The 72,089-nt window shown below is 43.0% G+C and overlaps 1 long non-coding RNA gene across 1 annotated transcript; it reads left to right on the forward strand.

The window, feature by feature from the left end:
• The first annotated feature begins 25,000 nt into the window (after nt 1–25,000).
• On the forward strand, nt 25,001–53,281 carry LOC132385031 (uncharacterized). The gene is made up of 3 exons (XR_009509057.1): nt 25,001–25,245; nt 50,914–50,973; nt 53,084–53,281. It is a non-coding gene; the product is annotated as an uncharacterized LOC132385031 (long non-coding RNA).
• Nucleotides 53,282–72,089: the final 18,808 nt, after the last annotated feature.

Raw genomic sequence — 72,089 nt, forward strand, 5'->3', positions numbered from 1 at the left:
TCTAGTCCACTGCTGAAGTTTATATTTCATCTATGCTGGCTGTTCGATGTCCATAGGCATCTCATCTCTCTTTTTAAATATTGTATAACAAAAGCTCTACGCCAGTCCTCTGGCACCATAAGACTTTCTGAAGAATGAATAAATATGTATCATAATGCTTCTGCTCTCTCTTCCCTGGATTATTTTAAAATTCATGGATCAATCTAGGCCAGTGTTTTTTTTACATCTTTTGAATTTGATTCATTTATTTAATATTCTACCTCTTTGTATTTTAAATGGTTATATCATTCTGAATCTTATCTTCTGACAATCTCTACTTGATCTCTCATCCTGCCAACTACTGAAACAAAGTAATTTCTTAAAATTTCTGCAATTCCTCTATAACTTTACCTTGTTCATTCGTTAGACACTCCACTACTGACCCTGTGTTTTCTTTTAATTTACATGCTTTTGGTATACTTTAATATTTGGTTTGATAATTCTTGATCATTGAAGGCCATAGTTGATCCCAACCCTCTTATATGTTTTTATACAGAGTACTGTTCCAAAGTCTTAGGGATATGTATATAGGGTGTGCCAAAGACTTTTGCACAGTATTTTAGTAATTTTATGTACTGCACTGCACTACCGTCACACAGAAAAACAAATTTTATGACATATGTGAGCGATGATAAACCTGATATTGATATGGGTCTCTGTTGCGGACTGAGAATGGGAAGGGTACAGGGAGATATCAGATTTAATAGTCTGTAATAATCAGGCTTGTTTTAACTATCCTGCTTAAACATTGGTACCACATTAACCACTCTCCACTCTTCCAGAATCTCACCTCTGTAGCAAAAATCTCTGTGAGGGCCTCCACAATCTCTTAGCTAGCTTCCCACAAAGCTTAAAGAATAATCTAGGTCATGTCCTGGGAATCTTTCCACCTTAAGTGCTCTAATACCTGCTTCCTGTTAATTTGTATGAGGTCCAAAGCAATACCATTCATTCCCCCCATTTTTTGGTCTTCATTGTTTTCTCCAAAGTAAAAACTGAAGAGAGATATTTATTGAACATCTCGCCCATTTCTTTTGGTTCCATTCACAGCCAACTACATTGATCTTCAAGGGGAATTATTTTCTCCCTACCCACTCTTTTACCCCTAATATACCTATAGATTCTCATATCCTTTTTGCTTACTCTCCCTATTTCTCTCTGAAGTGCTTTCCTACACTTCATGTATTCATGAAGAGACTCACTAGTTCTTTACGTTCCTTATGTGCAGTATATGCCTCCTCCTTTTTTATTAATTAGAGCCTTGATATTTCTCATGTAGGCCCTGAAACATCAATGATAAGCATCTAAGAGCTTTCTACTGGGCAGACAATCCTTTCCCACAAACAGTCTTAAACAATCAGCCACTAAAGGATTCCTCCTAATGGAACCAGGAATTACTCTGCACCAGTTCAGAATTTTAACCTGTGAAATAGTTGAATCTTCTCCAAAACTGTTTTAAAACTAATAGAATTTTGTTCACTAGACCCAAAGTGCTCACTCACAGACACTTCCACATTTTCCCAGGAGGGCGCCCAGTGTTGCTCCCTCTCGAGCAATTTCCTCTGTATATTGACAAAGGAAACTTTCTCGGACACTTTTCACAAATTCCATTCCATCAAGCCTTTTACAATATGGTTAACCCAGCCAATATTAGAAATATTGAAATCTCCCATTAATGCTCCCCTATTATGTTTACAATTACCTTAGCTGCAAACTTGCAACATGTCTGTTCCACCAATTCCCTCTGACTATTGATGGATGGGGTTACAATACAATTCCATCAGAGTGACAACCTCCATCTAGTTACTAACTTCTACTCACATGGACTCATAGGATGATTCCCCAAGAATATTCTCCCTAATGACAAACGTTATTATAACCAGGAAGGCAACTTCCCCTCCTCTCTTAATTGCACCTCTATCACAACTGTAGCATCTGTATCCTGGAAAAAAAGGGGTATGAGGTTTCTAAAAGTAGATACATAGGTTTACTGTAAAGTGTTAAGAGTTTTAGAGGCATTTGAGAATGGACTATTTTTACCCAGAAGCAATTTCCTGAGTGGTGGGAAGTATGTTCCCCTCATTCAATTACAAGAAACTTTGCAAGAAGATTCAGAGATTGAAAGATTCAAAGTACACTTATTATAAAAGTATGTATGCAGTACAGTCGTCCCTCATTATCCACGGGGGGGGGGGGTGGGTTGGTTTCAGGACACCCTGCGGATATCAAAATCTGCGGATGCTCAAATCCCTTATATAAAATGGCATAGTATTTGCATATAACCTACGCACATCCTCCCGTGTACTTTAAATCATCTCTAGATTACTTATAATACCTAATACAAAGCAAATGCTATGTAAATGGTTGTTATACTGTATTGTTTAGGGAATAATGACAAGAAAAGAAAGTCTGTTCATGTTCAGTAAAGATGCAGCCATCATAGCTCTTCTGGAAACGCTAATGCTGCCTCAGCATCAGCCGATGCCGATTTCCCCGTGATCTTTAAGTTCTTGAGGCTGTAGCGCTTTGCATAGCTAGCCAGCCAACCCTTACTAGTCTTAAGCTCCTTCCTCTCACTCACAACACAAGTAGCGAAAGAACACGAGGCGAACAATGCTCAAACAATGAGTGCTGGAGAGAGACTGAGGATCTGTGAAATGGTGGGAGGCTACAGCAGGGTATGCCTACAAATCACTTCATTCGCGTGGATTCAGCGTAGTGCTTGGCACGCGGCAAATTCAAGTTTTGCTTCTTGGAACTTACTGGAATTTTTTTTGAATATTTTCGACCTGTGGTTGGTTGAATCCATGGATGTGGAACTCGCGGATACGGAGGGCCGACTGTATACAACTCTGAGATGTATCTTCCCACAGACAGCTTTGAACCCGTTCAAAGAAAAGTGAAAAAACACAACATATAAAACATGAAACTGCAACTCAAGCAGTCCAGGAATATTCAGACCAGCCCAGTCCAGTTCAATCTAGCGCCACACCGGCCGCCGACTGCAGACCCAGTGCTAGTCCGCTCTGATCAAAACTGCACAAAACAGCAATCAGAAACACAGCAGAACGTGAAACCCAGAATCCAATCCACAAGTGCGCTGATTAAACCTTTCACATCTGGTACCATCCTCCAGCAACACCAAGTGAGAAGGTGAGAGAGGCAATTAACGCAGGCACTTTCCTACATTAGGACATAAAAGACTATGAACCAAGTTGATGTAAATGTAATTAGTATGATATGTACTTGATGATTGACATTGACGTCATGGCTGAAGGACTTCTTTCTATGTTGCATGGCCCTTTGACTCTATATCTGGGATAGGATGGAGACCAACAGGGAATAAATAATACACCGTGATAATGGTGGCTGAGAGAGGGTGGTGAAGGCAGCTGTTAAAGCTGCTCCATACGCAGGAACTGGCAATAGATGGAAAGAAAGAAAAACTATGCTTCAACTATTGTGAACAGCAGCTATTGCTGGAAATCTGAGATAAGAAGAGAGTCAGCAGGTGAGTCAGCATCTAGTGAGGGATGACGGACTTAGTTCAAAAGGTTATGCAAGTTGTGCAATGAACAGAAGGAACTCAAGAAGTGTGATGCAAGCTGTGGCCGGTGCTTGTACAAAGTGGAAAGTTGACGACCTGAAATTGTTGGCTTGGTCAGTGAGGACAAAAGGCTGTGGCTTGTCTGCTTGGAAGGTGAGATGCTTTTACACAAGCTTCCACTGAGGGCAAACAATCTGCTGGATGAACTCAGCAGGTTGAGCAGCATCTGTAAGGAGAGAACAATTGTTGACATATCAGGTCAAAACCTTGCATCAGGACTGCATTCCCTGGAATACTGTCAGAAATCAAGAACCAAAGATGTCAAAATGACAGTGGGAGGAGAATTGAACGAACAGTATTATAAAACATTTAACACACAAACAGATCATTTGGATCATCTGTATCAGTTGAGAAGAAAAGCTAATTGCATATTATACCTCCCAGCAGTATGCCTTTGGCCTTGCAGATCACTACTGTTCAAGTACTGTTCAAGTAGATCTAAGTACTGATCAAATATGAGGAGGGTTACTACTGTAGCTATACCAACCTTTCCGGAAATGAGTTGCAGACACCACCACCCTCTAAACTACAAAAAAAAATTCATTTTCTTCCAATCATTTGACCAAATTCTTTAAATCTATTCCTGTAGTTTAACTTTATTTATTTATTTATTTGTTTGTTTGTTTGCTTATTTGTTTGTTTAGAGATACAGTACGGTAACTCAGGAAAGCTTTCCTCAATCCTACTCAGCTTCCCTCATTTACCTCTTTTGCTGGTACAGTACATCAATGACCTACAGAATAGAAAGTTTCACTATTCTTCATGCCAGTTTTCACCCTGTTCATTTCCATGTGATGTACCATCAGCTCATTCCCTCCCTTTCTTGTTCTCCTTTGTCTTTAGTTCAGGTGAAAGGTTAACAGCCTTTACTCATTACAGTGCATAGATGCACAGTATTTCCTTCAACCCTGCTTCCTGCTTCTCAGATCCATTTCTTTCTATTTCTCTAACAACGGCATTTTGGTATTTATTTATTTAGAGATACAACACAGAAAAGGCCATTCTGGCCCTTTGAGATGCACCGACCAGCAACCCCTGACAACCTTGATTTAACCCTAACCTAATTATGGAATAATTTACAATGACCAATTAACCTACCCAGTACATCTCCAGACTGTGGAAGGTAACTGAAGGACCCAGAGAAAACCCCCACATTCCATGAGGAGGATATACAAAGACTCTTTACAGAGGATGCCAGGACTGAACTCCGACCTCTGACACCCTGAGTTGAAATAGTGTCCCACTAACTGCTACGCTACCATGACATCTTCCACACGTAGGTGACTTCCTTTATTGACAATTGTGATTTCCTCTCCAAGTGGTTGACAAAATTCTCAAGCATGTATGTTCCATTTCCCATCACTTTTAGACTCTTCCACTCTCCTCCAATCCTGAACAAAGATGGATTTCCCCTTTGTCATCACCTTCCACATCACAAGTCTCTGCATTTCAACTGATCTTCCACAAAATTTAACTCTTATGTTGACAACATTTACACCATCCTCACTCCTTCCTTTTCAACAACCTGAAGGAACCATTACTTTGTAGATGCTCTGATTTACTCATCTATCCACGCTCATTCTGCTTCTCAGGATATCTTCCCATGGAACTGCAGGAGATGCAATGCTTGTCTGTTTGATCATCTCCCTTCCTGTAGTCATGTTCGAAAATCACCTTCCAAGTTACTTGTACTTAATTTAATGTAGAGCAATAGCTGCTCATGATGTGGTCCCATTCTGTTGGCCTAAACTAGCCCAGAATGGGTGAATGATTTGCAGATTATCTGTTCAATCAGTGTGCATCCATTTGTTTGACGTCATTCTATCCTACTCTGTCCTGGTCTTTTCAAACTGCTACACTTACGCAGTCAATATAATCCTAAGAAATAACACTGCATCTCCTGATTAGGTACATTGCTGCCTTTTGAAATCAACATTGAATTCAGCAATTCCAGATAGTCATTCTAGCTTGCATCTCACATTTCCATTTATCAGTTTTCTCTCTATCTTTAGATAATTTCAGCTTTTATTTTCCTCTCCCAAATTACACTTGATCCAGACATTTCTTGTCACTCGCTAGTCTTTACCTCTGTCATTCAGCTTAACCCATGACCACATGTGTCTGTCAATGACTGCTCTCTTCCATCCCATTCTGAGTTCTCTCTGACCCTCAACACTTTCTCCACAACTTCAAACTTCAGTTTTGACGGAAGGTCATCGACATGAAAAGTGAACTCTCTTAACGTCTCTGCAGAGGCTGCACTTTCCACTATTTCCTGACTTTATTAAACAATTAAGTTTTTAACAGTGGCCCAGTGGTAGCATAATTGCCGTGCTGAGTCTACTGAAAACAGGTTCATCAATTGCAAAGACCCATGCATAAAATCCTGGCTTATTTTCTAGTGATCACAGAAAAAAATGCAAGATTACTTAGGAGATATTATCTTTAGGGTGAGTTATTTAACCAAAATCCACTCTATTATCTTTAAGGTGCACAAAAGCTAGTTTAACACCATTCAGATTGGACTTTCTCCAATGCTCTGACAACACAGGCTTGCAGTATGTTTAAAGCAGATTATCCAGCATTTTATATAATTTCTTTATATTAACAACTTATTGCCCACAAATTGGCTTTCTTACTTTATACCAATAGCTAAACTTGAAAGGCTCTTAATTGATTTGGAATTTGTAGCTGCAAGTTCCATTTCTTTTTATATAGCAGTCTTGTTGATGCACATCAGTTTGCTATTCTTAATATTATTCCTTTTTGCATTTGTCTGGCACTTGGCATCTTTACAACAGCTTTACAAATGATTGTAAGTTTTCACTTGCAAATGTCAAGTGTCACTAAGAGCTGTCACTGTAACATAAAAGAGATTGCTAATAACATTATAGTAGCTGGATTCCTGACTTTTAATGTGACATTTTCTGAACAAAACAACTGAACTTAGTGCAGAAATAAGAGTCATTTCTCTGTGTACTTCAGTAACTGTAATACTGTTTGTGTCTGAATCTAATGGCAGGGTGAATATTCAGTTAAGGCTGTGTTGATCTTGATTTGCCTGCAGTTGTACTGGTCTGCATTTCACTGAGTCAGTTGCAGAGGCAACTATACAAATGCAAGGAAGGATATAATTACTCCGTTGCAAGTCAAATAAAATTTATCAAAGTGTGATTTTGTACATGCTCTTTTTCTAGCAACTTTTGACTCTATTAAACAATTCAGTTATTAGCAACACTCAGTCATAGCATGCTGTTACTTTGAGTTTGCTGAAACATCATTGGTTCAAGGACAATTCCAGAGACCCATGCATAAAATCCCAACTGACTGTCCATTGCAGCTGTTTTTGATATCAGTCACACAGACTTCCCTCTGACTTCGGAAGAGGAAATGATGTCATTGGCTAGTATGGCTTGCATGAACAGCTGAATAGAGAACTCAGCCAGTTCCATCACAGGCATGGCTCTCCCCACTGAAGACATTTACAGGAGACATCATCTCCTGTAGCATCCATCATCTGGAACCCCCACCATAAACACAATGCCCTCTTCTCGATAATGTCATCAGGCAGGAGGTACAGGAGGCGGTAGACCCACATCTCAAGTTCAACAACAGCTTCTTACCCACTGGATCAGGTTTTTAAATCAACATGAAAAATCCTAACAGTGGCTCAGACTCTATTTCTTTATTCTGTCTCTCAATTTGCATTTGTTGTTTGTTTCATTTACATTTATGTGAACCTATGTTTGTTCTTGTCTTGTATTGTGATGCTACTGCAAGAGTCTAATTTTCATGGCATTTATACCCAGTGTATGAATGTTATGACAGCAATAAACTTCAACTTGAACTTACAGAAAATAAAACTGTAATGTACATTAATTTCTACATAGGATATAGCCGTTGTCATCAAGGCCGGCATATATTGACCACCCTCACTTTGTGATGGTGCATGGTTTTCTTGAATCATAATAATGACTATACTTTGTTAGGAGTTCCAGGACATTTGTCACATCACCAAATACTCCAGCGAAAAGTTAAAGAGAGAACTCAGTGCCCACAGTGTTAAGGAAGAGAATGGCTCAGTAGCAATCTCACAGATGGATTCAGTGAGGATCTGCAGATCCTTACATGCTAGTCTGTATGACAGAAAGACCACTATAACAAGCGGCAGAGTCTGGACCAGCCACTGACCCCGGAGGGCTGACTGGCTCCATCTATTACTTTGACCTGAATAAAACTCCCGGAAGTGATTGCTTACCAGCTGAGTTGTACACAGTACTGTAGGACTGGATGGTCCCAGACCTGCTGGAATTGTACAATGTTATGCTTCTAGCTGAAAGCATGTCAGACTCCGAGGAAGGGTGTCATTACCCTCATCTACAATCAGAAGAGGGAAAGAGATGACATCAAAAATTGGAGACCCATTTCACTGTGGAATATAGACTATAAGGTATTGTCCAAAGCCACTGCCAACAGGGTCAAGTCTGTTCTGGGACAGATGATCCACCTGGACCAAACCTATGCTGTACCTGGCAGGAAGATCTTTGGTAGCCTCGTGCTGCTCAGGGACATCATCGCCAACGTGCAGGTCAGGTAGGTGGACCGCTGCTTGGACCAGAAGAAAGCCTTTGATGTCACATCCGTATGTGGTGAACATACTCTCGGAAATGGGATTTGGGGAGGGAATCGAGAATTGGATTCAACTGCTCTACACAGACATCTATGGTACACTCTGAATCAATGGGTAGGAAACAGATGGCTTTCCCAACAAGACTGGAGTCATGTTGCATTGTTCACACTCCCCTGTCTTGTTTGTGTGCTGTATAGAACCCTTTGCCGAGCCATCTGGAAGGACGAGTGCATAGAAGGACTGACGCTGCTGGGCGGTGGAGCTAACAAAGTGAAAAGCTCCCTATACATTGAAAATGTCACCATCTTCTGCTCAGATCCAAAGTCAGTTCACAGATTGATCACCATCTGTTATCAGTTTGAGTTGACATTAGGGGTCAAGGTTAACTACACAGAGAGCAAGGCCGCGCTCTTTGGCAACTGACCTGAACAATCCAGCCAGTGTCCCCTTCAACATCGGGTCTGATTGCGTGACGGTAATGGGAATCTAGTTCAGAGGGGCTGAGGCACATAACAAGAATTGGCTGGAGTGGACTGGGAATGTAAAGCAGAAATTGAGACTGTGGGGAGGGTGCTCCCTATCAATAACTGGAAGAAGCTGGTCAAGGTGCAAGGTGCTCTCACAGTTGCTGTACCTGTCACAGGTGAGGCCCATTCCCTGCTCCTCCAGCCTGGGAATCACGCAAGCGGTCTTCAGGTTAATCTGGGGATCCAAAATGGATTGGGTCTGACAGGTCACAATGCACAAGACCCTGGACAATCGGGGCAAAATGTACCCAATGTCACGCTCAATCTGATGACCACCTTCACATGTGGGGGTATCAGGCTGTGAGTGGAACCTAAATGCATGGACACCAAGTACCATTACATGCCAAAGTTCTATCTATCCCCAGTGTAGTGAAGGATGGGCCTGGCCCATTGCCGTGCAACATCCCATTCAGCTAGACAGGCAGTACTATCTGTCTTTCATTGAGAAGTTTTTCTTGACCAACATCTTTGACTACAAGTCCATCAGGCAGTGGTCAACATGAAAGGTCCAACAGACACTGCAGGAGAAGGACAATGTTTACCAGACTGCAGCAAAGGTACTGTCCAGACCATCTGGCAGAATGCCTCATTGCCAGGCCTCACCAACAAGCCTCACCAACAGGCACCAAGACTAGCCTTGCTGGCGGTGAAAGGGACACTTCCAGTCAGATCTTTCCTGCATGTCCAAGCATTATCCCACAGCGTGCTACCTGCGGTGGGACTAGTGGGAAAGAGACTATGGCTCACCTCTTTGTGGACTGTGGGTTTGCAAAGAGGGAGTGGAGAAAGATGAAATGGCCTGTGTCATGGTTCATTCCGAGCAGCTCTGTGACAGAAGACCTTCTGATCCACGGGCTGTTCCCAGAGACCCACATGGAGATAAACATCGTGATGCTGGTAGATCATCAACTCAGGGAAAGATGCCCAAAGCTTGTTGATCTCTTAGCACATTGAGATATCTCGGGAGGAATGCTGTCAACTGGCACAATCCAGGTTGCAGGAGTACATGCTGATTGACACAGTGAAGCTTGGTGCCGCCAGTGCTAGGGCTTGGTGGGAAAGGACCACAGTATAAGGTTCTTCTCCTCCTGAAGTGGGAGAAACCAGGTTGCAGGAGGAAGCCCCTCAATTATTGTAGCAGTATACTATCCCAAAGAGCCACATGAATGGCAGCAGTGCTACTGATGTGTACTAATGCAATAGAACAGTATGGAAAAGTGTAAAGAAGGAAAAGGCATTGAACAGTTTATTCTTGTAAATAATTTTTATTATGAATAAAGATTATTTGTTAATTTTGTTATAAAAAAGACTCTTGCATATTTCTACAGATGTGTCATGGACTGGTTGACTGGTTGCATCATCGCCTGGTATGGAGGCTCCAATGCACCAAGATCAAAAGGGCGATCAGAGGGTTGTAGACTCAGCCAGCTTCACCATGGGCTTCACCATCGAGGACATCTTCAATACTTCAAAAAGGTGGGGTCCATGACCAAAGACCCTTGCCATCCAGGTTATGCTCTCCTCTCATTACTACCATCAGGAAGCAGGTACAGGAGACTGAAGATGCACACTCCTTGTTTTAGGAAGAGTTTTCCCCCCTCCTCCATCAGATTTCTGATTGGTCTGTGAGCCCATAAACACCATCTCACTGTTCTTCTTTTGCATTTCTTATTTATTTTATGTCTTATTGTAACTTATAGCATTGTTCATGTCTTGCACTATAATGCTGTCACAAGAAAAACAAATTGCATAACATATGCTGGTGATACTAAGGCTGATTCTGATTTATTGGTCTGGTGAACATGCACTCACAGAGTTGCTGAGTTGGGTGTTGTGGGATTTAGATACAGCGACAATGAACAAACTGTAATATTTCCAAATTAGGATGGCATGGATGATTTTTCAGGAGCTTTCAAAAGAGGCTTAACAAATAGCTGTAGTGTGCACTTTGTAGATTGTAACCAGGAGACACCAATGGGGGAGGAGTGAGTAGCAAATTAAATGGGGATTTCATCAAGTGAATGCTTTAACCTGGATCTGCTAAGCTCTTTGGAACTACACACATCGAGGCAATGGATCACTTATTGCCTTCTTGGCTTGCTGATGTAAACTCTCTTAGGAGTCATGAAGCGAGTCATTCAAATCAGGCTACCACCATAGCCATAGATTGATTCAGTTAATCTTGGTCAATAATGATCCACCAAGATGCTGACAAAGGATTTCCTAGTGACGGTAATGCAATTGCACATCAAATCTGGCAGAAGTGGGATAGACTTGATAATATTTAAAATATTTTTGAGGAAATCATCATAGACACTTGTATTTCTCTATTCCCAAATAGAAGGATACTATTTCATCTCAATGAGACAATGCTACTCATGGAGCAATCCCATTTCTCCACTAATTTTCCCTCTCTCCCCTGATTCGGCTACTTACTTCGGGGCAATATACAATGGACAGTTAACCTACCAATGCACACACCTTTGGAATAGGGGATAAACATGGAATCAGAATAATTCTTTACAGTGCCAGCAGTAAGATGGGTCTTCAGTTCCTGCCACAGTCTGTAAGGAGTTTATGTGTTCTCCCCATGACTATGTGTTTCCTCTGGGTCCTCGGGTTTCCTCCAACATTCCAAAGGTATATGAGTTCGGCTTAGTTAGTTGTGGGCATGCTATGTTGGCAACACTACAGTCTGCCCCCAGCACATTTCAGATTGCGTTGGTCATTGACACAAACAATGCATTGCACTGTATTTTTCATTGTTTGATATACATTTGACCAAGCTAAATTTCATCTTTCTCTCTGAGTTTGTTTATTGTCATAGGCATACATGTAGGTGTGGTGTGGTGTCCAGTCTGGAGACGGTGCTGCCCCCTCCCCCATATTCATTCAACAGAAGATGAGCTGTATTGTGGTTGACTGCAGATTTTCAGTGGCATTCACAGACTCAGAGTATGGACTATATTTTTTTTGTGTAGTTGTATTTTACTGATATCTTATATGTGCTTGCTATCTTGTATGTGCAAGAACTAGGCCTCAAACCACGGTGTTGCCTGGCTACAGCTACCAGGAGAGAGGCATTGGAGCTGGTGCACTCCACCGGGGGCAGTATGGTGCAGCACCCAGGTTGGAGTTGGGGCTGTGCCCCAATGCTTGCTTGGCAGAAGACAAACTGTACTGTGTTTGACTGCAGGTTTCCCCAGCACTCATGGCTTGTGTTTGAACTACCTTTTTCCATGGCTGTATCTTACTGATATTTTTGTGTGTGTTTGTGCTGTGTATGACTGTTGGTACTGTGTTTTGCGACTTGGCCTCGAAGTAACACTATCTCATTTGGCTGCACTCATGGCTATTCATGTATGGTTGAGTGACAATTAAACTTGAATTGAATTGAATATGCAGGATATAAATGCCATAAAAATGAGCTTTTTGCAGCAGCATCACGATATATTATAAACATATTAAATTTAAGCTAATATAAACATAAATTAACATAAATTATACATAACTTGCACAGGAGAATAAGCCTAATGACACTATTGCAAGCTGAGAGAAGAAAAGAGGAAAAGAAATACAGTCTGTGATAATTCATCTAATCGGAGAGAATATGCAAACTCCTCACAACAACCTAGGTGGCTGAAGCTGAGTGGCAAAACTCTGCTCGATCACTATTCTGCACGGCATGGACATTATTTATCAGCCCATGTGTGAATGCTTCCTGGTCTTTGCTGCATAGGGGCATTGTCTGTTTTCTTATCAGAAAATAACACAAATTGAATTGAACGCTCTGCATTCATCGGCGCGCATCCCTTCGAACTTTGTTGGGAAGAAGGTCATCCCTGAAGCAGATGCAGATGCTTAGATGCTGCTCCAGCAGCAACGACCTGGGACTGGAATGATGGAAGGCCAATAAGTACAGCCAAGTCCCTTCGTGCCCAGTTTCACTCTAGCCAGTGGAGTATATTCCCCCTGATGCCCATTGGTTTCTGCATAGCTGCCTGCTTCTATACTCAGCCAAATGTTGCCTTCCTCTCTCTAACATCTCACTCTGGAACTCAGCTCTTCTGCTCATGAATGAACCAAAGCTGAGCAGTCTTGACAAAACCAGTTGTGAAATCAGGTACCTTTCTTGTGATGGCGAGGGCATTCTATCAGTAGAGCCACATTCATGGCAGCTACATTGATAATGGCTCTAAGAGCAATTAGATCCAGTTCTCTTATTTTAAAGCGGGACTTCAAAACTTGGGGTCCACGAGCCCCTTGGTTAATGGTAGGGGTCAATGGCATGAAAAAGTTTGGGAACCCCTGTTCTAAAGCACCAAATGGCAGCCACACACAAATCACAGAAGTAATTCTGCTATGTAAGATTATGTTATTACATTTGATACAGATGTGACTAATTTCTGTTCTCCCAAATGAAATTCATTCAGGAGAGTTGGTTTTGAAATATGTATCTAGGTTAATAGGCTGTGTCTAACACCAGAGAGCATGCATTGTGGGTGAGAGGGGGTAAGTTCAAAGGGGGATGGGAGGGGTAAGTATTTTACTCAGAGAGTGGTGGATGCCTGGAATGTGTTTCCTGGTATGGTGGTAGAGCCAAATACATTAGAGGCTTTTAAGAGATGTTTAGAATGTGAGGAAGATGGAGGAATATGGATAATTTATATGTAGGGGAGTTTAGTTTTTTTGGGGGGGGGTTGATTTACTTTTTAGCTCATTCAGCACCACATTGTGAGCCGAAGCATCTGTTCCTGTGCTGTACTGTTCAATGCTCGATGTTCTAACCTGTCCAATGATCTACTGTACTTCGGTTGAATTGAATGCACCCCACTCAGGACCGTCAAAGCACAGCAAAGAAAAATCAAATCTTTTGGGAACCAGGAGCCTTTTGATAGGAATCTGATTTGTCTGATGTGAATCAGGGTAACAAGCTATCAGAAACATGAATTATGCCACATTATATTTGTTGTGCTGGCTCAGGTTGTTCATCGTGCCCAGCTCATTCAGCATGCCCAATGATGCTGCCTATGTGCTTCAACAATAAGCTTGTTTATCTAGTGTAAACACTTCCAGTCTGAGGATTATTGTCATATATTTTATACACCTCTATGGACTCTCTATGCTTTTTGCTGCATCAGTAAAGCAGCTAGCATAATTAAAGACACCACCCAGCCCAGATGTTTTCTCCTTTGCCCTCTTCCTTTGGATAGAAGATATAAAAGCTTGAAGCCATGCACCACCAGGCTCAAGGATAGCTTCTATACCGCTGTTATAAGAACATTAACTGGTTCCCTAGTTCAATGAATTGGACTCTTGAACTCAAAACTTAGCTATTATGACCTTGCACCGCATTTTCTCTGAAGCTGTTACACGTTCTTCTGCACTGTTATTGTTTTACCTTGTTCTACCTCATTGCACAGTGAAATGAACAGTGTACAAGTAAAGCTTTTCACTGTACCTAAGCAGAGTATTGTGCAAAAGTCTTAGGCACATACAGTATATTACATACATCAGGTGCCAACAGATTTGTACAGCACTGTAATAATTTTATGTATTGCGCTGTACAGCTACCACAAAAAAAAACAAAGTTCATGACACGACATGAAGATGAAATGAAGATTGGTGGAGGAACAGGTAGTGTTGAGGAAATGGGTAGGATGCAGAAGGACTTAGACAGATTAGGACAATGGGCAAGAAAGTGGCAAATGAAATACAATGTTGGAAAATGCATGGTCATGGACTTTGGTAGTAGAAATAAATATGTGGTCTATTTTCTAAATGTGGAGTAAATCCGGGAATCTGAGATGCAGAGGGACATGGGAGTCCTTGTGTAGAACACCCTGAAGGTTAACTTGCAGGTTGAGTAGGTGATGAGGAAGGCAAATGCAATGTTAGCATTCATTTCAAGAGGACTAGAATACAAGAGTAAGGATGTGATGCTGAGGCTTTATAAGGCATTGGTGAGGCCTCACCTTGAGTATTGTGAACAGTTTTGGGCCTCTCATCTTAGAAAAGATGTACAGGCATTGGAGAGGGTCCAGAGGAGGTTCACAAGGATGATTCCAGGAATGAAAGGGTTATTATACGAGGAAGTTTTGATTGCTCTGGGTCTGTACTCACTGGAATGTAGAAGGATGTGGGGGGGATCTCATTGAAACCTTTCGAATGTTGAAAGGCCTAGACAGAGTAGAAGTGGAAAGGATGTTTCCCATGGTGGGAGAGTCTAGGACAAGAGGACACAGCCTCAGGATAGAGGAGCGCCTTTTTAAAACAGAGATACGGAGACATTTCTTTAACCAAAGGGTGGTAAACCTGTGGAATTTGTTGCCACATGCAGCAGTGGAAGCCAGGTCGTTGGGTGTATTTAAGGCAGTGTTTGATAGGTTCTTGATTGGACATGGTATCAAAGGTTATGGGGAGAAGGCCGGGTACTGGGGTTGAGAAGGAGATAGAAAAAAGGGATCAGCCATGATTGAATGGTAGAGCAGACTCGGTTGGTCAGATGGCCTAATTCTGCTCCTATGTCTTATGGTTGTGATGAACTACATATACCTGTCTGGACACGCCCCCCCCCCCCCGCTGACTGCTCCTGTGGCTCCTCCCACAGACCCCTGTATAAAGGCAATTGGAGGCACTGCTCCCCCCTCAGTCTCCAGGATGTTGTGTGATGGTCTCTTGCTGCTGATTGTGCTCTCTTCCAACTAATAAAAGCCTATCTCTCGCCTCACGTCTCCAAGAGTTATTGATGGTGCATCAATTTTATTAGCTGGAATTTTAAAACATGGAGAGTATTTTATGTCCAGAAAAATTAGACATTGATCCTCAAGCTCCAGAAGCAGCTCTTGCCTTTGAACTCTGGCTTGCATGCTTCCAATCATACCTGGAAGAGATTCCCGTGACTGAGCCTGCTATCATGCACAAAATCCTCCTCTCCAAGGTCAGTCCGAGGGTATACTCCCTCATCAGAGACCTGCCGACCTAACAAGGGACACTGGGCACCCTCAAAAGACAGTACCTGCGGCCGGTGAACACCATCTATGCAAGACATCGCTTAGCGACGCGGGCTGGGGAGTTGAGCGCTGAGTTTGTCCGGGCCCTACAGACACTCTTGCGGGCCTGCGACTGCAGGGGACTGACGGTGGAACAACATGCGGAGCTCCTCGTACGAGAAGCCTTCGTTACGGGGATCAGGTCAGTGAACGTGTGCCAGCAGCTGCTGGAAAACGCCGACCTTACCTTACGTTCGGCAATCGAGCTGGCCGACACGCTGGAGGCTGCTTTGCACAACACTAACGCTGTCCAGTCGTGCGATCTCCCGCCGGCCCCGTGGACGCCGCAGACCCCACCACCTGGCCAATCAACCTCAGCTGCTGCCACTCGCGAGTCCCTGAACTCCCCACAACCCTCCGGCGAAGTGACCACAGCTGCTGCCAGTCGCAAGTCCGCGCAGTGTTACTTCTGCGGACTCAAAAAGCACCCCCGAAAACGCTGCCCGGCCCGAGAAGCGACCTGCTCCAGCTGCGGAAAGAAGGGCCACTTCGCCAAGGCCTGTAAGTCTAAACCACGAGCGGGGTTGAGGAGTGCCGTGTGCGAGGCATGAGGGCAGCCATCTTTGTCGGCGCCACCTCGCCCTGCCTCCAACCCACGGGTGCTTACCGGGCACCAAGACGGCGATTTAACTCTGGCCTCCGTAACCCTCGACCAAAGCGCCCCACACCAGCTTGCAAGGTCAACGATGGACATCCTGGTGGAAGGGGCACAGGACTAGCTGCCTGTTTGACACGGGCAGCACTGAGAGTTTTATTGACCTGGACACAGTGCAACGCTGCGGACTCGTGTCACAGCCGGTAAGCCAGAGGATCACTTTGGCTTCTGGGTCGCATTCCACAGACATCCGGGTGGGTAGTGTAGCGACATTGGTGGTACAGGGCACAGAATATCGGGACTTTGCGCTACTGGTCATGCCTCAGCTGTGTGTGTCTGTGCTATTGGGTCTGGACTTCCAGAGCCACCTAAAAAGTGTGACAATGGCGTATGATGGGCCCCTCCCACCACTCACTGACAGGAATCCTCAGTTTTGTGGGACTTCGTCACATACCCCGCTCCTGACCACACACACACACCGACCCGCACATCCCACCCAGCACCATGCCGACAGCTGCGCTACTGACACCACTTGCAGCCTCTCCATCCTCAAGATCCCTCCCCCACCGCTGTTCGCTAACCTGACCCCCGACTGTAAACCTGTGGCAACTAAAAGCAGGAGGTACAGCGCGGGGGACAGGGCCTTCATTCAGTCGGAGGTGCAGCGGCTGCTCAGGAAGGGGATCATTGAGCCAAGCACAAGTCCTTGGAGGGCCCAGGTGGTTGTTGTTCGGACCGGGCAGAAAAATAGGATGGTGGTGGACTATAGCCAGACCATCAATAGGTTCACGCAGCTTGACGCGTACCCCCTACCCCGCATCGCGGATATGGTCAATCAGATAGCTCAGTACAAGGTGTACTCGACCATAGATCTGAAATCCACTTACCACCAGCTCCCCATCCGCCCAGAGGACTGCCCCTACACCGCCTTCGAGGCGGGCGGCAGGCGCTATCACTTCCTGCGTGTCCCCTTCAGTGTCACGAATAGTGTCTCTGTCTTCCAGAGGGAAATGGACTGGATGGTGGACCAGTGCCAACTGCAGGCCACATTTCCCTATCTGGATAACATCAACATCTGTGGTCACAACTGGCTGGATCACAACACCAACCTCCAACAATTTTTCCAAGTGGCCAAAGCTCTGAACCTTACCTATAACAGGGACAAGTGTGTGTTCGGAACCACCCAACTCGCTATCCTTGGGTATATCATGGAGAACGGGGTCATTGGCCCTGATCCAGACAGTATGCACCCCCTGTTAGAACTCCCTCTTCCCACCATCCTTAAAGCCCTCAGATGGTGCCTGGGCTTCTTTTCCTATTATGCCCAATGGGTCCCCATTACTCAGACGAGGCCCACCCCCCGGTCAAGTCCACCGCATTTCCCCTCTCAGCCGAGGCCCTCGCGGCCTTCAGCCGCTTTAAAGGGGACATTGCCAAAGCAACAATGCATGAGGTGGATGAGACCATTCCCTTCCAAGTAGAGAGTGACGCCTCGGACTTCGCACTGGCTGCTACCCTCAATCAGGCAGGCAGGCCAGTAGCATTCTTCTCTCAGACCCTTCAAGGCCCTGAGATTCGGCACCCCGCGGTGGAGAAAGAAGCCCAGGCCATAGTGGAAGCTATTAGGCACTGGAGGCAGTATCTCACCGGCAAAAGGTTCACCTTGCTGACCGACCAGTGCTCAGTTGCGTTCATGTTCAGCAACCAACAGCAGGGCAAAATCAAAAATGATAAAATTTTGTGGTGGAGAATGGAACTCTCCACCTACAACTATGATATCCTGTACCGGCCTGGCAGACTCAATGAGCCCCCTGATGCCCTATCCCGGGGAGCGTGTGCCAGCACGCAGCTCAACCAGCTATATGCCCACCATGCAGATCTTTGCCACCCAGGGGTCACCCAATTTTACCATTTTGTGAAAGCCCAGAACCTGCCTTACTCCCTTGAGGACATCAGGACGATGACCAGGGACTGCCAAGTCTGCGCTGAGTGCAAACTGCACTTCTACTGTCCTGAAAAGGTGCAACTTATCAAGGCCACCCGCCCCATTGAGCGATTGAGTGTTGACTTTAAGGGCTCCCTTCCTTCTACTGACCGCAATGTCTACTTTCTCAACATAATCGACGAGTACTTGCAATTCCCCTTTGCCATCCCCTGCCCTGATACCACTGCCACGTCCGTCATAAAAGCCCTGCTTTTATGCCCTGCTCTTCACTCTGTTCGGATATCCCTGCTATATCCACAGTGATAGATGGTCCTCCTTTATGAGTGACAAGCTGCGCCAGTACCTGCTGGCTAGGGGCATTGCTACTAGTAGGACCACGAGCTATAATCCCCAGGGAAATGGACAGGTGGCGAGGGAGAATGCCACTGTGTGGAAGGCCACACTTTTAGCCCTTAAGTCAAAGGGGTTGCCGGTCTCTCGCTGGCAGGAGGTCCTCCCCGAGGCACTCCACTCCTTCCACTTCCTGTTATGTACGTCCACCAATGCCACCCCTCATGTGCGCCTCTTTTCTTTTCCCAGGAAGTCTGCTACCGGGACCACCCTACCAGTTTGGCTGACATCCCCAGGGCCAGTGCTGCTCCGGAAACATGCAAGGAGCAATAAATACTCCCCGCTGATCAAGAGGGTTCACCTTCTACATGCGAACCCCCAGTATGCCTACGTGGTCTTAACTGATGGGCGGGAGGATACGGTCTCCGTCCGCAGGAGCAGCAGACCACTACCCCGAACACTCAACGGTAATTATGAACCCTGTACCCACCGAGGTGTATACCCACCTGACACCACGCACACCGAGCCCTGCACAGACTCCTCACGACACTCCCATACCGGGTGCCTCGCACACGCATGAGGGATCACTGACGTCTAATGGGCTGACACCTCAAGTCAGGCCGGAACCAGCACAATCACCGTCACTGGTGCAATTACATCCGGTACTACGTAAATCGCAGCAACGGATTCGACCACCTGATAGACTTAACCTGTAAATATACTTGTAAGAAACTTCGCCCCATGGGGACTCTCTTTTAAAACAAAGGGGGGGGGTGAATGTGGTGAATTACATATACCTGTCTGGACACGCCCCCTCCCGCTGACTGCTCTTGTGGCTCCTCCCACAGACCCCTGTATAAAGGCGATTGGAGGCACTGCTCCTCCCTCAGTCTCCAGGATGTTGTGTGATGGTCTCTTGCTGTTGACAGTGCTCTCTTCCAGATAATAAAAGCCTATCTCACGCCTCACGTCTCCGAGAGTTATTGATGGTGCATCAATGGTCTTGTGTGAGTGATGATAAACCTGATTCTGTTATGGGTCTCCATTGACTCAATGACATATTGAGTCAATATGTGATGAAGTGATGAAGTGTTTTGAGAGACTGGTAATGAAATATACCAGCTCCTGCCTGAGCGGCATCTTGGATCTGCTCTTATTTGCCTATAGGAGCAAAAACTCCACAGCAGATGCCATCTGATTGGCTCTTCCCACAACCTGAAACATCAGAAAAGCAAAGATGCATCAGGATGCTCTTTATTGATTATGGCTGCTCAGCATTTAACATCATCATCTCCTCAAAACTAATCAGTAAACTCCAAGACCTTAGCCTGAATACCTCCTTCAACAAATGGATCTTGGATTTCCTCACTTGTAGACCCTAGTCAGTTCAGATTGGCAAAAAGCATCTTCTCCACGACCTCCAGCAGCACAGGTGTACCACAGCGCTGTGTGCTTAGTTCCCAGCTCTACTCATTTTACACCTATAACTGTGTGGCTAAGTCCACTTCCAATGCCATATTCAAATTTGCTGATGACACCACTGTGTGAGCCGTGTCAAAGGTGGTGATGAATCAGCATATAGGAGGGAGATTGAAAATTTGGCTGAGTAGTGACATAACAACAACCTCGCACTCAATGTCAGCAAGACCAAGGAACTTATTGTAGCCTTCAGGAATCAGAAACCAGAGGTCTATGAGCTAGTCTTCATCAGAGGATCAAAGGTGGAGAGGTTTAGCAACTTTAAATTATTGTGTGTTACTATTTCAGAGGACCTGCCCTGGACACAGCACGCAAATGCAATTGCGATGAAAGAATTGCAGTGCCTCTACTTCCTTAGGAGTCTGCAGAGATTCAGCTTGACATCAAAATCTTATAAAAACTTCCATAGGTATGTAGTGGAAATTGTGCTGAATGGCTGCTTTATGGCAGGGTAGGGAAACACCATTGTTTTTGAATGGAAAATCCTGCAAAAGGTAGTATATCACGGGAATAGCCTTCCCAACGACTGAGCACATCTGCATGAAACACTGTCATAGGAAAACAGCAGCCATCATCTGTAATCCTCTTTTCTCACTGCTGCAATCAGGTAAAAGGGACAAGAGCCTCAGGACTCGCACCACCAATTTAAAGAACAGTTACTACCCCTCAACCATCAGGCTCTTGAACAAAAGGGGATAACTACACTCACTTGCCCATCCATTGAGATCTGCCCAAATCCAATTATCTCACTTATCTTGTTATCTCATGTTCTCGTTATTTATTGGTATTTATTTCTATTTGCATTTGCACAGTTGTTGTCTTCTGCATTCTGGTCAAGAATGTCATCAAGAACTTCTAGCCGGATGTGAGATCAGGCAGGAAGTGGTCAGCCCGGGTAGCAGTCAATGAGGCAGAGTCTACACTGAAGCACAAGGAGATAGTTGGGGCTGCCCAGCTAGGCCGCCAGGGACTTGGATGGACAACCCACAAGTGGTGGTCATCTTCTACAGGTAAGGAGCGTCGTGAGCTTGTAACGCATGAAATACGAGAGGTAGAAGAGGAGAAGAGGTTAGCTAAAGCAGCTGGCCTGGCCAAACAAGGGGCTTGGACCTGGTGGGAAAGTGTTGAACAACGACATTTATCTTGGAATGTCCTGTGGCAGATGGAACTGCTCCGCATTTCTTTTCTATACAGAGCAGTGTATGACCTGTTCCCAACACCTGCCAACCTCAGCACCTGGTATGAAGAAAAGAGACAGAGAGGTGCGCTGCTTGTAGTGAGAAGGGAACACTTCAAAATAGTTTGAGTGCATGCAGAGTCAATCTTTCCAGCGGCATGTATACTTGGAGACATAACAACGTTCTCAAAGTTGTAACAGAAGCGGTTGAGCAGAGAGTACTGCAGCACAACTTATCTCATGCCCCATGCAGCACAGAACATCGTATATCATTTGTGAAAGAAGGCTCCAAGTCAAGGGCGTACAGCGCAGGCCCACGATCAAGCATAATTTCTTCAGCCAGTTATTGGTGTGTCAAGGCTGACCTGGATGGGAAAGGCAGTTTCCCGGAGCAAATAGTTTTCACCACATTGCGTCCAGATATAATCGTCTGGTCTGACACCAGTAGAGAAGTGGCTATTGGTGAACTCACAGTCCCCTGGGAAGACAACATCAATGAAGCCCATGAGCGCAAGTTAACCAAGTATTCAGAATTAAGATCAGAGTGCAGAGACAGAGGCTGGAAGGTCTCATGCTATCCATTTGAAGTAGGGTGCCGTGGCTTTATTGTGTTCACTTTCCAGAAGTGGCTGCTTGACCTTGGCTTCACTTGAAGAGAGATCAAGTCAACCAGCAGGGCTGTAGCTGAGGCAGCAGAGACAGGATCACCATGGGTGTGGACTATGTACATCCAGAGGGGCAGATAGTTGGAAGGTGTATCCATCTTTTGCAAACTCTTCAGTAGCTGCATAGATACCTGAGGAGTAGACTATCTGTTGAATGGAAGCGACCAACAACTCTGATAGCGGCAGATGCCAAGCTGTTAAGCTCATCAGTGGGAGGTGGTGCTTTAGCACTGCTGGCCCACCACCTCGAGGGAGTCTTGATCGTAAGCGGGCCGAAACTCCTGAGGAGAGGTGGCAGACCAACTGATGATCCCACTGATGATAGCACAGGACAGTTAACATCTTAGTCCATGTGAATTTTCAATTCTTGGTTGATCTTTCACTGATCCTGTTAGAGGTACCATTCTATAGATTTGCTGAGTATGCCTGCAGGAAAATTAATCTCAGGGTTGTATGTGGTGATATTTATGTAGTCTGATAATAAGATTTAATTTGAACTTTGAACTATTGTGGACTGAGAGTGGGCAGGGGTTAGGGAGAGGGGAGTCATGGTTGGAAAAAGAAGGGAGAAGGGAGGGAGTGGGAAGCACCGGAGAGACATTCTGTAATGACCCATAAACCAAACGTTTGGAATCAAATGACACATGCCTCAGGGCTGAAAGTGTCTACACCCACACCAGCCCCCATCCTTGGCACTCCTCTGCCACCTGTCCCACAACCCTCCCATAGCCATCCACTATAGTCATTCCCAACATCTTTTGCTCCCACCAGATCTAAAAGCATGCTCTCTGCTCCACATTGACAAATGTAGTACTATGCAAAAGTCTTAGAGACCCTGGCTTTATATAAATACTTAAGACTTTTGCATAGTACTGTACATGTAACAATAATAAATCAATAATAATATCAATACCATTTATTACCATATTTCTAATTGTAATGTGCCCATTCATCCTGTCTTCCTCTTTTATCTGTCTCTTTGCTGGTGTACCCATTTAATATGATATAAACAATCATTTTAAGGGGCCTCTTTTTCTTCTGTGTACAATGAATATGCTGCATCTACAGACTCTGTCTGAAACTCAGTGGCAAAAGGACAGCTGGAAATAGAACGCACACCACGGCAACTAATACTGAGCAACATTATGCCTTAAGCAAAAGAAAAAGAAGTGTGTTGGTGGACTCGGCATGGGTTGGTAATACGGAAGGAAAATTCATTTTTACTAAGTTATCATTGAAATTTTGCTAATTGATGCTTATAACAGTGGCACTAACAACTTCATGTCAATTTCCTCTGCCCAGTATTGTTACACATTCATGAAAATGAATAAGCTTCAGCCAGGGAGTCTCCCTTAAGCAGATGAACATGCCATTTGTTAATAACACACAGTCTCAAATCAATTCATTTTTTGCATTGTGATTAATGAATATTCTTTTGATTTCCAATTGTTTAACAACAATAGGCTGTGATATTTACATAAATGTAAATTAGTTGCTGCTTTGACATCTTAGAAATTACCTTATTACTGTCAATGCTGTGCAGAGTAAAACTAATCAAAGGAAACTCCATAAATTATGCATCACTTCAATTTTCAGCATTTCCTGCATTACTCGGTCTAATACATTTTTTTCCCTCCCTTGATATTTTATTCATTGAAATATGTTGGGTTTATCTTTCCATAATTCTGGATTGGTTCTTTATTTTAACAGTGTAAAATGAACAGATTAGATAAATAGATTTAAAAAAAAATCCAGTGCCTATTTGCATTTTTTTCCTTTTGAACAAATGGAAAGTACTTCAGTATTGAACTTGCTTTCTTTACAAATTCATTGTGTTCAGATGCAATTTGTAACACTGTGATAGTATTGGGTTTGCTGACTGCAATGTTCTGAACTCAAACAAAGATTTTAAGCTCTATCGGATATAGATAGCTACGGGTAGCCTCACTAAAGTGAGGTTATACTGTAGACACCTACTCTTCAAAGGTTAAATCACTTCCCTGTTGATCCTCCACAGTGAGTTTAGCAGCCAATGTCCACTATTTGAGTGATTGCTCCCCTCTCCCTTCCAAGGTGGAGATACTTCCAGCTAACAAAGTAGTTTAAATAGAGTTTATTTATTTTTAATGATGCACATTTAAATTTAGATAAAATTATTAAAAAAACACATTTAAAATGCACAGAGGATTTCTATCTCATAAAAAAATTTCAAATTACAAACTATTTGTAAAACACAAAGGATTTCCAAAACACAGGGAAAATCCCTATAAGCTACAAAGACATACCAACAAATTGCAGATAAACAAGTCGCCTGTCACGGAAATCAAAGGCAGAGCAATGGATTCTAGTCACCCTATCTTTCTATGATTCTTATTGTTATTCCTTGACCATTCCTAATAAGCCTAAATGCCCCCCCAACATTTTTACTACTTGATGACTTCACATAGATGGTCTAAATGCTTCTGGGGACAGAGATCCCAGACACCAAAAATAAATGCTGCAAGGGCTGACCCTCTGAGTGCAAATCTTCCAATTATTGATAGATCATTTAATGTGCTAAGTGATAGCATCAGTCTGGTCTGCAAGGTTTCTTGAACTAAATCACTTAGCCAGTGTTACCTGGTTTGATGCAGATCCAAATTAACATAACCTCAATGTCTTACACTGCATCTATTGGGCAGGCAGCCTTGTGCTGTGGGTCAGCAGCCACTCTGTTTATTTGCAAAGCTGATCTTTTACCTTCAAACTGATTAATGCTTGCAATTTACATTAAGAATTGAAGACTGGTTCTTGTTTACAACAAGAAACCGTGCAATAAATATTGGCTGGAACTTTAACTTACTCAAGAGCAACTTTGATCCCTGGAAGTGTCAGCTGACGTGTTAGAAAGCTAAGCTTGACTAAAAGCTCCCACACCCCACGCCCTGGCCAGTAAATATCCATCACAACACAATGGACTATTCCCAAGAGGGAAAATTTGAGGGCAGTAGAAGAAACTTATACAAATGTTTGTAGTTTCTTGAAGCCTTTAGCACTAGAGAGGCATTGATGAAAAGTTTCGCCTGATATTTTTTTCTCCATTTCAAAGGCTGCTGGTCCTTGTGAGGATATACTTGAAGAGCACATTCAACTAACCTCTCTCTTTTGAAGTTGGCTCCTATTCAATGCTCCTATTGCTTGGACAAGATTATGCCTTCAGGTATAATTGAATGTACAGTATTTATCATTGAGGATGGTGTATTAATTTTCCCATTGCCGGATTTAAAGTCTATTAATAGCATGAGAGAAGCCAAATGATTGTAAACTATTTATTGAACCTTTGACCTTCCAGCATGTCAGAATCATGATAGTTTTTTTTTATCACTGACATATGTCATGAAATTTGTTGTTTGGCAGCAACAGTACATTGCAAAACGTAGAAAATACTGTAAGTTACAAAATTAAATATAAAAGTAAATGAATAGATAAGGCACTGCCTTCTGAAGATGTTCTTGATAGTGCTCATAATGGAACTGGCTGAGTCTACAAACCTTCAAAGTTTTTTCTGGTCCTGTGCATTGGAGCCTCCGTTCCAGGCAATAATGCAACCACTCAGCACACCCTCCATTGTACGTACTGTGTGTAGGTATTTGTTAGATTCTTCAGTGGCATACCAAATCTCATCAAGCTCCTCATGAAAAATATAGCCACTGGCATGTCTTCTTTGTGATTGCATCAATATGTTGGGCCCAGGAACTTGAAGCTACCCCTTCAGCTGCTGAGCTCTCAATGAAGACTGGTGTTTGTTCTCTCAACTTCCCCTTCCTGAAGTCCACAAATCAGTTCCTTGATCTTACTGATGATTGCAAAGTTGTTGTTGTGACACCATTCAATTAGCTGAAATATCTCTTTCCTATACACCTCATCTCCACCATCTGAGATTCAACCAATGACAGTTGTGTCAATGGCAAATTTATAGATGACATTTGAGCTGTGCCTAGCCACACAGTCATGTGAGCAGAGCAGTAGGCTAAGCTCATGTCCTTGAGAGCTCTTGAGTTGATTGACAATGAGGAAGTAATGTTACTTCCAATCAGCACTGACTGTGGTCTCCCGATGAGGAAGTGAGGGATCTAGTTGCAGAGGCAGGTACAGAGGCCAAGGTTTTGAAGCTTGTTGATTAGTGCTGGCGAGATGATGGTGTTGAAAGCTGACCTGTAATCAGTAAACAGCAGCTTTTGTAGGTATTGCTGTTGTCCCGGTGGTCCAAGGCCAAGTAGACAATCAGTGAGATGGTATCTGCTGGAATTTGTTGCAGGTCCAGGATCTTACTCAGGCAGGTGTTGATTCTAGCCAAGTACTCTCAAAGTACTTCATCACAGTAGATGTGAGTGCTAACAGCCGATAGTCTTTGAGGCAGCTTACCCTTCTTATTTTGGGCTGTGTTATAGTTGATGCCCATTTGAAGCACATGAGAACCTCCAATTGCAGCAGTGAGAGATTGAAGAAGTCCTTGAATACTCCTTCCAGCTGATTGGCACAGTTTTTCACTGCCCTGCCAGGTACACCATGGAGGCCTGATGCCTTGTGAGGGCTCACTCTCTGAGGAGATGTTCTGATATCAGCTTCCAAGATAGATATTCCAGCCTCTGATAGATATTCAGATGCTGCAGGGATTTGCAAGGTATAGTTTTATGTCAAAGTGTGCATAAAATAGGGTTGAGCTCAATGGGGAGTGAAGCATGACAGCCATTTATGATGCTAGGTTTCATTTTAGAGGAATTAATGGAATGCAAATCCTGCCACAGCTGGCATGCATTTAATTGTGAATCGATTCACTCAGTTACTATTTCACTGTTATGATTGCTTTCCCTTGGTCGCACTCAGATTTCTTGTAGGGCTCTTGACTTCTTGATCAGCTGTCTTGAACACTACAAGTCTTGCCATCAGCTGACTATGAATCTCTGACGATGTGATCTGTAAAAGATTTTGGAGTGGGAGAGGAAAGGTCCAGTTGTCATGGACAATATGGGTACCTATGATGGTAAGGACTAAATTAAAATGCAGAAGCAAAATGTTAGTAGTTTTCTGGATCAGAGAATTAAATGTATGGCTTGAAGATTGGTGTGGAAGAAGTGAGTTTGTATTTCAGGGTCATTGGCACCAGTATTGGAAAAGGAGGGAGTTGTTCTGATAGGATGGGCTTCACCTGAACCATGCTGGGACCAGGGACCAAGTGAATCACATAGTTAAGGCTGTGGATAGGGCCTTAAGCTAAATAGTAGAGGGTTGGGTTCAACAGCTTGGAAAAGTATGGATAAATTAAATGGAATGAGAGTACAGATAAGGTTACTGACATCTCCATAGTAAAGAACAAGACAAAAAGTTTAGAAAAGGATATGACTTTAACTTTAGGCAACTTTGACACAAAACTGGAAAGGGCAGTGAATATAGGACTGAAGGTGTTTCTAGTTGAACATGTGCAGTATATGAAATAAAGTTGATGGGGAATTTTAATGTGCAGGTAGATGGGAAAGGAACAGTTAACAAATGAGAGCACATTTTGTTTCTGGACTGGTACTTACTTGAGTCTAGAAGAATAAGAGGGGAATCTTATTGAAATGTACTGAATATAGAAAGGCCCAGATAGAATGTATGTGGATAGGATGTTTCCAATAGTGGGAGAGCCTAGAACCAGAGGGGACAGCCTCACAAGATAAGGACATCCCTTTAGAACTGATATGAGGAGAAATTTATTTAGCCAAATGGTGGTGACTCTGTGGAATTTATTGGTACAGACAGCAGCTGTGGAGGCCAGACTATTGGATATATTTGAAGTGAAGGCAGCACAAAGATGAAAAAAATCCATCTTCCGCCACTCCACCAGGGATAGGGTTCCTTTTGTCCTCACCTACCATCCCACTAGCCTCTGTGTCCAGCACATAATTCTCCATTGCTTCCGCCATCTTCAAAGGGATCCCACCACCAAGCACCTTTCCCTCCACTTTCTGCTTTCCACAAGGATCGCTCTCTACATGACTCCCTTGTTCCATTTGTCCCTCTCCGCTGACCTCCTTCCTTGCAAGCAGAATAAATGCCATACCTGCCCCTACACCTCCTCCCTCATTACCATGCAGGGCCCCAAACAGTCCCTCCAGGTGAGGTGACGCTTCACCTGTGAGCCCATTCCTATTTCCCTCTCTCGCCTTATCTCTTTACCTGCCATCTCCTCCCTCTGGCTCTCCTCCCCCTTCCCTTTCTTCCATGGACTTCTACCCTCCACTATCAGATCCCCCCTTCACAAACCCTTTATCTCTTTCACCAATCAACTTCCCAGCCCTTTACTTCATCCCTCCCCAACTCCCAGTCTCACTTATCATCCACCACCTTGTCGTTCTTCCTCCCCTCTCCCCACCATCTTACTCTTACTTACCATCTTTTTTTTTCCAAGTCCCGATGAAGGGTCTCAGCCTGTGAAATCTTTTTTATTATTGTTATTCAAAAATAGCACAAGTACATCGAAGTAACAACACTTACAATGCCTCATAAAAGAGGAAATTATCTTAAGAATTGAAAATTTTGTGAATAAAAAAAAACTCTACTAAGCAAGAAAAGTGAGGAAAAAAAAAGAAACCCATTGGAGGTACAACCCCGGAGCCAGGCGACATACAGAAAGCTTCTAAAAATAAACATCAAACCGCCAACAAGAAAAAAAGATATATAAAAATATTACATTTAGATCATGGAGGAAATTTATCAATTAACTGAAATGATAATAACGAGCAAATGAGCCCCATCTCTTCTCAAAATCAAATAACGGTTCAAAGGTTCGACTTCTAATTTTCTCCAAACTAAGACACAGAATCACTTGAAAGAACCATTGTGACAAAGTAGGAGCTGATATGTCCTTCCATTTCAACAAGATGGCCCTCCTAGCTATCAATGTAACAATCGCAATAACATGTTGGTCAGACACAGAAATACCATGGATATTTTGAGGAATTATTCCAAAAAGCACAGTCAATATATTAGTTTGTAAATTGATTCTCAGTGCTTTAGAAATTGTCGAAAAGAATGACTTCCAAAACTGTTTTAATATAGAACATGACCAGAACATACGTGTCAGTGTAGCTAGCCCAGTTTTACATCTATCACAATACTTGTCAACATTGGGAAATATTTTAGAAAGTCTCTCCTTCATCAAATGGTAACTATGTACAATTTTAAATTGAATCAGTGAATGACTAGCACAGATTGATGAAGAGTTAACCAGCTTCAGAACCCGTGTCAAATCCTCCCATATAAAAATCAAATTGAGTTCCTTCTCCCAGTCCTGTTTAATCTTAAGTAAAGGACGCTTATCCCATTGTAATAATAAATTATAAATTCTTCCAATGGAACCTTTCAACCAAGGGTTCATATTCATAATAGTATCTAACAAGTCAGTCTCCAATATGTAAGGAAAATTACTTAAATATTTTTGTAAAAAATGTCTAACCTGAAGATATTGTAAAAAATGTGAATATGAGAGAAAATACTTATTGACTAATTGTTCAAAAGACATCAATCTGCCTTCTTTAAATAAATCCAAAAAGAATTAATACCTTTATTTTTCCAAAGTAAAAAAAATGTATCACTCCAAGAAGGTTTAAAAAAGTAATCACAATAAATTATACTACAAAGTTTAAATTTTTTAAGATTAAAAAATTACAGAACTGGAACCAAATTTGTAAAGTGTGCTTAACCACAGGATATAGATTTAAATTAGCAACTTTAGCTAATTGTATATGTATAGCAACTCGTAATAATGAAGTTAAATAAAACTGTTTCACTGCTCTCAGTTCCAGGTCTACCCAAATTGGCCGATCATTCCTATCACCCCAATATAACCAAAAGGACATATACCACAAACTAACAGCCCAATAATACATTCATAGATTAGGCAAAGTGAGACCTCCGTCCTTTCTCAACTTTTGCAAATGACATTGACCAATTCTTGGTCTTTTATTATCCCAAATAAAAGATAAAATAATAGAATCAATCTGATCAAAAAACTTCTTAGTCAAAAAAAAACAGGAATATTCTGAAAGAAATATAAAAATTTTGATAAAATCATCATTTTAACTACATGAATACAACCAACAAGTGAAAATGTAAGTGGGCTCCATCTACTAAATGAATACTTCATAAAGTCAACTAAAGGAGGAAAATTGGCTTTATAAAGATCCTTTTTTTTAGTAATTATAACACCTAAATATCTAAAAGAATCCATAACTTTAAAAGGAATATTATCATATATAGAGACAGATTAATTTAAAGGAAGTAATTCACTTTTAGTAAAATTTATTTTATATCCTGAAAAGTCTCCAAATTTGTCAAATAATTTTAGCAAAGCAGGTATAGATTCTTCAGGCTTAGACATATATACCAATAAATCATCAGCGTAAAGAGAGATCTTGTGCATGGTCTCATTGACAAAAATCCCATGAATATTTTCAGCTTCATGAAGAGCAATAGCAAGGGGTTCTAATATTAAGTTAAATAACAAAGTACTTAATGGACAACCTTGTCTTGTCCCCAGTGATAGCTGAAAAAAAGGAGACCTACAATTATTAGTGATAACAGTAGCAATAGGAGCTTTATATATCATTTTAATCCAATTATTAAAATTAATACCAAAAACAAATTTTTCTAAAACGTTAAATAAATATTTCCATTCGACTCGATCAAATACTTTTTCAGCTTCCAAAGATATAACGCATTGTGAAGTTTTAGAAGGCTAATGTTAAATAATCTCAAAACACTTGAGAAAGAATAACGACCCTTTATAAAGCCTGTATGATCTTTAAAAATGATTTTACCCAAAATACTCTCCAACCGATTGGCCATTATCTTTGAGAGAATCTTAGCATCAATATTCAATAATGAAATAGGTCTGTATGAGGCACAATCAGTATGATCTTTATCCTTTTTGCGAATTAAAGAAATAGAAGCTTCACTAAAAGTAGAGGGTAAATCACTTTTCACAAAAGATTCTTTAAACATCTCCAACATATATGGAGAAAGCAATTTTCCAAATTTTTAATAAAATTATACAGGATAACCATCAAGTCCTGGGGCCTTATCAGATTGCATTGAAAAAATAGCTTTATGAATTTTGGATTCAGTAATTTGGGCATCAAGAGATTTTTGATGGTTTACTCTTTTCCATTGATGCTGCCTGTCCTGTTGAGTTCCTCGAGCATTTTAAGTGTGTTAAAGTGGAAGCTGATAGGTTGTTTTAAAGACATCAAAAGTTACAGAAGAAGGTAGGAGAATGAGGTTGAGAGTGAACACAATGTCAGAGCAGCCTTGATGGGCTCAATGCCTAATATGCTCCTCCGTCTTCTGGAATTTCCTGGTTCATCCATGGCTTCTTGTTTGCATATGTCTGGTATATCCTTGAAAGCATGCACTGAACCACACAGGTTTTGATGAAGTCAGTGATAACTGTGGCATATTCATTCAGATTCGAAGATGAATCCCTGAAGATTGTTCAATCTAAAAATTCAAAGCAGTAAGACCTCTTCTGACTCCTTTGACTGTACCTTCATGGTACTCAGCAGTGATGTTTAGGTCCTCAGTCTCTGCCTGTATGCCAGGTATAGAAATACAGCCAAGTGATCGGACTTGTCAAATGCAGGCGTGGCAAGGCGTGGTGTAACAGTGATCATTGCATTGGCTCCTCTGGTTCCACAGGCGATAAGTTGGTAGCATTTGTTCAGGGACTTCTTCAAGCTGGCCTGGTTGAAGTCGCTGCAATGATCAGGAAGGTATTGTGGTAACCCATTTCCTGGCAGATCCGAACCGGCTCACAATTAGATAGCCTACGGGGCTTTGCGAGCACAGAGCTTTGGAGCCTCTGCGCCATGGGGGGGCAGGTTGAGGGAGGCTTAAAAGTGAGGCTGAGGATTTTGAATAAAGTTTTTCCTTCGACTGCAGTTACCGACTCCGTGTCGTAATTTTAGCACTGCGTGTAGCACACCGCTACAATCGGTGACCCCGACGGTCCAAACGATTTTTGGACCAGAAATGAGTGATGCCGCCTCTGCTCATGCGGTTTTGTTGAAACTGCCGGGTTTCTGGACACAGCGACCAAACCTATGGTTCCAGCAAGCCGAAGCCCAATTCCACGTTCGCCAGATCACCTCAGAAGACACCCGCTACTACTACGTGGTGAGCTCCCTCGACCAGGACACAGCGGCCCAGGTCGCGGAGTTCGTACAGTCGCCCCCGGCAGACAGCAAGTACATGGAATTCAAAGCCCTGCTCCTCAGGACTTTCGGACTCTCACGGCGCGAGCGAGCTGCCCGTTTACTGCACCTGGATGGCTTGGGAGACAGACCTCCATCGGCTTTAATGAATGAGATGTTGTCTCTGGCCGACGGACACACACCCTGCCTCATGTTTGAGCAGGCATTCCTGGAGCAGCTGCCCGAGGACATACGCCTGCTGCTGTCCGACGCGGATTTCAGTGACCCCCGGAAGGTGGCAGCCCGGGCGGACTTGCTGTGGAACGCCAAAAAGGTGAGCGGGGTGTCCATCGCACAGAACTCCCAGCCACGCTCCCGGCAGCAAACCAGTCCAGGCCCGGCCGCAGAGCCCGCCAACCCCCGGCCCAATGAACACTGGTGCTTCTACCACCAGCGGTGGGGCGCAGAAGCCCGCCGTTGTCGCCCGCCCTGCAAGTTCCCGGGAAACACCAGGGCCAGCCGGCACTGATGGCTACGGCAGCTGGCCATCGGGATAGCCTCCTGTATGTGTGGGATAGAAGGTCGGGACGCCGGTTTTTGGTTGATACTGAGGCTGAGATCAGCGTTTTACCTCTGACGAGTTACGACACCCGCAGCAGGGCACCTGCTCCCCCCCTGAGGGCCGTGAATGGCAGCATAGTAAGGACCTATGGCACCCGTCAGGTGCAGCTATAGTTCGGCTCCAGCCAGTTCACGTGGGACTTCACACTGGCCGCCGTAGCCCAACCGCTTCTGGGTGTGGATTTTTTGCGAGCTCACAGCCTACTGGTCGACCTGCCCAGGAAGAGACTGGTACACACCGAGACCTTTCAGACGTTCTCCCTGGGTGCAGCCCGGTTGCCAGCCCCTCACCTCGGCTCCATCACGCTGTCCGACAACGACTTCACCAGGGTCCTGGCGGATTTCCCATCGGTTCTGGCACCGCAGTTCACAGCGGCCATGCCCAGGCATGGCGTACAGCACCACATCCCGACCCAGGGACCACCCCTCCATGCCCGCGCTCGGCGGCTTCCCCCGGACAAGCTCCGACTGGCGAAGGAGGAGTTCCAGAGGATGGAGGAATTGGGGATCATCCGGCGGTCCGACAGCCCATGGGCCTCCCTCCTGCACATGGTGCCCAAAGCGACGGGAGGCTGGAGACCGTGCGGTGACTACCGCAGGCTGAACGAGGCTACCACACCGGACCGCTACCCTGTGCCGCACATTCAGGACTTTGCAGCAAACCTGCACGGCGCACGGATCTTCTCCAAGGTAGACCTCGTCCGAGGGTACCATCAAATCCCGATGCATCCTGACGACGTCCCCAAAACGGCTCACATCACCCCGTTTGGCCTTTTCGAGTTCCTCTGCATGCCGTTTGGCCTGAAGAATGCCGCACAGACGTTCCAGCGGTTAATGGACGCGGTGGGACGGGGCCTGGACTTCGCGTTCATCTATTTGGACGACATCCTCATAGCCAGCAGCAGTCGTCAGGAGCATCTGTCCCACCTCCGTCAACTCTGCGCCCGACTGAGTGAGTACGGTCTTACAATCAACCCCGCCAAATGCCAGTTCGGACTCGATACCATTGACTTCCTGGGCCACAGGATTACTAAAGATGGGGCAACCCCTCTGCCCGCTAAGGTAGATGCGTTCCGCCTCTTTCCCCAACCCACCACGATCAAAGGCCTTCAGGAATTCGTAGGAATGGTCAATTTCTACCGCCGCTTCCTCCCTTCAGCTGCCTGGATCATGCGCCCCCTGTTCGCCCTGATGTCGGGTCCGAGCAAGGACATTACCTGGGACGAGGAATCCGCCGCCACTTTCGTTCAAACGAAGGAAGCTTTGGCGAACGCCGCGATGCTAGTACATCCCAGAATGGACGCCCCTACCGCCCTCACAGTGGACGCATCTAACACGGCAGTCGGTGGGGTGCTGGAGCAACTCATCGCAGGTCGCTGGCAACCCCTGGCGTTTTTCAGCAAACACCTGCGACCACCCGAGCTTAAGTACAGTGCTTTCGACCGGGAACTGTTGGCGCTCTACCTGGCAATCCGGCATTTCAGGTACTTCCTAGAAGGTCGGCCCTTCACCGCGTTCACGGACCACAAACTGCTTACCTTTGCATTTACGAAAGCATCCGACCCCTGGTCGTCCCGCCAGCAACGCCACCTGTCCTACATCTCTGAATACACGACGGATGTCCGGCATGTCTCGGGTAAGGACAATGTCGTGGCGGATGCGCTCTCTCGCCCTACAGTTCATGCCCTTTCCCAAGGGGTAGACTTTGAGGCACTGGCAGAGGCGCAGCAGGCGGATGAGGAAATTCCGAGTTACAGAACCGCAGTCTCCGGTTTGCAGCTCCAGGACCTCCCCGTGGGCCCGGGTGAGAGGACCCTACTCTGTGACGTCACCACCGGCCAGCCCCGTCCCGTCGTCCCGACAGCCTGACGGCGCCGTGTTTTCGACTCCATTCATAACTTGGCGCATCCCTCCATCCGGACAACTGTCCGGATGGTTTCCAGCAGGTTCGTTTGGCAAACAGGTCAGTGAATGGGCCAAAACGTGCATGCACTGCCAGACGGCCAAGGTACAGCGGCACACCAAAGCCCCACCGCAGCAGTTCCATCCCGCCCACCGGCGTTTCGACCACATTCATGTGGATATCGTGGGCCCCCAGCCAGTGTCGCGCAGAGCGCGGCACCTCTTGTCTATCGTGGACCGGTTCACAAGATGGCCAGAGGCGGTCCCGCTCACCGACACCACCTCCGAATCTTGCGCCCGAGCCCTGATCACCACCTGGATATCTCGCTTTGGTGTACCGGCCCACATTACCTCCGACAGAGGCGCCCAGTTCACCTCCAGCCTGTGGTCAGCTATGGCCAGCCTTTTGGGGACTCAGCTGCACCACACCACTGCCTACCACCCACAGTCGAACGGGCTAGTGGAGCGTTTCCACCGTCACCTGAAGTCGGCCCTCATGGCCCGCCTGCGAGGAGCCAACTGGGTGGACGAGCTTCCCTGGGTCCAACTCGGCATCCGCACAGCGCCCAAGGATGACCTGCATGCCTCGTCGGCCGAGTTGGTGTACGGCGCGCCCCTGATCGTCCCCGGGGAGCTCCTACCAGCCCCACGGGAGCAAGAGGAAGATCCCGCAGCAGTCCTGGGCAGACTACGCGAGAAGCTCGGTAACCTGGCCCCCATACCCACTTCACAGCACGGGCGGCACCCGACCTGCGTACCCAAAGACCTACAGAACTGTAAGTTTGTGTTTGTACGAAGGGGCGGGCATCGGCCACCGCTGCAGCAGCCATACGAGGGGCCGTTTATGGTGCTCCGGAACAACGGGTCCACGTTTGTGCTGGACATTGGGGGGAAAGAGGAGGTTTTCACGGTGGACTGCCTCAAACCGGCCCATGTGGACCTGGCACAACCGGCCGAGTTTCCGGCACCTCGGTGCAGAGGCCAACCTCCCAAGCAGGTTCTGGCCCAGACTGTGGACATTGGGGGGTGTATCGCCGGTTCTGGGGGGGGGGTTATGTGGCGACCCATTTCCTGGCACATCCGAACCGGCTCACAATTAGATAGCCTACGGGGCTTTGCGAGCACAGAGCTTTGGAGCCTCCGCGCCACGGGGGGCAGGTTGAGGGAGGCTTAAAAGTGAGGCTGAGGATTTCGAATAAAGTTTTTTCCTGCGACTGTAGTTACCGACTCCGTGTTGTAATTTTAGCGCTGCGTGTAGCACACCGCTACAGTATCATGGTGTTCTGATTTGTGATTATTGATCATGCTGCTCTGCTCCTCCTGTGCCTGTCTGGTGTTGGCCATGGTTAGAATGTACACCAGACTGACAGCAGAAAACTCCCTTAGCAGATAGAATGGATGATTCTTGACAACCATGTCAGTGGAGCAGAACTGAGACAGAACTGCCATTTATGTGCACCACAGTGTGTCACGGGGGACAGGAGGCTGGACCCAAGTGCGGACGCAGGCACTGAAGTATAGGGGCAGGACGGGAACAACTAAACAATAGACAAGAAATGGAGACCATGGTGTGCGTGAGGGAAGTGACGTTCAAGGTGATGCTGGGGTTCCAAGAGAGTCTTAGAGTTCAGGCAGGCAGGAGGATCCCAGAGTTCACTGGGTAGACCACATAACTCTTGGGCAGGGCCCGGACCCCCCAGGCAGGTCACGGGACACCTGGGTAGGTAGTAGGGCACAACCCATCAACAACAAGAGATAGGTAGGGGCAGAGACCTCTGGGCGGGCCACATAACTCCTAAGCAGGGCCCAGACCTCCCAGGCAGAAACACGGGAGCCTGAGCAGGTTGCAGGGCACCTGGGTAGGTTGTGGAGCACAACCTGTCAGCAGTGAGGGATGGAAAGGGGCAGAGTCCCCCACCGGGCAACAACAGTCCAACCAGGCTTGCCCAACAGAGGGAAGGGATAGCAAGGGAACTAGGTCCAGGGTAACTGACAGACTTACTCAAAGAACTCATCTTTAACAATGGGAACTCCAAGCCAGCGTGAGCACACGCACACACACCAACTTCACTCAGTCCCAGAGCCCCCTATATACACCACCAGGTCAAAGTGGGGAATAAAGGTGGGAGGGAAATTTTTTTACCGGAAGAAGAAATTGGCAAGATTAAGTGAAAACTTCAGTAGGAATTTGAAGCAGCAAGATCCTGAATGGCAAAACTATCCAAACAAATTCATCTCTGAATCATAGAATGGAGACGTGAATTTTCATAAAGTCAATTCACTTCAGTTTGACTTCGTTTGAATTTTCCTGGTCTATCTCCAAAGAAATGATAAACAAAACTCCAGCTATACCCCACGTAATAATTGGTGGATTTTCAGTGATTACAGTTTACACACTGCCAACATTGGATGGAGAAAGATAGGTTAGATTGTTGCAAGCTAGTGCAAATCAGCAGTAAAGGAAGAAATATCCCATGAATGATAAGCTACTACAAGCTTCCGACACACTTACTCTAGTCTAAAGTTAATTGAACCCAACAGTATGTCTCATTTTATGGTAAGCATATTTCTGATTACATCACCCTGAAATAAGTAGAACTGCATGCTCAAATTTCTCAGTACACCTTTGATACAAATGTCATACAGCAAGAGTTCAAGTGATGACATTCATCTGGGAAGACAAGCTTGATAACAATTTCTTCAAGTACTAATAAGATTGCTAGATTGCATTGGGATCTTTATATGTCCATTGTGACAAGCAGTGAATAGTAGCAATTAATCACAACACTCCTGTAATAATCATCTTTTCATACTACTGAAGCAAATAGAACACTGTTTGACCCCTAGATAAATCAAACAATCTAAAATTTACATTTGTAAATGGCTGCAGGCCAAGATTGCATGACCAGGCGTGCACTGCTATGACTTACTGTAGATAATGTCATCACTTTACCACTCATGTATTCTTTGTTTAGAAGGCCTGCATATATACTGGTATCATAAAATTATTCTCTCTATAATGTCTTCTAACATAGCAGGGTTCTGAAATTCTAATTTCTTATTTGTGCCAAATTTAATTGGTCCATTACAGGTGTCCTTGTCTAAAGTTGAGAATTTCCTTCCAAGACCTTTCTGTATTTATAACTCCCTTTCTAAGATGCTCCTCACACCACGTCTCTTTTATCTGGCTTTAAGCCAATTTTTGCACTTTGGTGTTAGTTTGGTAAAAGCTCTGTCATATTTCAGGAATATTACAGCACCTAAGGCAAAATAAAAATCAATCTGTCACTTCACTCCCATGCAGATTTCCTGAAAAATAACTATTATCGTGGCTTCTTATGCAAATGGGGAAGAGAGTTGTCCTGGAGAAACAGTTCTGAAGACTTACAGCACTCAGTTCAGTCTTAAATGTTGAGTCTTGAAACTGTGTTTATTGTTGGATCCTTCACACAGAAGAACCAATCTCTCAGCATTTATTTCGTCCTGGCATCTGTTTTGTCATAAGAACACCATTGTGCTCCTGTTAATATGAGCTAATTTCTTCATTCTCCTTGGACAACATCTCCAACTAAATCATTTATCTCACACAAAATCTATTTGCAATTACATTCCATCTCCTACAATGCACGAGTATCCTTACACAGTAAAAGATATTAAGCATGCTGGTGGCACTTCAAATGTCATCTCACTAATTCCTATAGGTATGTCTGACATTGATAATAGACTCATTGAAAAATAGTGGGGCTTCAAATATTCACTGAATGCTTTCCTGGTGCACCCATCTAGTGAGACCCTGAGATACACCCAGTGACCACTTTATCAGGTACACCTGCATACCTGTTTGTTAACACAAATATTTAATCAGCCAACTATGTGACAGCAATGCATAAAAGCATGCAGGCATGGTCAAGAAGTTCATCTGTTTTTTGGACCAAATATCAGAATGGGGAAGAAATGTGATCTAAGTGACTTTGACCATGGAATGATTGTTGGTGGTTTGCTGATCTCCTGTAATTTTCATGCACAACAGTATCTAGTTTACAGAGAATAGTGTGAAAAACCAGAAAAAAAATCCAGTGAGCAGCATTTCTGTGGGTGAAAACACCTTCTTAATGAGAGAGGTCAGAGGAGAATGGCCAGATTGGTTCATACTGACAATGTAGGGTAACAGAATTGGTGGAAATCCATATAATTCACAACCAATGACATTGAGTTTGGGCTCACTTTATGAGGCTAGTCTGATGTGATGACGTAATTACATAAAGGTACTTTAGCGTGAGTTGCTATTTTATTTCTGAAACCTACACTGGTGACCCCGATGCTAGAGGATGATACCAGGGTTATTGAGAATGTTGGCCAATGCAGTTGCTTTGAAACAGCAGAAGTTTTGGGAGCAAAATGCCGTTGCTTGTTTGTATAAGCTGAGGCTCAATTCGCACTTTGAGAAATCACCGCCAACATCACAAAATATTTCTACATGGTAGCCTTGCTCAGCAACTCCATGGCTATGAGGGTGGTGAGTCTACCAGAACACTGACCTGAACACGATATATGCCGATCGCTGTAAACTAACCTTTTACAGACTTTTGGACTACCAGTGTCTGAGCATGCTAAACAGTTGCTCTCCTTGCCCAGTCTCAGTGATGGTAAACCTTCAAAGCTAATGGACCACATGAGGTCTCTCCTGGAAAATCAACATCCTTGTTTAACTTTTAAAGAACTCTTCATGCAGCAAATGCCCAATCAAGTTCACATAGCCCTCATTCATGCACCCCTGATGGACTATAGGGTGCTTGCTAAAATGGCTGAGAGTCTACACTCAGCCAGGCAACAGTGCATCATTCCTCCCTCCTCTACCTCAATAAGCCTGGTCAGCAAGGCTCCAACATAAGGACACCTGCGCCTGCGAAACATACAGCATTGGGCCTATGCTTTTACCAGGCTTGCTTTGGTAGGAACGTTAGGAAGTGCCAACCGCCTTGCAGCTTCGACAGTGCCAGCACATCGGGACATCAGAGGTCTGTGAATACTGTGGGCTCCAGCTGCCTACTGTTCAATATTGACACCCTTTCAGGGTGACGTTTCCAGTGAGATGCAGGTGCTCAAGTGAGTGTGCTGCCAGCATCGCCTGTTGAAGAGAAGGCAAAGAGTGATGAAACCTCACTGGGGGTCACCAACGGCAGCAGGATCCAGACCTACAGGACATGACAGGTGACACTCTGCTCCACTGGGCGACATTACACATGGGACTTTATCTTGGTTAATGTGGCTCGATCTCTGTATGGTTAACATTTCCTGTGTGCTCAAGGACTGTTGGTCAATCTTAAGTACTGTTGGATTGCAGATGTCAAGGACTTTGGGTCGTTACCCTGCTCCCCCAGTAGGTACCCCAAAATGACTCTGTCCAGCACATGCACCACCACATGTGAGTTTATTCGACTGCTGGGCAAATTCCAAAACCTCACCAAGCCCACATTCTCCACAACAGTCACAAAGCATGTGGTCGAGCACCACAGTTTCACAACTGGTCCAGCAGTCTATGCCTGTGCGTCTAGACTGGACCCAGGAAAGTTAGCAACTGCGAATGCCGAGTTTGCAAACATGGAAAGACTTGGCATTGTAAGCCAGTCAAATAGCCCATGGGCTTCGCCCCTCTATATGGTCGCTAAGTGCAATGGTGGTTGCCACCCATGTGGTGATTACCCACATCTTAACGAGATCACCAACCCAATCACTACCCGGTCCCACACATCCAAGACTTTTCAGCACGTTTAGCCAGAAAGTCAATTTTTTTCCGAAGTTTATTTAGTTAGGGGGCTACCATCAGGTGCCTGGGTACTCAGAAGACATTCCTAAAACAGCTGTGATAACCCCATTTGACCTCTTTGAGTTTCTGCGCATGCTGTTTGGGGTGAAAAATGCAGCACAGACTTTCCATCGGCTGACGGGCTCCATGTTAAAAGACTCAAATTTTCCTTTTGTTTACCCGAATGGCATACTTGTCACCAGTGGATCGAAATCTGAATATGTATCTCATCTCTGCACACTTTTCAAGTGCTTAAGCCAACATGGGTTGATTATAAACCCTACTAAATGCCAGTTTGGGGTCGTCATCCATTAACTTGCTCAGCCATAGCATTTCCACAGAAGGTGCAAAATCCCTCCCATCCAAAGTAGATGCTATTATGGATTTCTCACTACCCCGCACTATTAAGAAACTACAGGAGTTTTAGACATGGTGAATTTATATCACCGCTCATTCTGAGAGCTGCTGAACTTATGCTCCCCTGTATAGTGTGCCTAAAGGCAATACCCTAAAACAAGTGCTTGACTGGTCAGTGGACATGACCAGGGCAGTTGATGATAATAAATGAGATCTTTATGATGCAATCCTACTGGTGAGCCCGCTCCCCAACACATCCATTCCCATTACTTCTGATGCATCAGCCTATGCTGTGGGAGCTGTGCACAAACAGTTGTTTGGAGGCGTGTGGCAGCCACTCGCCTTCTTCAGCGGGCAGTTCCCTTCTCCCGAAAGGAAGTACAGCACGTTTGACTGTAAGCTTCTTGGCCTCTATCTGGCTGCCCACCATTTACATTCTCTTTTAGAAGGTGACCATTTCACAGTGTTCATTGATAACCAACCCCTCGTACACATAATTGCCGAACGATCAGTCCATTGGGCTGCACGGCAGCAACACCACCTAGTGTACATATCAGAGTTCACAACAGATATACAACAATATCAAGGGGAAAAATAATGCCATGGCTGATTGCCTTTCATAGCCAGTCATTGAGACCTTCCACATAGGGGTTGATTATGCCAGCATTACAGCCGACCAAGCTACTGAACCAGAGGTCCGGGCTTACTGAACAGCAGTCACGGGCCTGTGGTTGTCTGACATTAAGCTCGGGAAAGCTGGGGTTTTCTCCTGTGTGATGTATCAACTGTTGCCCCTGCCTCATTTTGCCCACAAACTGGAGGCGGACTGTTTTTGACTCCATACGTGGTCTTTGACATTCAAGCTGAAAGGCCTCATAGAAGCTGGTTGCACTAAATTTTGTGTGGCATGGCCTTCAAAAGGACATGCGCGTGATTGGACTACAGCCTGTGCAGTGTACCAGCAGTCAAAAATTAGCCATCATGTTCAAGCGCTTTTGGCACCTTTTGAGGTCCCTGAGTGATGGTTTGATCATGTCAATGTGGACCTTAATGGTCTCAGGATTTCCTCTTCCACCACTCACAACCCCCCACCCCCACTGCTTCCGCACAGTTTCAAGTACCTCCTTACAATGGTGGACTTTACCACCAGGTAGCCAGAGGGCATTCCCCTATTTATATTTATATATTTATTGTATATTTGGACCAACAAAAGGCCTTTGACAAGGTGCCATACATGATGCTGCTTACCAAGTTATCAGTCCATGGTATTATAAGAAAGTTACCAACATGGCTACAGCATTGGCCGATTGGTAGGAGGCAGCGAGTGGGAATAAAAGGATCCTTCCTTATTGGTTGCCAGTGACTAGTGGTGTTCTGCAGGGGTCGGTGTTGGGGCCACTTCTTTTTATGCTGTATATAAATGATTTAGATGATGGAATAAATGGCCTTGTTGCCAAGTTTTCAGATGATACGAAGATTAGTGGAGGTGCAGGTAGCATTGAGAAAACAGGTAGGATGCAGAAAGACTTAGACTGATTAAGAGATTGGGCAAGAGAGTGCTAAATGAAATACAATGTTGGAAAATGCATGGTCATGTACTTTGGTAGTAGAAATAAATATGCAGACTACTTTCTAAATGGGGAGAAAATCCAGGAATCTGAGATGCAAAGGGATTTGGGAGTCCTTGTGCAGAACACCCTGAAGGTTAACTTGTAGGTTGAGTCGGTGGTGAGGAAGGCAAATGCAATGTTAGCATTCATTTCAAGAGGTCTAGAATCCAAGAGCAGGGATGTGATGCTGAGGCTTTATAAGGCATTGGTGAGGCCTCACCTTGAGTATTGTGAATAGTTTTGGGTCTCTCATCTTAGACAAGATGTGCTGGAATTGGAGAGGGTCCAGAGGAGGTTCACAAGGATGATTCCAGGAATGAAAGTGTTATCATACAAGAAACATTTGATGGCTCTGGGTCTGTACTCGCTGGAATTCAGAAGGATGTGGGGGGATCTCATTGAAACCTTTCGAATGTTGAAAGGCCTAGACAGAGTAGAAGTGGAAAGGATGTTTCCCATGGTGGGAGAGTCTAGGACAAGAGGGCACAACCTCAGAATAGTGGGGTATCCATTTAAAACAGAGATGTGGAGAAATTTCTTTAGCCAAGGTGTGGTGAATTTGTGGAATTTGTTGCCACAAGGAGCTGTGGAGGCCAGTTCGTTAGGTGTATTGAAGGCAGAGATTGATAGATTCTTGATTGGAAATGGCATCAAAGGTTACAGGGAGAAGGCAGGGAACTGGGGTTGAGGAAAAGATAGAAAAAAAGGATCAGCCATGATTGAATGGTGGAGCAGATTCGATGGGCCAGATGGCCTAATTCTGCTCTTATGCCTTACACTTAGATGATATTGCGATAAATAAATGAGGGTAAACTCATTGAAGTGGTATGTTCAGATTATCAGAGATTTTCAATAAGGTCCAAAAGTAAGGAGCAAAAAAAAAACCTGCTGGAGGAACCCAATGAGTCAGTCAGCATCTGATGAAGGATTTCAACCTAAACTATTAACTACCCATTTCCCTTTGCAGAAGCTGCCTGACCTCTAGCAAGTTGTTTCTTTTTGTTCCAGATACCAGCATCTGTGGTCTCTTGTGTTCCCAGGATGAGGAGGTTAGTCAATGAGGTTAGAACACATAGATTCAGGATTGAGAATTAGCTATCAAACCAAATGCAAAAAGTTAATAAATAGATGTTTTTCAGGCTGACGAGATTACTGTGGTGATTGGTGCTATTGAGGTAGCAAATGTCATATTTTCATGCTTGTTGGTAATGCAAAGCTTGGTGCAATTGTGAGGAGGGAATAGGAAGTAAAGAGTCATTAGAGACTCAATCAAGTTCAAGTTCAAGTTTAATTGCAATTCAACTATATACATGTATACAGTGAAATGAAATAGTGTTCTTCTGGGGCCAGGGTACAAAACTCAGAAAATACAGTCACACACAGCACATATAGTTATGACAGCACATAGTCACAAAATAATATTAGCACAAGTCCCCGAGTGGTGTGGCCTGAAGATTAGTGGTGCATAGGATGTTGTCCTGGAACCACGTTTCTACAATAACAAGCATGCAGCAGTTCCTCATCTCCTGTAGCTGCACACAAGGAGCAGTTTGTCTTCCGGAGTTAACACTGGAGAGCAACTCTGCTGGGAACATCCAGCCCCTAACCCATCACAGATTCCAGCACACCCACCACATCTTTGTTCTCTCCCACGCGGCCTCTGGCACCTCCTCCCCTGGATGGCTGTAACAGATGACACCGCGGCATGCGAGTCTGGTCTGTACAACAGTTGAGGCCACACCAATGAGCCAATGACTTACACTTGCAGAATCTTTTACTACCAATATCTAACAGGGTCTTGCGGTCACAAGAGAAATGATTAAGGCAAACCATATGTTAGATGGTGTACCACTTTCATGGCACCTCTTCCTATGCTTCCTTCCCTGGGTGGCTGTTGCAGTCGAAAGCATGGTATACAATAAGTCCATGCTGCGCAATTCATTTGCTCTCCAACAGCTCGTTTATGAGGTAGACTTGGAGTGCTTCGTGTTCCTAAGAAAGATGTAAACGATGAACAATTACACATTTGGGTAGACTTGGAGAGGCCCTGTGACCAAGAATGCCACCATCATAACAGAAGGATCTTGTGGGAAGCTGAGTGAACAAGAACGTGACACCTAAAATAAAATGTGGAAAAATGTGATTTTATCCATTTTAGTGCATTGAATAGAAAAGTAAAGAATTATTTAAGTAGTGAAAGATTGGCCACTCAAAGGTATCCAAATGTCTTTTTACAATGTCAGTAAAGGACAGCATGTGCTACAGGTGATTAGCAAGGCAGATGGTATGTTAGCCTTTATTACAAGATGATTTGAAGACAGATGTACTACTGCAATTATACATGACCTTTGTGAGGCCACACAAGGAGTATCAAATCTCATTTTGGCCTCCTTTAACTAAAAAAGAGTGAACTTGCTGTGGAGATGTGCAGTGACAATTCATTACATTGATTTCTGATTTCTGGGATGTAAAATTAGCCAAATGAGGATGAGTTAAATAGTCTAAGCCTAAAATAAAATTATAAGTTTATCATTGGGTCCATCAGACAAAGGACAGGAATACTATTTCCCCTGGCTAAGAAATCTAAAGCAAGGGATCAACCTCAGAATAGCGGAGGGTGGCGGAGGGGGTTATATGCTGTTAGGTCCAAAATGAGGAGAAAGTTCAATTGAATGGTGAAGAATCATTGAAATTCTTGACTCTGGAGGGATGTGGATGTTTAGTTGCTGTGCTCGTTCAAAAGAGAGATCAATTAATTTCTGAATACCAAAGGAATTACAAGATACAGATAAGAGTGAAGGAAAGTTACATTGAGGTGGAAGATCTCAGTACACCACAGAGCAGGCATAAAGAGCCATACTCCTACTTCTGCTTGTTCTGTTCTCAGGTTTGGATTGCTGCTCACACATCACGAAGACCCTAGAGAGGCTGTTCCTGGCTTACCTCCGACCCCTGGTCAGAGAGCCCTCGATCCCCTACAGTTTACCTACCAGGAACACACTGGAGTCAATAATGCTGTAATCTACCTGCTAAACAGAGCCTACTCTCATTTGGATAAGCAGGGCAGCACTGTGAGGATCATCTTTTTATATTTCTCAAATGCTTTCAATACCATACAGCCCTCATTGCTGGGGCAGAAAGCTCCATTCAATGCAGATTGGCACTTCCATTGTGCCCTGGATAATGGACTACCTGACTGGCACACCACTGATTGTGTGGCTTCAGAGTTATGTGCCAGACCAGGCTATAAGCAGCACTGGGCCCCAGAGGAGACTGCACTGGCTCCCTTCCTGTTTACCCTGTATACCTCAGACTTTAGACACAAACCCGAATCATGTCATCTGCAGAAATTATAAAGGGTGTATGAAGGAAAGATAGGAGGATGGATACAGGGCCCTGGTGGAGGATTTTGTCAAATAGTGCAAGCTGAGCCATCAACGGCTCAACATCAGTAAGACAAAGGAGATGGTGATCGACTTTAGGAAGACTAAGCCTGCACTGCTCCCTGTTACTATTGATGGTGAGGACGTGGATGTGGTGAGGACCTACAAGTACCTAGAGGTGCAACTGGATGACAAACTTGTGTGGAGCACCAACACAGAGGCTGTGTACAAGAAGAACTAGAATTGCCTCTACTTTCTGAGAAGACAGAGGTCCTTTGGAGTGTGCAGGCCTCTCTTTCACATGTTCTACCAGCCTGTTGTTGCCACTGCAATCTTCTATGTGATAGTGTGCTGGGGAAATGGCATTAACACAGGTGATGCCAGCAGGCTCAATAACCGATTAGAAATGCTGGCTCTGTTGTAGGAGTCAAACTGGACACAATGGAGGGTGTGGTAGAACAAAGGACCCTACAGAAAATCCTGGCAATTCTGGACAATGTTCATCACCCTCTGCATGCCACCTTGGTTGAACAGAGAAGCACTTTTAACTATAAGCTAAGACAACTGTGCTGCTCCAAAGAGCGCTATATGAAGTCAATCTTACCCTCGACCGTTAGGCTCCATATTAAGTCAACCTATAGCTGAGGAAGTGACGACCCCATCCTGTTAGACTGTTTGAAGTAATTTATTGTTTATTCTTTCTTACTTCTCTTCTAACGCTTGTATATTTGTATATCTATGCATTTGTGATGCTACTTTAACTCTGTAATTTCCTTTGGGATCAATGAAGTATCTATCTATCTATCTTGTAGTGTCAATGACTGCTTATTGAAGTTATCCAAAGAGAGACATTACCCCTGGTTATAATCAACTAGTTATCATGAATAACAGTAAGCATGACTCCAGTGCTTTTCTGACGTTCTTGACTTTGGTTGCCTAGCAGTGTGACCCACTGTGATACCTAATCTTTGAGTAGGTCATCTCTCCCTTGGGCTGTCCTCTTTTCTCAACTCAGTGACATTCATTAGTACTACACTCTTCAGCAACATTTGCTTGGAATTGAATTTATTTGTGTGTTTGCTCAGTAAAATCTCAAACATTTATTGTGCTGAAGTTTCTCCTGAGCTAAATGAAACCTTGCAGAGAATGGGGCAGAGACTTCAACGTTGGGTAACGTATGTTGAAATCTGGATTCATAATTCAGAGTTATGAATCTAATCTGAGACTTAATTTCTTGTTAAATTCTAGAATCAGAATCAGGTTTAATATCACTGGCATATATCATGAAATGTGTTGTTTTGTGGCAATAGTACATTGCAATACATAATATACATATGAATGAAATAAGTAGTGCACAAAGAGAAGGAAAAAATAGTGAAGTAGTGTACATGGGTTCATTGCCCCTTCAGAAATCTGATCGCAGAAACTATTACTAAAATTCTTCACATTCCTATACCTCCTTCTCGATGGTAGCAATGAGAAGTGGGCATGTCCTGGGTGATGGGGGTCCTTAATGATAGATGCCAACTTTTTGAGGCATTGCCTTTTGAGGATGTCTTCTATGCTGGGGAGGCTGGAGCCCATGACAGAGCTGGTGAGTTAGTGACTTGCTGGAACTTTTTCTGACCCTTTGCAGTGACCCCTCCACACCAGACTGTGATGCAACCAGTTAGAATGCTCTCTATGGTACATCTGTAGAAATTTGTGAGAGTCTTTAGTGACCTATCAAATCTCCTCAAACTCCTAATGAAATATGGCTGCTGTCACACCTTCTTTGTAAATGCATCAAAATCTTGGGCCCAGAATAGCTGTTCCAAGATGTTGAGACCCAGGAACTGGAAACATTCATGCAGACTGTCTGCTTTTAAACTTGTAAATATTAAAAGTGCATTAGTCAAAGTTAGCAACAGTTTCAGAATTGATCCTCAGTGAACCACAAACTTATTTGATCTCACTTATATGTGGCTTATATAAAGTATCTGACTAAATCAGTCTGGTTAACCATGACCTTCTCAGTAAGTTTAAAGTTCTAAGCAAATATATTATCAAAGTATGTCACCATGAGATTCACTTTTTACTGGCAACAGAAGATGGAAGTAGCAATGGTAACTGCTCCTTAGGCTTAGCCACATGGAATATTTAATTTACTCCTGGACAATACTCCTTCAATACTGACACCGATACAAGGATTCACGGCTCTAATTTCAGGAAGATGGTATTCCCTCTAAGAAAACTGATTCTGTCTCATAAGATACATACTATCAGTAACAGAATTTACAAGCAAGAAAACAAAAATGCACCAGAACAAAAAACAAAGTCTATGGAATTCAGAATTCATGAGGAAATCACATTAAGGGAGACATTCAGTTTGACACAAAAGGATGTACATTTCATAAATACTTGTGCAGATCCCAGTTTGAAACCTCTGCTCAACATGACTGGGTTTTACCTTTCCCATTATAAATAATAATCGATACAAAAATCATCACAGCATGAAAAATTCAAAATGTTTACATTCCCAACAGACAGTATGTAATTCTGAATTCTAACTGCATTCAGTTTCCCCCTAGCAATTCTCTATCATGAATTCTTGGTCTGGAATCTGCAAAATGTGTTTCATAAAATATTACAGACTGTTAGCCAGGCCTTGCATCAGTTATAGTCTTTTTCAACAACTCTCAATGTACAGAATTCCAAAAAGTGTTGCAAAATTGAAATTTATAAAATATTTTAAAAAAAGTAGGAGAACATTCTGGCAAAGGATTATTGGAATTCCTTTCCTGAAAGTCACTTTTTCATTTTGGTAAACACAACTTCAAAGTCTTCAGACTACATCTATGATGGGCCAACCACTCACCCTTTAGCCTTTGTAACTGTTGCCACGGCCTCTCAAGTCCTGTGCTTTGCACTGATGTCCCAAGCTTTACTTTCTTGTGGCAATTTTGGCCAGTGCCTCAAGTCTGCTGAATCACAAATCTGCTTACCTCAAAAAAGCCACCGAGATTAGGATATAAAGTAGATTCATCGAAAAATACAATTTGCTTCCAACCTGATGGCATGAATACTGATTTCACCTTCCAGTCAAAAATGTTTCCCCCTCCCTCCCCTCTTCTTCTATTTCCCACTCTGGCCCCTCACCTCTGCTCATTGACCTATCACCTCCCTCTTCCCTTTCTCCTATGGTCCACTCTCCTCTCCTATCAGATTCCTTCTTCTCCAGTCTTTTATGTTTCCAACCCACCCGGCTTCACCTATCACCTTCTAGCTTTCCTCCTTCCCCTCCCACCACCTTATTATTCTGGCATCTTTCCCCTTCCATTTCAGCCTCAGCTGAAACCCTTCTTTAGGGGTGAACTCAGTGGTAGGAGCATCTGTGGTGGAAGAGGAAAAGGAAGAATTTGTCTGGACTCTGAATCAGGACTAAAAAAGCAGGAAAAAGATAGTATGAAGTTAAGATGGAGAGGTGTGAGACAAGGTGATAGGTGGCCAAAGGAGGGGTAAAAGTGATGGACAGATGTAACCCTGTAGGGGAAGGGAAGGGAGAACATGGGCACAATTGCCCCATCCCTACCTGGTTCCTTTTGCTTGGTTTCCTTCTTCTTGCTTTCCACCTGTTACCAATCTGTCTTCCAAATTCACTCCTCCCTTCCGCACCTTGCTGATCTTCCTTTATCCCTTCCATGTCCACTAATCACCTACTGGTCCCTGACTCATGCTTCCTCCTCTTCTCTTTGTACCAACTATCACCCCTCTGCACTCTCAGTCCTGTTGCAATGTTTCAACCTAAAATGTCAACAATTCCTTCCCCCCACAGATCAAGTCAAGTCAAGACAAGTCACTTTTATTGTCATTTTGACCATAACTGCTGGTACAGTACATAATAAAAATGAGACAACATTGTTTCAGGACCATGGTGTTACATGACACAGTACGAAAACTAGACTGAACTACATAAAAAAAAACACAGAAAAAAAACTACACTAGACTACAGACCTACCCAGGACTGCATAAAGTGCACAAAACAGTGCAGGTATTACAATAAATAATAAACAAGACAATAGGGCAGTAAGTTGGTGTCAGTCCAGGCTCTGGGTATTGAGGAGTCTGATAGCTTGGGGGAAGAAACTGTTACATAGTCTGGTCGTGAGAGCCTGAATGCTTCCGTGCCATTTCCCAGGCAGCAGGAGGGAAAAGAGTTTGTATGAGGGGTGCTTGGGGTCCTTCATAATGCTGTTTGCTTTGTGGGTGCAGCGTGTGGTGTAAATGTCTGTAATGGCGGGAAGAGAGACCCAGATGATCTTTTCAGCTGACCTCACTATCCGCGGTAGGGTCTTGCGATCCAAGACGGTGCAATTTCCGAACCAGGCAGTGATGCAGCTGCTCAGGATACTCTCAATACAAGCTCTGTAGAATGTGATGGGGATGGGGAGGTGGGAGATGGACTTTCCTTAGCCTTCACAGAAAGTAGAGATGCTGCTGGGCTTTCTTTGCTATGGAGCTGGTGTTGAGGGACCAGTTGAGAGTCTCCGCCAGGTGAACACCAAGAAATTTGGTGCTCTTAACTAACTATACCAAGGAACCATTGATGTTCAGCAGGGAGTGGTCGCTCCCTGCCCTCCTGAAGTCAACAACCATCTCTTTTGTTTTGTTCACATTCAGAGACAGGTTGTTGGCTCTGCACCAGTCCATTAGCCACTGCACCTCCTCTCTGTAAGCTGAGTCATCGTACTTGCTGATGAGACCCACCCCAGTCGTGTCATCGGCGAACTTGATTATGTGGTTTGAGCTGTGTGTTGTAGCACAGTCGTGGATCAGCAGAGTGAACAGCAGTGGACTGAGCACGCAGCCCTGGGGGGCCCCCGTGCTCAGTGTGATGATGTTGGAGATGCTGCTCGCACACATCAGGAAAAGCCAAGAAGCATCACAAATGACCATTAAAAGCTCTCCAACACCTAAACCCATATTTGCCTTCTCCAGCAGGAAAACAACAGGAGTCTCCATCTCGAGATTATTACTGCTTATCCGATGATGTCCCAGGTAATTACCTGCTGTTCTGGAAAAGATGATCAAGCCCTCAGTGATCTGAAAACAAATGTTTTTATTCTTCTGGGTGATAAGCTCTTTTATTTGTTTTATCAAAATTGTTAGTTGTTCTGAATTTAATTGAAATTCAAACAGAGGCCATTAAAATTGGGATGTATTAGTTTGTATTTTGTAGAGACTTTGAACAAAAATCAAAGCAGTATCAAAGCTTTTGTTTTTCAGTATTAAAAACATAACATGTCCTTCTATAAACCATTAGCTAGTAACTTATAAAGAAATGGCTACCTCGGCATCATGGAGAATAACTGCTGACTGGGATTGTTACAATTGCAGATCACCTTCAGCAACATTGCCAGGCATTTCTTACATTCATAAAAGACACAATATCATTTTTAATATCATGATAGATTGCTGTTTTGATCTTTTGTGAATGGACTCGTCCATTTTGATGTCTATCTTCATTAGTTAAATGGAAATCTTGGAGGCGATGAGACTGAAGAGTAAGTAAGGAACATGTACTGAAGTATGCCTCAAGCAGAATTGGCTTCTTCCCCATTTTAATTACTTTAGAGAAGAGTAGGTGACACTGAAGCTTGCCTTTTTTCCCTCTGGGGCTTGGGCTTGCTCTGAGACTAAAGTGATGGGATGGAAGTTTTACTTCAGTCAAATGGCTCCATGAATTTTAAGTGTAATAAGTCTAGGAGAGTTCAGCACAATGATTTGCATGGAAAGGTATGGACTGTGAAATTGCTGCTAATTAACATTAAGCAGCACTCAGGAAAAGAGATGGAGCTTAATAAATTTCAATTAGAGAATTCACTTTGAACGACTCTAAAGATTTTTTCCATTATGTTAAGACCTATGCCTGTTTCATCTGGTACTTAAATAATTTGGAAAAGTTTACAAGAAAATTGCTACATGATACTTGAGATTTCAAGAGTTTGACTTGTACTCTATGGATTCGGCTCTACTTTAACCAGGAACTGTAGAAATTTGCAAGAGTGGCACAGCTGGAAGAGCCAGTGCTTCACAGCAACATAGACCTGAGTCAAATATCAAACTTGGGTCTGCCTGTATGGAGTTTGCATGCTCTCCCTGTAACCATATGCATTCCACCCAGATGGTCCATATGTTTTCCATATCCCAAGGATGTGCAGGTTGATAGATTAATTGGGCAATGACACCTGCCCAAAGTGGGTAAGTAAGTGATAGGATAATGAGGGAGATATTGGGAATGTAGGTAGAATTTTAAAAATTGGATTAAAGTAGGATTAGTATAACTGTAAGTCGATAGTCAATGGTCGGCACAGACTCAATGGGCCGTAGATCCTGTATCCGTCCAATATAACAGAGAGTGATGATTGAAGCCGATAGCTATTTAATTTCCAAAAACATACAGGGTTATGGTGTAGTTATACCCTTGGAGAGATGAATAACTTGATCATTTCTGGAACTCCATCATTAAGACGACAGATAAAAATACAGATATGAATCAGCTGTAGCTTGTTTCAAAATGCAGCAGCAAGAATCTTACCCCAAAAAAGAGAAATTCTGAGCACATTTCACTGGTCTTGGCATCATCACACTGGCTGCATGTGTCCTTTAGGATTAACTTTAAAAATTCTTAATTGTATATAAGGCTCTGAATAATCTAGCTCCTCAATATATTTTGGCATGCCTGTCCCCTTACATCCCTAATCATAATCTTAGATCCATGAGCCAAGAACCAAGATCCAAGCATATAAGAACTGGTGATGCAGCCTTTTGCTCTTATGCATCAAAAAGCCGTAATTCTCACTGACTGAGATACTTCAGGCCAGTACTGTAGAACATTTCAAAACACTTCTAAAAACTTACTTTTTTAATTTGGCTTACTTAGAGGATTGATTAATGCCTAATGATGTTGATTACATTTATATAATCTGGTAAATTCAATTACATTTTATTCTATATAATGTTTGCCTTTTCTTATTACTTTTAATTTTGACTTATAGTTTCATGACTATAAAGATTTATCTTAACAATCTATGTAAAGAACTTTGAGCCTGCATCTTAATGCATGAAAGGTGCTTTATAAATAAAGTTATTATTATTATTATTACAGACTCTCATGAAGAATATGTCCCATCAGCTACTTGGGGCAATCTATCTGAACAATGTCTACATATCTGGCAGAAGTAAAAGGATACACTTAAATTTGAAGCTTTCCACCAATTATTCTCCAGCTGCTGTGACTTATCAAAAAGCACTTCAGCAGAATGCTAAGCAAGATAAAGAAACCAAAGTGAATTCAAGCCTGCAGAAAACCACGGCAATCACATCATAAAGGGGACCAAAATGTCTAGAACATTCAATGTGTGTTTTTGCCTATTTTTAATGAAAAGAAAATGAGGAGGGCAGAAATGACATTTGCAGAAAATATATTACTGATTACTTGTACCTTCTATGTGAAAGAAAATATTCAACAATCACAGTCACCGTTTCTGATTTTCAGGGTAAATTGAACAGACAAGTCTTGGGAAGAATCATGTAATCCCATGTTGTATAATTTACCTTTGACACACCACACACCCTGCCCAAAAAATATTAAACTCCAGTACATAATGAAAAAAAATATAGGAAGTTGTCCTCAAAAATAAGCGGTTCTGGATCACATTGAATAAAAGTCTTCTTTCAGTGACCAACATGCACAAAACAAATGTGAGAGTTGAAGAAATTTGTGAAAAGAAAGTTACTTAACTAAAGCTTTAATGCCTAAAAATCAGCTGCAGCTTCAAATCATCTAGTCCCTCACCAAATTTAATGTAATCCATCTATATATTCAGAATCTCGATCATAACTATATGCCACGCAAAGCCTTGAATAAATATATTGATTTAAGTCAATGATAGGGCAGGAATTAGCTTTATTTAACTGTAATACTATGAAACTAAAATCAATAACTAGTCATATATTTTATAACCACAAATATTAATGTCATTCTCAAGTATGCCAGTAATAAATCATGATCCATATTTTGTTGCGGGAATGTAATCACTATCATTTCTTGGATGATTATTTATAGGAATGAAAGCAAATCTTTTGATTACATAAACACAAGAAATCCAAAACAACACACACAAAATGATGGAGGAACTCAACAGGTCAGGCAGAATCTATTGAAATGAATAAACAGTCGATGTTTGGGCCGAGAACGTTAATCAGGACTGGAAGTGATGGGGGAAAGTGCCAGAGTAAAAAGGTGGGAGAGGAGAAGGAAGATAGTAACAGGAGATAGGTGAACTAGTTAGGAAAGATAAAGGGCTGGAGTGGAAAGATTCTGACAGGAAAGGAGAGTGGCTATTGGACGAAGGGAAGGAGGAGGGACACTGGGGGGCGGTGATAAGTGAGTGAGAAGAGTTAAGAGGCCAGCGTGAGGAGTAGAAGGGGGTGGGTTACCGGAAGGAGAATTGAATATTCATGTTACCAGGTTGGAGGTTACCCAGACATAATATAAGGTGTTTCTCCTCCACCCTGAGGAGGCCATGGACTGACATGTTGGAATGGAAATGGGAATCATAACTGAACTGTTTGGTCACCAGGAAGTTCCACTTTGGCGGATGGAGCAGAGGTGCTCAATGATGCTGTCCCTCAATTTACGATGGGTCTGACTAATGTGGAGGAGGCCGTATTGGGAGCACCAGATACAATAGATGACCCCAGGAGATTTGCAGGTGAAGTGTTGCCTCACCTGGAAGGGCTGTTTGGGGCCCTGAATGGTGGTGAGGGAGAAGGTGAATGGGCAGGTGTAGCACTTTGGCGCTTGCAGGGATAAGTACCAAAAGGGAGATTGGTGGGGAGGGACAAATGGACAAGGGAATCGTGGAAGGAATGATCCCTGCAGAAAGCGGAGAGAGGGGAGAGATAAAGATATGTTTGGTGACAGGATCCCTTTGGAGATGGTGGAAGTTGCAGAGGATAATGTGTTGGATGCGGAGGCTAATGGGGTGGTAAGGTAAGGACAAGACAAGCTCTATCATTATTAAGGCGGCAGGAAGGTGGTGTGAACACGGATGAATGGGAAATAGAGGAGATGCAGGTGACAGCAGCATTTATAGTGGAGGAAGAGAGACCCTATTCTTTGATGAAGGAGGACATCTCTGATATACTGGAAGGGAAAGCTGCATCCTTGGAACAGATGCGGTGGAGATAAAGGAACTCAGAAAAGGGAATAGCATTTTCTATAGGAGACGGGGTGGGAAGAAATATAGTCAAGATAACCATGGGGATCAGTAGGTTTGTAAAAGATGTTGGTTGACAGTTTGTCTCCAGATTGGAAGCAGAGAGATCGAGAAAGGGGAAGGAGGCGTCAGAAATGGACCAAGTGAATTTAAGGGAAGGGTGGAAGTTAGTGGCAAAGTTGATGAAATTGGTGAGCTCAGCATGGGTGCGTGAAGTGGCACCAATGCGGTCGGCAATGTGGTGGAGGAAGAATTCGGGAGCACTACTGGGGAAAGCTTGGCACATGTAGCTAACGAAAAGTTAGGCATTGGTGGGGCCCATGGCTACCAGTCGAGTCTGCAAAAAGTGGGATGAGCTGAAGGGAAAAGATTGTTGAGGGTGAGGACCAAGATAGAGGAGGGATGTGGTGGAGGGGAGCTGGTAAGTTCTTTAATTGAGAATGAAGTGGAGGGCATTCAGGGCTTCCTGAAAGGGGATAAAAGTGCATAGAGACTGGACATCCAGGGCAAAAATGAAGCCGCCAGGTCCAGGGAATTGAAAACTACTGAGGAGATCAAGAGCATGAGAACATCAGGAGGCTGAGCAGACTAATGATAGTGCTAAACGGCGACTCCTTTGTTTGCATCTTCAGAAACCGTTCTATTTCCATCTTTAATATCTTTATTTTTCCCTTTCAGGGTTCTTTTGAAGACACTGACCTGGAGTTTCACACTGACTACAGTTCTTTGCAGAAATGGAACCTCTTTTTGGAGTTCCATAACTGCACACTGTTCGGCACGCCAAGGGCTCGGCCTAAGAGCCTGGCTCAGATTTGGAAGCCTAGGATCTCGGGGATCAAGTGTCAGTGTCACGGCAGGAGACCCGTGTGTCGTCAGGGGAGTCAAAATATCTATGGCTGTGTCCTAGGAAGTCATGGTCCCTTCTGGCAATCACCCACCTGGCTATTTACCTCAGGAATTGGGCCTCAATCACCTCATTTAGTTCCAATCATTCCCAGGTTCCACTAACTACAAACACCTGCGATCCATCAGCAAATGCAGTATTAAAACCCTGTAACCACAACAAGGAGTTGCCAGTTTATTGGTTGACTCTGGTGTGAGTAACCTTGTTTCAAGGCCCGTAGGGCTACTAGTTTTAGGTCAACCATTGCTCCTGGATACTGACTCTATGCTAGCTATTTTAATAATGCCTCCTGACTCTGCCTCCATGCCCATGTTCTGCACTTGGGTTTGTCCACTGCCATGCTTGTGTAACACTGGAGACCTGGGAACTTTGAGATCTTCAGGCACAGAGCTTGAAAAAAATGATGTAATGGACTTTTAACATTGTAAACCAGTGAGTTGTTTGTTATGTCTCCCAGCTTGCTGGGAAACTGGAGACACCCCCTTCTCCCTTATTAGGGGGAGAGTATGTGGTATGCCGTATACCAGGTTGAACAGTCTTTGGGGTAACTGCATGTCTGTGTCTTTGCTATTGCTTTGCAAACACTTGAGTGTTCAGTGGTGGGTACTGATGCTTTATTTTCTGGTGAGTGGGAGGGGCGATTGTTGCTGCTGCTTGTGTGGGAGGGAGGAGACCGGGGGGGGGGGGGTACTTTAGGATTCTAACATTTGAATGAACTATTGTTCATTCTTTGGGGTACTCCTGTTTTTGTATGTAACACTTACCCAACAGGTATATGTCTAGGGGAAATGGAGATCCAGCCACTCACCAACCCACCTCCCGTACACGCAGGTGCTGTGAGAATTTAGTTTATGCCTCGCGCCCGCCAACAGTATCAAACCCACAACAAATACCATTATGAAATACACTTTAAAGAGTTTACTAAAATTAAAAGAGTATTAGGCAATACTATATATATATATAAAAGGAAAAAAAATAAAAGGTGCCAACTTATCAAAGTTCAGTCTATTTAGTGCACTCGTTGGAGCTCAACCATCGATCGAACCATTCAACCCTTCATCGCTTGCCTCCGACTTCCACGTCCTCCACCCCGTACTCCCCGGTGGTCTTCCGAGCGCACGTCCACCTTCCTCTGCGTCTTTCTCCTGACTCCCTTCACACTCCCAGCCCGCGCACCCCCTCCCCCAAGTTCGCAGCCTCACAAAACACAATAACATTCCCCATTGATTAACAAATGAATACAATGACCATATCAGCCATTCTACGGTGAGAGAAACATTTATCAGACAAAGAAGCATTCCTACTCGTAACAAACCAAAGACCCCATTTTGAGTAACATACCCAGGACATTGTACATGTAGATGGTTGTGGGGAAAAAAGCATTTCAGGATGTATATTGTATACATTTCTCTGACGTTAAATGTGCCTTTGAACCTTTGAAAGTGTGGTGGATGTAGGTGGAAAGGTACTGAACCAAGGGGGATAAAATAGGAGTTCAGTAGGGCAGGAGCAGATGGAAACAGTCAGGTCTGTGGATCTTGGGTACTATGATTTTTGTGGTAGTGGATGTGAGTCCTCTAGAGTTAATGAGGTCTGTGTGGTGTCTGAGACAGTTTTCTGGTAGTCCTGAGTGGGGTCCTCAAATAGGAAGAGGCCAGTCCACCACACTGCAACAGCACCCCTTTGTCTGTGGGTTTGATAGAGTTGGGATTGGTGTGGAGAGTGTTTGAGGGAGGGTAAGGTTTGAGGAGGAGAGAGGAGTGCAGAAGTTGAAATGGTTGATGTCTCATTAGCAATGTGAGATGAAAAGACGCAGAGCAGGCAGAGAACCATAGCAGAGTGTCCAAGAAGAGGAGGATGGGAGAAAGGGTTATCGGTGTGGGGTGTGGAATTCTTGCCAAAGAACAAGGGCTTGGAGACAGAATCAACAGAATAGGAGTTTGGTGTCATGGTGAACCCAATGAGGTGCAGTTGAAGGAGGACAAAGGTAAAGCCTTTGAGGGCAGAACATTCTGCCTCAGTGAGCAGAAAATGAAAAGGAATGGTGAAGACATGGCAAAGATTAGCTTGCAAATTTATTTTGCTTACAATTTCTTAATTGTTTCACTGGCTAACAATGTAAACATCAGGAGACTGTCAGTTAAGTAAGGCACAAGTAGAAGTAAAATCACCAGGAATTTCCAGCCCTTACAATTTCTGAGTTCTTGTAAATCTGTAACGTTTTGGAGTCGTAGTCATATAGCATTGACCCTTCAGCCTAACAGGTCCACATCAACCAAGATTACCATCGAAATAAATCCTATTTGTACATGTTTGACCCATATTGTTCTCAACTTTTCTTATCCATGTACCTGTCCAAGTACCTTTTAAATGTTAATGTACCTACTTCAGCCGATTCCTCTGACAGCTCATACTGACTGTTCTTTGGATGAAAAAGTTGTTCCTGAGGTTCGTATTAAATCTGTCCCTTTTCATCTTAAACTTATCCCTCTAGTTCTTGATCCCCAAACCCTTTACAAATAGGACTCTATACATTGATCCTGTCTCTGCCCCTCAGTTTTTGATAACTTTTACCCCTCATTCTCCTGCACTCCAATGAAAAGCTCCTAACCTGCTCAAATTCTCTCCATTGCTCACTACCCTGAGTGCCTGTAACATCCTTGTAAATCTTTCACATCCTTCCCAGCATATTAACATCTTTTATATAGCAGGGAGACCATGGTTGAACACAGTGTTCCAAATGCTGTCTCTCCAATGGTTTTAGTTGAGTATTTGTTGGAAGTAAGGAAGGAATTAAAAAGAACAAATCACAATTTCACCTTGTCTTACATTGTCCCAGAATGACTCAAGCACCTTAAAGCAAAAGGAATAGCTTCTCAGGAAGCACCTTCTGCTGGCAGGAGGTTTTGGCTGGATGGAGGGTATTTGGTTACAAAGGGAAGTGTGGGGAGAGTTAATGGGAATGTCAGAGGAAACGTAGGAAAAGTGGAATGGGCTCCTAATGGTTGACATAGATAAAGAGTCAATTTCCGAGCTTTATAACTCGATGACTCTATCTGTGGGCTTGTACAAACTGGGAATTGGAGGCTGTGGCAGCATATAGCAAGGAACAGAAAAGAACTTGAAATTTGTACTGAATTCTGTATCCATGATGAATTCCTGGGATGGTTGAATATTTCTTTCCCTGGTGCAATCGCTCAAATAAAATCCAAGCTTAATTGAAATCCATGGATTTCTAAGATGTCAAGAGTATAAACAGCATGGAAGGGAGCCGTGGGACCCAACAATATCTGTAGTAGACTTTTGAAATAACAACCCTCTGCCTACACACTCCTTCAACTACCACTTTACCCTTCTCTTACAATAGTGATTAGGCTAGTCTTACTAGTAGAATGATGGTTGACAGCTTCCTAAGCAAAGGTTAAGTACTATTTGATTGGCTAACATTGACTCACTTGTGGGTTACTTTATTCAAAAATTAGAGCTCAAAAGTCTTGATTGCTTGTCAGAAAAAGGAATGACCACCAGCCAATGAGAAAACCTTTTGAAATCTAGCATTCTGAGAGCCAATCATGAGAAAAGCTAATTATTCAGGTTCCAATTACCTTAATTCCATTGCTATTACTGAAATTGTGCATTAAACCTTTTGACCTCATATTTATAAAGCTATAAACAATATATCTTATTTGATAGAAATACATTTCATGGTGTTGCCAGTGCAGGACATGTCACTGATTGATAAGCCAGTCTTGAAAATCAGAACATCATGCCAAATAGAAATGGTAGACATAATCGGAGTGCATATGCTAATAATTAACATAAGCAAGAAACACCTTTCAGATTACTCCTAAATGTAACTTACAAGCAATAACTGATTTTAGAATTACAAGGATACATGTACTGTATAAGCAATCAATATTTTTTGTGAAGGGAACAGGCTACCAGCTCATGGTAGGACCTCACTTAAAAAGATATTCTTTGACCACTGACAATAATACAAAGGACTGCGAGGACTGCTGAGAGGATTATCAAGGTCTCTCTTCCACCCAACAGAGATATTGGGTCCATGGGACCCTCAACATTGTCAATGATTCTTTTCATCCATCCAACAATCCAACAATCTTTTTGACCCCTAGCATCAGGGAGGAAAAACCACAGAGTTAAGACAAGAACTGTTAGGATGGAAAACAGCTTCTTCGCCTAAGACTACTGAATTCCCTGTTGCCACCCAGGTTTCATCACATATGAAGCAGAAATAGTGTTATACTGTTTACTTTTTAACTTGTGTCATAAATACACCTTACTATTTATTAGCTTATCGGTGTTATTACTTTGTGCTGTGTGTGTGAGTTATATGTACTGTGGTGTAAACCTTGGTCCAGAGGAACATTGTTTCATTTGGTGGTATACGTGTACATGGTTGAATGACAATAAACTGAACTTGAATAGATGAAATTATAGGTAGTAGAACTAGAAATTAGATATTTGGAATGCTAAGATACTTTATAAAGAGACTGGCTGAAATAAAGGGGATCCAGAAAGGGTTAAAGGAAGTTTCCAGATAGGTTAGTTTACCACTAAGCACAACAAGCATAGCAACATTCATGTTTGTTCTGCCAATTGAAACTTAGAGTTTTTGTATATCCAGTGAGCCACTCAATGTACTGTGGTAAAAGATGATATTTTGAAAATCTTGGTTATGTCCTCCAAAGCTCTTAGAATATTAACGTGAACTACCTTGTCTCAACAAAGATATTTGAATATTTAAATTTGGTTTTGCTGCTTAAAACTGTTTTAATTTCTGCCATGGGGAAGAGTGGTTTCGAGTCAGCACAAGCAAGAGTACCACCAGTGAAGTCCAGGAAATTGAGCAACTGGTTCAAGAAAGGAGAGAGCTGAGGAAACAGTGGAAGAAAGCCCAGGGGAGTGACAGCAAAGATCTCAACCAACTTCAAGCAAACATCAAGCTAACAAAGTTGCGAAGAGCTGATAATCTAAGGAAGCTGCGCAGAAAGAAAGAACAAACAAGTACACAGTTCTACAAAGACCCCTTCAAGTTCATTAAAGGTATCTTCAACCTGGAAAAAAGTGAAACTTTGAAAACATCAAAGCAGGAACAGGAAAAGCACCTGGAAAAGATTTACACTGACTTGAAAAGGCAGGAACAGATGATCATTCCATCTGACATCCTGCCAATTCAGCCCTCCCACCTACCACCTGGATTCTGACCCTCCAAAATGGAGTGAAATGGAGAAGGCAGTCCAACAGGCAAGAGCAGCATCTGCTCCTAGGCCTAATACCATATAGGCTTTATAAGAATACACCGGATGTCTTGTGGCTTCTCTGGAGGCTCATGAGGGTAGTGTGGCAGAGGTGAATAATACTCAAAGCATGGCAAAGGGCTGGCAGTGTCCTAATTCCAAAAGAAAAGGGTGCAGAAAACATCTGTCAGCTTCAATCAATCTATCTTTCTGAACGTCGAAGGGAAGAACTTCTTCGCTGTAATAGCACAGAGGCTGGCCAGCTACCTGGAGAGAAACAAGTACATTAATACATCTGTACACAAAGCAGGAATTCCAGGTTTCCCCTGGTGTTCGGAACACACGAGCCTGACATGGCACCAGATCCAAGCATCTAGGAAGGACAAAAGAAATCCCTATGTGATCATCCTGGACCTCACCAGTGTATTTCCCATGCACTCCTCTAGGAAGTATTTGACTACTTCCAGATACCAGAACTCATCACACTGCTGGTGAAGTTGTGCTTTCAAGACCTGAAATTGTGCTTCACAGCAGCAGATTTTACCACATTATGGCAGAGACTAGGCTTTACAGCAGGTTGCACTATATCACCCCTGGCATTCACAATGACCATGGAGGTCATTATCAGAGCTTCAAGATGGGTGGTAAGCAGGGAAAGAACAAACGCTCAACTTCATATTCCCCCTATTAGGGCATACATGGATGATATAACAACACTGACCACTGCAGCAGCATGTACCAAGCAACTACTTGGAAAGCTGCAGGAAAACATGGGGTCGGCCAGGATGAAAATCAAACCCAGCAAGTCACAAGGCATCTCCATGGTTAAGGCTGATGGCCCAATTCCAACAGTGTCTGAACAGCCTGTCAAAAGCCTGCGTAGATGGTGCAACGCCAGCCTCGTGGACAAAGAGCAGGTGCAGTAACTAAAGCAACACATCGCCAGTAGCCTGGACAACATCGACAAGACCATGCTGCCTGGAAAACTGAAGCTCTGGTCTTGACAATTTGGACTCCTACCCTGGGTGATGTGGCCACTCACTGTCTATGAGGTCCCACTAACAACTGTGAAGAAGCTCGAATGAACCATCACGTCATTTGTAACAAAGTGGCTCAGCGTCTCAAGGTGTATCATTAACATCAGTCTCTGTGGTAAAGACTGAACTAGCGCACCTAGCGCAAGGTCACAATTCCAGGACAAAGGAAGATAGCCGTCGAGTAAGTGCGGCGACAAGAAGAATCAGACAGAAGTGCAAAGGCTGTTACCCTGGCTAAGCAGGGACAATGGTTGTGGTGGGAAAGTATTGAGAGGTGGAAAGTCAGCTGGAAGACAGAGAGGAGATGGACGCATACAGATATACCTTTCTTTTCAGGGTTACATATGATTGCTCCCCTCACAAAAAAACCTCTACCAGTGGTTCAGTGAGGACCCAACCTGTGCTCTGTGCCTGGTTCTGGCAACCCTTAAGCATATCCTGGCCATCTGCAAAACCAGCCTCTCACAGGACAGATACACGTGGCGTCACAACCAGGTCTTGAAGAGTCTGGCAGTTGCAATCGAGACCAGGAGGATAGCAACCAAATCTTTGCCCCCTAGAATGACTAATGCTCTGACACCAGCAGCATGGGAGTAAAAGGCAGGGAGGGAGGGAGTAAAAAGAGCCCTCCAGAGATGTAGTGGGCTAATCGATGAAACATCGAGGAAGGAGGGTGCCCACTTGAAAACCCCTGCATGTCAACCCTGTGCCATTCCCAACATCAAGTCAGTCTCGAGCAAGTGCTCATGAAGGGATATTAACATCTTATACTGTGTTTTTAAATTTTAAAATAATCTTTAGCTGTATGAAACCATTGGTGCACACCCAAAATACTGATCTAAACTGTGAAATAAATTATTAAAATTCACATTTTGAAAATATTATTTTACTTGTAAAACATTGGCAATAGACAATGTGTTCTGAGTAATGCAACTGAAAATATATTTGCAGGAAAAAAAGCACTTTAATGCATGAAAATATATCTTCTGTTGATATTGCTAAATGTTTTATATAGCCATGATGGTTGGTTGTACCCTGCCTCGACTACTATTGAATGCAATGGAATGAAGTTTGGAGAAAGAGACACACAATTTCACAACTGCTTGTGAGTAACTTGATCTTAATTTATTTTAAACTGACATCTGAAGATTATACAGAATCGTTGGTCGTGTGATATGGCTTTTTTTAATTGTTAAAATGGTTCAAAGCCTTCTTACATCTAGAGAAGCTAATTTAATTTGTAGAGCCTCGCGGTTCTGCAAGTAGCTGCCATTTGAAGAAGCTTTAATGATGACTAACTCATTCACTGAAGTGTGCTTATTTTAGTGGCTAAGGCAAGGGCTGGCTTCTTGTGCAATGTTCTACCACAAAATAACAAGGAGGCTCAATTTGTACTGAACTCAATCTGTTCTCAAAATTACACACACTGTTGCTCTTGAAAAACTGGAACACTAACTGGGAACTCTGCCTTATATCTGTAAGAACTACGTTCACTTCAACCCAAGTGGCCAGACATGGTATAAACCAGATTCCAATGTTTAAACCCAAACTAATATAATTTGATGGCTAGTGACCACATTGAATTCCAACTATCTGATTCCAAGATATCAAAAATATCATAGCATTTTGGTTGAAACTTCTTATTCAAATTCATTAACAAATCAAATTACTAACAGAAGGATAACAACAGCTTGCGTTTATATTACACCTCATTGAAAGGAAAATCACAAGCCATTATGTGCAAGAGGAAATGAATTGTGCCAAACCTTTGTGGGTTTGGGAAAGAAATGTCTCCTTGCAAACGTGTTCATCCTTTTGTAGGCAATCCCAGATTATAGCACTCAGCAATGGAAGGTCTATTTTTAGTCAATCACAACTGAAAGAACTCAAAGTGAAAGTGGAGAGGTATCAGAAAACTAAACTAAGGACCGTATTTTCAGGAGAAACAATGCACATCTGCTTAGTATGATGATCCTCACAGATTAACTTGATGTGTTATCATTATGCAGATTCTGGCTTCTGTATCAACTTTTCTCAAGATCAAAGGAAGTATGCAAATAGCCAAGTGGCTTCAGTCATTTAAATCTAATATTACTGTCTACTGGTTGCTGCTTTTTACATACAGTATATTTGATTAAAAGCCAATTTGATGCTTTTTTGACATACAATATACATGTGGCAAATAAAACTAATCTTTATCTTTATTCATTGTGTTTCGCAACGTTCCTCGTTCCTTGTATATGAGATTTATCAGTGAGGGCTAGCATCTCATTGTGGAACATCAGCGTTAATTCCAGACCTCCTGGCCCCAAAAACTTTTTAACAATATTAGTCAGATTGGCTGACAGATTTAACTTGCATGAAGGAAGCTTGGTCCCATTAGCATTCCTAAATCTGATCTTTTGTTTGGCAAAGTTTTTCAGATGATTGGATTGATCAGACATCTGAGGACTGGATAAATGCACTGATTTACATCTATATCAATATCTATATGCAGTATATACTGGAGACTATATATAATCCATGTTATTAATCCCAAACATAAACCACAGGGATTATAAAGAAACCAAAGCACTTTTGGTAATATAAGTCTTGCAGATGCATGAGTTCTTGCCTACCTGTAATAATACAACTGACTATATTTTATTCTGAGCGCCAGTCAAGAAAATATAAATAATATTTATATTTGATAGTTCTCTTTTCAGAAGAAATGGAAAACCAGTAATGTGTTTTTTTCTTCCTTTAAGTAAATTGACCTATTCCAGAATATCTTTGTTGAATAACGAATAAGCTGATTTGTTGCGGATTTTGATTTACTGTGATGATTATTTAATTCTACAGCAATGTGGTATTTGAATTTGCTTCATACTTCACAATAAAAACATATTTATGAAAAAACATTATAATGCAGAAAATATACAGAAAGAACGTATAAATTGTCAATTTCACTCAAAGACTGGTAGCTTCTTGTAATGCTTTGTCATTGTTCCTAAGGTTTAAAAGACACATTATGAACAAGCTCCTGCGGTCTCTGATGCTTAATAAAAATTGCAGATGAATTCTTGGTAATAACACTGTTACAACACACATGGATAAAAAAAAGGAGATATCAAGGCAGCAGGGAAAAGATTGATTACTACTTTATACTAGACATGGCTCTGAGAAAGTTGAAATTTGTTCCATTTTGGGCTGCAATGACCTTTTCAATTCTGAAGCTTACACATAAGATTGAGAGATGTCAGGATTCATGGTGCAGAATGCTGAACAAATCTGTAGTCCAAAAGGTTGTATAGAAATTCAAAGCCATATATGGAAATAAAAAGGAAAATAAAAGCAGGAAAAGAAAGAACATGAAGAAAGATCAGAAGGATAGAAAAACATTCATATTCTATAGCCATCTAAAAAAGAGAGGGTTGTAAGGAGAGAATTGCTGTGAATCAGAGAACAAAAGGAAATGTATTTATGGTGGCAGAGGGAATGGTTGAAAGATGGGAACTCTACATCACTACTTACAAATGAAAAACGTTCTGCTGGAGTCTTCATTAATAACAACAGAACTGAGATTTCTGGAAGTGGTAAATCAGGTTGAGAAACTGATTAAACATACTGGATCCGGAGCTTTATAATGAAACAGTAGACACAAGAGTAAAGAAGTCATGATAAACCTACATTAAACATTGTCTTGACCACCACTGAGGTATTGTGCCCAATTCTGCATACCATTCATTTGGGGATAAAAGTAAGAGTTTATGAAAGGATGCAGTGAGGATATCCTAAAATGATTCCAAGAGCGAGGGTCTTGCAGATGGACAGAGGAAGTTGGGGTTCTTCTGCTTGGAACAGAGGTAGCTGCACAGGAATCTGATAAGAACAATTTAAAATCATGAAGCTTATAAACTGAACAGGTGGTGAAAAACTGGTAAAATTAGGAAAATAAGGATAAAGGAGATAGGTAAAAGGATGAAAAGTGGCGAAGAGAACTTGTTTTAACCCATGAGCTCTTTGGGGTCTGGAATGCACTACAAGAGATAGTAAGGGATATTAGTGCAGAAAGTCAATTGTAATGTTCACAAGGGCTGGGTAAGTTTCTGAAAGTCAAGACATTGCATTACAATTGAAAGAGGTAAAGGAATGGTGCTATCTGGATTACTCTTAAATTAATTTTACTCATAACTCACTAGGTCTAGAAGAACAGTGAATGCTTGAAGATGGTTCTGTCTCAGCTCACAAGCTAGCAGACTTTTTTGCCAATGTTTCTCCTTATTTAATATTTTCAGCACTTACAGATTTTATTTTGTTCTCCTCTTGGATTTTTTTTTTTTTTGCCCTAGTATGTAATATATAAGCAACAATGTTCTCAGATGGGTTAGCAAAGAAAGGATTGAGTGAACTGAAGTCTCAAAGGACTGAGGTCTATGGCAATGAGGAACCATAGAACATTGCAGCACAGTACAGGTCCTTCCATGTTGTGCCGACCCATATAATCCTTAAAAAAAAGTACTTAACCCACACTACCCCATAACCCTCCATTTCTCTTTCATCCATGTGCCTGTCCAAGAGGCTCTTAAATACCCCTAATGTTCTAGCCTCCACCACCATCCCTGGCACTCACAACCCTCTGTGTAAAAAAACTTACCCCAATGTCTTCCCTAAAATTTCCTCCCTTAATTTTGTATGAATGCCCTTTGGTGTTTGCTATTGGTTCCCTAGGAAACAGATACTGACTATCCACCCTATCTATGCCTCTGATAATCTTGTAGACCTTCATCAAGTCCCCTCTCATTCTTCTACACTCCAAAGAGAAAAGTCCCAGCTCTGCTAACCTTGCTTCATATGACTTGTTCTCTAAACCAGGCAACATCCTGGTAAATCTCCTCTGCACCCTTTCCATAGCTTCCACATTCTTCCTATAATGAGGTGACCAGAAAAGCATCCTTTTACATTTCAAGAACTCCTTCCATCCATCTTCCTTTGAAATTGTGATATTATCTGTGAGGTAAGAACTGGATTTAGGTTAAAATACAAGTTCAGATCAGAGGGCCTTGGGGTATTATGCAGCCTCTTGCGAAAATTCCAAAGCTTCTGAGCTTATTCCTTCACAATCCCCTCATTAAGCTATACAATAACCATAAAAAGATTGCCAGATATGAGGAACAGAAATTTCCACCAGCAATATGAAATCTGTTGGAGAAACTTGCTGAGTCAAGCAGCAACTGTTTATTGATAAGATTTTGGTTGGACCCTAATTCTGCAAGGATTCCAATAAAAAATAATTCAGGACTGTTAAGACAGAAAGATGGGACAACCTACTGTTTGATCAACTATTTTCCAACTATAGCAAATATTCAACACTTACTTCTCCCTTTGGACCTTTGTACCTTCTCCTTAGCAGAACTGAAAATTAAGACCATCGAGAAAGTGAAGTGATATAAATCTTAATCTTTGTTTTGCATCTCAGCACCTGGACTTTTGGGTTTCCTTTGTGGGTTAATGTAGGGACTCTCTGATTGAAACAATGTGCTTATTGACAGCAAGTTAGTGATTGACATGGAGGCCATATAGTTCATGACAGCCAAATTACCAAGGAAACAAATCAGAGAAAATAGTATTGTAAAGAATGCAGGAAACAGATACTGCAATAAAAACAACCCAATTTTCTGAAAGTACATTCAGTGAAAAAAGCTACTAAAGTTAATTAAATTAGTTTAAACAGTTACATATACTAATATTGTCATTCCTGCTTTATTGACAGAGGAATTACCATCATCCCCATCCTGGCTCGTGAGTATGGTCACTATTTAGAATTTTTTAAATATGCATTGATAGGTTGACATATGTCAAAAATTGGAGATATTTTATAAACAACAGGTCTCAGTGACTTATACATGTGTCATGACATTTCAGGGGCAAATTCCAAAGTATCAGTAAATAAGTCTTTGCTGATCGTCTTCCTAGGAAATCATGTTCTTCCTCACATAAGAAGTCCTAAACTTTGCATTGTAAACTGAGAGTGCACACACACATCTACAGCATAATTGCCATACCTCTCTTTACTCTTATGCTTCTATTTTCTTCAAATACAGTCTTGTGAACCATTGTCTTCATCATAGATTGTTATTAATATATAACTTTGAAGGTTTCACACATAAAATTACCCCAAATACATTTCTGGATCCTATTAGTTTGCTCTCCAGCAACAATTGAAAATGCCCATTCTGCCAAATACACATTCACCTCAATACTCCAATGGCTACTTTCCCAATAATCCACTCAAATCTTTTCCTATCCATTTGCAGTCTCTTTGCGCATCAACAAACCTGGATAATTTACAATCAGTTCCTTCATCTAAATCAATGATATGGATTCCACAATGCTGAGGCCCAAGTATTGATTCTTGCAGCAGTCCTGAAAATGACTCATTTATTCCTGTTCTGCTTCTGCCCAGTATCATTAGGTATTCCATGATTTTGATTTTAAAGCAACACAAAAAGTGGTGAAACTAGCTCAACAGTTATTCTTCCCAAAATTTGGTAACATATCGTTACTTTTATATTAATAGGGTTAAATTTTTCACTGGAAAGTCAATGCAAATCATTCCTCTTTTGGAAAGAAAATAAGAAATGAAAATTAGGGAATTGTGGGGCAATTGATCTAAGGGACAGGAAATAATTGACAGGAAATAATAAAGTCTATATTTAAAGGTAGAATAACAAAACACCATGAAAATGTTCTGCCAAAGGGTGTTGGCCTGAAACATCGACTACTTTTTTCCATAGATGCTGCCTTGCCTGCTGAGTTCCTCCAGCATTTTGTGCGTGTTGCATGAAAATTTTCACCTCATCAGAGAGAGAGGGAATTCGAAAGGTAGGAATATATCTTTTCAATCTTTAGAAAAGGTGAGTAAAACTGAGGTCAGGGAAAACTTACATCATTGGACATCCAGAAAGTTTACATGGAACTGCTGATTAAAAACTAAAGCTTATTCATCTGAGTGCAAATCGAGGCCTGCTCGAGTGATGGAAATCAGGTAGCAATAGTAATATTCTAAGTGGCAAGATGTGTTGAGTTGGGTAACACATGGGTCAAGTTTGGCAATGACACAAAGTATTGATGAAAACATATTTTTAGAAAGTAATCTAGATTTCTATACTCCTGGGACTGGCGTGGTGGTTGGGGAAGGGATTGTCCTATGAGAAGAGGGTAAGCAGACTGGAACTAAGTGGGAAAGTTTGGAATAATAAGAGGGGAGATTATAAAAAGGCACAGCATGAAAACAAGGCCTTTGACCCAACTGATATATTCCAACTGCAGCATCCTTCCTGCTTGACCCAATTGCTTACATAACCCTCAGAGCTCTTCTCCTTCATGTACCTATCCAAGCGTTTTGTAACTGTTGCAATTTTACCCACCTCTACTACTTCCTCTGGTAGCTTATTCCAGATACTCAGTACACTCTGTGTAAAGTAGTTACCTCTGAGATCTCTTTAAAATCTCTCCCCATGTATCTTGTATCTGTGCCCTCTAGTTTTGGACTCCACAATCCTGGGGATAAGATTGTGACCCTCCACCTTATCTAAACTCTTCATGATTTTGTAACCTTCAGTGAGGTCACCTTTCGTTCCCCTATTCTACAAGAAATAAAGATCAATTGTGGTCAACCTCTCCATTGAACTTAGACACTCTGCTCCGGGCAGCATTCTCGTAAATCTCTTCTGCACCTTCTGCAGCTTGATCATGCTTCTCCTATAATCAGGATGTACAACCGCTCCTCTAACCCCTTCATCCCCAACACAGGTGTCCCCTCGGGCTGTGTGCCGAACCCATTGCTGTACACTTTGCTCACACACGACTACATGGCCACACGCCTGAGTACTCACATTGTCAAGTTCACCGATGACACAACAGTAGTGGGACTCATGATGATGAGATGGTCAACAATGATGAGATGGCCTACAGAGAGGAGGTGGAAAAGCTCAAGGCCTGGTGTCAGGCACATAACCTTTTCCTCAGTGTTAACAAGTCAAAAGATATGGCTATCAACTTCAGGAGAACTTGCACCACTCACACCCTTCTTTACATCAGTGGCACAGCAGTAGAAACTACATGCAGTTTAAACTACAAGCAGTTTAAACTCCCGGGACTACACATCCACACAACCTCTTATGGCCCCAGAACACATTCCACACAATCAGGAAAGCTCAGCCAAGCCTCTTCTTCCTGAGGAGGCTGAAGAGAGCTGGTCTATGCACATCAACACACATGTCCTTCTACACATGTCCAGTAGAGAGAATCCTAACAAGTTGTATCACTGCATGGTAGGGACAAGTGCACTGTGACAGACAGGAAGACTCTATAAACGGGTAGTCAAAACTGCGCGACGCACTACCGGCACCAACTGACCTGCCATCAAGGACATATATACAGATAGGTGCTGGAAAAAGGCATGAAGGATCCCATCCACCCTGTTCATCACTGTTTGTCCAACTCTCATCAGGGAGGAGGCTATGTAACATCCATGCCAGGAAAACCAGACTCAGAAACAGTTACTTTCCCCAAGTGGTTAGACTGATCAACACCTCCACCCATTAACCCACCCCACCACAGCTACTTTATCATTTCCTGTCAGTCAATTTATGTCCAGACACTCCTGTGTTTCATGTCACTTATGGACATACTTTCAATCTATGTATATCCATAAGCTATCTTATTTATATGCATAGTGCATATGTAATTATTGTGTTCTTTATCGTAATGTGTTTTTTTGTGTTGCATCAGAGCTGAAGTAACAATTATTTTGTCCTCCTTTACACTTGTGTATGGGAAATGACATTAAAATTTTAAATCTTGAATCTTTTAAATGTTGGTTAGGCTCTGCTTGGAGTACTGTTTACAGTTCTGGTCACTACACTACAGGAAGGATGTGATCAAGCTGGAGAAGATGCAGAAAAGATCCATAGATATATTGTCTGGACTGAAAGGTTTTATCTTGAAGGATATTGTTGGATAAGCTTGGTCTGGAACAAAGGAGGCTGAAGGGTGACATGATAGAGGTATATAAAATTATGCAACATAGAGTTAATGTCCAGCGTAAGTTTTGTTTGGTATGTATATAGAAACCCATAGTTAGTATCTGGAATAAACTACAAAAAGGAAGTGGTGGAGGAAGGAACAGTAACAACACTTTAGAAGCACTTGAATGAGTAAGGCAGAGAAGGATATGGAAATAATGCAAATAAATGGAATTAGGATAGACAGGCATGATGCAATGGGCTGAATGGGCTGGTGTACAATTTATAGGCTTAATCACTCTATAAACAGCACTCACAGTTTCAAAATGAGATATTGGCCATTCAGGACTGAAATGAGGAGGGGCAAGTTGTGATTAGGATATTGTGATTGCAATGAGATACAAGTATTGGAGTGGACAAAGACTTGGTAAATGGAGCTCAGTGTGGGGAATTGAGAGGCTATGCAATTTGATAAGAAGAGTCAAAAGATTAGTTAGTATCTAAATGGAAAAGTTTTCACTATTGGCCCCCTACTGAATATGGAGACATGATTCCAAGATAAATGGTTGGTCATTTAACCCTTACATACTATTCGGGTCAAATTTGATCTGTTTTGACATTTGACAGTAGTAAAAATACCCTAAATGCTATTTTTTAGCCGAAGTTTGATGACTTCCCTA

Source organism: Hypanus sabinus, chromosome X2, assembly GCF_030144855.1.
Source record: "Hypanus sabinus isolate sHypSab1 chromosome X2, sHypSab1.hap1, whole genome shotgun sequence".
NCBI classification, from domain to species: Eukaryota; Metazoa; Chordata; class Chondrichthyes; order Myliobatiformes; family Dasyatidae; genus Hypanus; species Hypanus sabinus.